This window comes from Lathyrus oleraceus, chromosome 1 (genome assembly GCF_024323335.1).
Source record: "Lathyrus oleraceus cultivar Zhongwan6 chromosome 1, CAAS_Psat_ZW6_1.0, whole genome shotgun sequence".
NCBI lineage: Eukaryota > Viridiplantae > Streptophyta > Magnoliopsida > Fabales > Fabaceae > Lathyrus > Lathyrus oleraceus.
Genome location: NC_066579.1, coordinates 406834309 through 406894308, shown reverse-complemented (window position 1 = coordinate 406894308; position 60000 = coordinate 406834309). Strand labels below are relative to the sequence as shown.

Genomic DNA, 60000 nt, shown 5'->3' with positions numbered 1-60000 from the left:
CTTTCGGGAGTATAACATAAACAACTTGAAGAAAGTGATAATCCTTGACAAGCGAAGAGCTAGATTAAACGTATGGAGAAAGTTATTGAAATTGCCACTGCTCGAAGGAAGACAACATGATTTATGCCACCCACCAAATTAGAAGCACAACAGAAGATTGGTGGGAGGGGGAAATTCTATATGAAAGCAAATGAAATTCCATTATATTGGACTAATTTCAAGTGAGTGTTTTTGGACAAGTATCTCTCAAAAACACTCAAAGTGAAAATTGAGCAAGAATTCCTAGAACTTAAGCAAGGCAATTGAGCAAGAATTCCTAGAACTTAAGCAAGGCAATATGTCAGTACAGGAGTTCACCAATGATCAGTGCATTTTGGATGCACGTTCTTCCATGTTTTTACTTAAGCATTTCTTCGGTTTGCTTTGATTATTTTTATGTTTTAATGTGTTTTCATAATTTATGTTATTTTTGCACTTATTTAATTTTCGTATTTAATTTTCAGCATTAGCACCTTTCGCGAGAAAAATCATATCTTGAGCTAGGAGTATCGGATTGAGACGTGCTACCAGTCGATGGAAAGCTAAGAAAAAGATCTACAATTTTTATTCAGAAGTCGAGAGCTGAATCAGACTGTAGCAGGGCCATAAATTTCGTTGAAGCTGCTGCATTATTTTTATATTTTGTTTGGGTTAGTTGTATTGGGCCCGGATCGTACATTTGACCGGGTTGAGTTGTGAAACGGGTTTGGGTGTTTTTACCTAGGTTAGGCAACCAAAAACAGGGTTACGTTTTTCTATTCAGGTGCGATTTTTTGAGAGCTAGCAAGATGACTATGGAGAATTAATCCATTTTGAATCAACCTGCTGTAATTCAGAATTCGCTTTGAGGTTTTTATTTATTCTAATTTGTTTCCTTTGAATTCTTCTTATAATTCCAATTATTTGCTTAATCTAATTGTTGCTATAGGATAGAATCCTTAAATTCAATTGATGAATGATGATCCCGAATCAATTTCATGTTAACATAGCTTTTATTTTATCACGAACGATCAAGTTGCGTCTGCTTAATTCACAATAGTTTTTAATCCGTTTGCTTAATTCGGAATTTGGGAATATTACTCGCATAATTTCCTTTACGCTTGTTAATGGTAATTGTAATCGAATAGGAGCAGACTCGTTAGGGATTTGGAATTTTATAAGAATCAATGATAAGTAGGAAGATGATGCAGTAGGTTGGTTCGTGTCAGCTTATTTTATAATCACTTTTCATAATCACTTATTCTAAATCGAATTGAAACCCCCATATTTTGTTTTCATACTTGGTTAATTTGTCAAGAGTCCTTGCGATACGATACTCGAGGTGTCGCTTTCCGTTTACTATATATTATTACTCGTTTTGACCCGCGTGCGACAGCGGATCAAATTGGCGCCGTTGTCGGGGACTCTTATAGATCTTAACCAATATTATAATTTTAGGTATTGTGTTTTAGCATTTTTTTTCTCTAAACTTCTTGTGTCTTGGTATTTTTTCGGTTTAGGATTAAAAAAAATCTGTTTTTAAACAAATTATCTCAGATTATTCCGATTTTTTGTCGATTCATTAGGAAAAAATCAGTAATCAAAAGCCTCTATTTATGAAATAAATAATGGATGCCGCCCTAAAAAAACTGAAATTCCTTATTTTTCTATTTTTTATGATTTTATTTCTGTTTTGGTAGTTTCAGAAAATTCCGAAAAAATTCTCAAAAATTTTAATTGACGTCATTAGATTAATTTTGGTGTTAGTTTACTTTTCTAAATTTATTTTAATCGTTTTCCTTCATTGTGTTTGTTTTTACAATGGCTGATAATAGAACCTTAAGGCAGTTAGCTGCTCCTGATGTGAATTATAATGGTTTGTGTATTGAATATGATGCTGCCGTTGTTCCTTTTGAATTAAAATCGGATTTAATACACTTGTTGCCAAAGTTTAGTGGTCTTGTAGGTGAAGATCCACACAAGCATTTGAAAGAGTTCCAGGTGGTGTGTTCTACACCATTGAAGCCTGAAGGAATAACTGAAGACCATATCAAACTTCGAGCTTTTCCTTTTTCATTGCAGGGTACAGCAAAGGATTAGATATATTATCTTGAGCCAAATTCGATCACAAGCTAGAATGCTCTAAAAAGAGTGTTCTTAGAGAGATACTTCCCTGCCTCTAGAGCAGCCTCGATCAGAAAAGAGATTTATGGTATTAGACAGGATAATGAGTCACTTGCTGAGTATTGGGAAAGATTCAAGAAATTAATATCTAATTGTCCTCAGCACCAGATCACCGAGCAACTCCTCATCCAATACTTTTATGAGGGGTTGTTACCGATGGACAGGAACATTCTTGATGCTGCTAGTGGTGGAGCATTAGTCGATAAAACCCCAGCTGCTGCCAAAGCCCTTATTGAAAATATGTCTCTTAATTCTCAACAGTTCACCACTAGAGACAATTCTGTGCAAAGCAAAGGCGTGAGTCAAATTCAAGTTTCTTCCAACAAAGCTTTAGAGACCAGAATTGACGAACTCACTGCCTTAGTCAAACAGCTGGCAGTAGCAAAACCTCAAACAGCAACTTTGTGTGGCATTTGTACTTCTCTTGAGCACCCGACCGATACTTGTCCTATTCTGAGAGACGAGTCCATTACTGAGCTGCCACAAGCTTATGCAGCCAACCTTTACAATCAAAACAGGTACAACAACACTCCTGACCTGTCCACCAACAAATACCATCCCAATTGGAGGAACCATCCCAACCTTCGATATGGAAACCCGCAAACCAGCCAACAACAGAACTCACCTCAAGTGGCTGCCCCTGCACCTTCCGAACCATCCTTGGAGGATCTTGTTAAGCAAATGGCCGTGAACAACCTCCAGTTCCAACAAAGGACCGATGCTAGCATTCAGACCTTGAACACACAGATGGGACAGCTTGCTACTCAAATAAATAACATGCAAGCTCAAGGTTCGAACCAACTTCCAGCCCAGACAGTTGTCAATCCGAATGGTCCTAATGCTAATGTGAGCGCAATTTCTTTGAGATCCGGAAAAGTTACAGAACCAGCCCCTAAAAAAAATAAAAAAATCATTGAGGTAACTTCTGAACTTTCTCCTTCTGAGCCTCACCCAGCTGAACTTTCTTCTCCTTCTTCTGTTGTGGTCGAAACTGAAAAAATTAAAGAAAGGGAGTATGGGCCACCAGTCCCCTTCCCACATAGAGTTCTGAAAAATAAAAGAATTGAGGAGGGAGACAAAGAAAGAGAGATATTGGATGTTTTCCGAAAGGTTGCGGTAAACATTTCGCTACTTGATATTATTAAGCAGGTTCCTAAGTATGCAAAGTTTCTGAAAGATTTGTGTACCAACAAGAGGAGGATTAAGGGAAGTGAAAGAGTAAACTTAGGACGAAATATTTCTGCCTTTATTCAGCCCAAACAATCATCCAAACAGATTGTAGGTGAGCAAAATGTTTCAGCCCTCACTACTCAGGTTCTGCCATAAAAGTAGAAGGATCCGGGAACATTTGTTATTCCTTGTACCATCGGGGATAGTAAATTTGAGAATTGCATGCTTAATTTGGGAGCGGGCAGTAATGTTATGTCTACTTCTGTTTATAATAACCTTTGTCTTGGTCCTTTGCAGCATACAGGTTTAATCATTCAATTGGCGAACAGGAGCAACGCTCGACCCGTCGGGGTAGTCGAAGATGTTCTTGTTCAAGTTAACGATTTGATTTTTCCTGCAGATTTCTATATTCTAGACATGGAAGGAGAAACCAAGACAAGCAGAGCTCCCATCATTTTAGGCAGACCGTTCATGAAAACGGCGAAGACGAAAATTGATGTTGACGATGGAACCATGTCCATGGAATTTGGTGACATTGTCGCAAAATTTAACATTTTTGATGCCATGAAACACCCTGTGGAGGAGCATTCCGTTTTTCATATTGAGTTGATTTCTGAACTAGTTGATGACACTTGTTCGGAATTATTTTCTCTTGATTTTCCATCTCTCTCTGGTTTTGATGATATTTATTCATGTTTTGATTGTACTGACACTAACGTTTGTGTTGTTTGTGCTGAGATTGATGCTGCCTTGCAGGGTGATAGTATAAACAAAGTTGTTTATTTGGATGAAGCTCTTGACATTCCGGCTGCCCCAAACATATCATCCATTGAACAACCACATTCTTTAGAGCCTAAACCACTTCCCAAGGATTCATATTATTCATCAAAGTTTCAACTTAATCAGAAATATAAGAAGGGAATTAGATGGACCATGGATGACAATCGTGATCTTAGCCCATCCATATATATGCATAGGATCTTACTTAAAGATGAAATAAAAGTAGTGAGGCAGCTCCGTAATCCTTTGATTCTTGATGTTGTGAAAATGGAGATCACTTTCACGCGCCCATTCAACACTTTTACTTATCAAAGATTCTTCTTTGATCCTGAAATACAAGGCGAATGCACTAATCAAAATTTCAAGGTCAATGGACACTGCCCAAAGCTACTACATGAGAACCCGACTCTGGAAGAAGAGACTGTAGAAGAACTCTCTTTGGGAAAGGCTGCTTATGCAATCACTTATCCGCCTTGACTTCTCGGGTGTGTTCTTTCCTTTCTCTCACTCTTATTTTATATTTATGCTCTTTCATTGAGGACAATGTATGTTTTAAGTGTGGGGGAGGGAACCATTTATTCGTTTGTTTCGTTTGTTTTCCTTGTTTTTGTTAGTGTTTTGTTTGTTTTCAGTCATAAAAAAAATAAAAAAAATACATCTTCTTGAAAGTTTTAGGCTATAGGTTACTTTAAGTCGAGTTTGCGGAGACTTGGGAAAAATTCACAAGATCGGTATTGTTTTAACACCGTAAGTCTCCTGCATATGGAAATTGAGTTGAATTTTTATTATGTTTTAGCCTTACATTCTCATCCTCTGACAGCTCTTGAGTAATTTATTTCAGTAGTCAGCACCATCTCACACACACTCTATGCAGGGAAGTCGATGAATATAAGTGAGTATTCCGAAAAAGAAAAAAAAAAGAGAAAGAAAAGGGAATGCACCTTCTAAGTTTGGTGACCCTCACACAGTCACTTAACCCAACGGATATAGAACCTTCAAAAAAATTGAAAATAAGACTCTTTTGTAGTTGGTTCAGCGGGTTCTGGTGTTGAACTTGGTAGGGCGGATTACGGTTCGATCCCCCGCAACTACAATTGAGTAAGCAAAGGGTTATGTCACTTAAGTACCAGAACCCCGTGCAAAAAGGATCAGAGTCACTAACCGGTCGCCTTGCTATGGGTGTGTGGAGATAACAGGCTTAATGTGATTGCGCCTGAATGAAAAAGAGTCAAAGAAGGATGAGTAAGTTAGGCTTTAATATAATAACATGATTCGAGTTGATTTGTGTTCAGGAGATTTATGTCTGCATAACTGTGGATTAGTGTTCTTACAATGTCCTTAGTATGCAAGATTAGTACCTATCGAAGCAAACTTAACCGAAGATGACTTGTAGCCTAGAATGAGTAACCGTTGATGTGTCTGTGTTTTGTTTTGTTTTTCATTTTGCTCGGAGTGCAAAAGTTCAAGTGTGGGGGAATTTGATCAGTGCATTTTGGATGCACGTTCTTCCATGTTTGTACTTAAGCATTTCTTCGGTTTGCTTTGATTATTTTTATGTTTTAATGTGTTTTCATAATTTATGTTATTTTTTGCACTTATTTAATTTTCGTATTTAATTTTCAGCATTAGAAGCTTTCGCGAAAAAAATCATATCTTGAGTTAGGAGTATTGGATTGAGACGTGCTACCAGTCGATGCAAAGCTAAAAAAAAGATCTACAACTTTTGTTCAGAAGTCGAGAGCTGAATCAGACTGTAGAAGGGCCAGAAATTTCGTTGAAGCTACTGCATTATTTTTATATTTTGTTTGGGTTAGTTGTATTGGGCCCGAATCGTACATTTGACCGGGTTGAGTTGTGAAACGGGTTTGGGTGTTTTTACCTAGGTTAGGAAGCCAAAAACAGGGTTACGTTTTTCTGTTCAGATACGATTTTTTGAGAGCTAGCAAGATGACTATGGAGAACTAATCCCTTTTGAATCAACCTGCTATAATTCAGAATCCGCTTTGAGGTTTATTAATTCCAATTTGTTTCCTTTGAATTCTTCTTATAATTCCAATTATTTGCTTAACCTAATTGTTGCTATAGGATAGAATCCTTAAATTCGATTGATGAATAATGATCCCGAATCAATTTCGTGTTAACATAGCTTTTATTTTATCACGAACGATCAAGTTGCGTCTGCTTAATTCACAACGGTTTTTAATCCATTTGCTTAATTCGGAATTTGGGAATATTACTCGTATAATTTCCTTTACGCTTGTTAATGGTAATTGTAATCGAATAGGAGCAGACCCGTTAGGGATTTGGAATTTTGTAAGAATCAATGATAAGTCGGAAGATGATGCAGTAGGTTGGTTCGTGTCAGCTTATTTTATAATCACTTATTCTAAATCGAATTGAAACCCCCATATTTTGTTTTCATACTTGGTTAATTTGTCAAGAGTCCTTGCGATACGATACTCGAGGTGTCGCTTTCCGTTTATTATATATTATTACTCGTTTTGACCCGCGTGCGACAGCAGATCAACCAAAAAGATTGAAGAGTTATCCCTTTATTCCTCCCACAATGATTATGCTACAAATGAGAAATGGAAGATTAACCAGTACAAGTATGCTTTGCAGGGTGATATAGATCACACTGTGGAACAACAAGATTTTGAGTCTTATGATGATTTGGTTCAAAAAGCTTATGTTATTGAATCTAATATTAGAAAGATGAACAAATACGAAACTTTTCCTATGGAAAAAGAAGATAATATAGGAAGTATAACCAAATATTGAAACCCAAGGGCTCTCCAAACAAAAGGAAGCTAACTCAATCCTCCAAGATGCCTTGACCAAGTCAAAATTGTGGAAATCCACGTGTTGGTGAATGTATGAAAAGAAAAGGTGTATGTTTTCTATGCAAGCAACCTAGACACATGAAATAGGAATGCCCTCAGTTAAAGAACAAAGGTGGTGGTGATACTACGAAAACCAGTCAAGGGAGAGTTTATACATTGGAGAAAAAGAAGGCACAAAAAAACAATGATTTAATTGTTGGTACGTGTTTCATAAATTAATCATATATTTTATTCTTTTGTGTTAAAGTGTAATCCAGATTCACATTTAAGATAGATTTAATTTGATTAGCATTTGAATTTCATTTGGTTTTAATGTGTGTATATATACTGAACTTGCATTTCTGTTAGAGCATAATCATTTCATTGTAACCGTTTCTGTTCTGAAAGAAAGTTAGTTACAGACTTACATTCTCTCTCTTCCATCTTCATCACCTTCATATTCTTCCTCTTGTGCACCAACAATGGTATCTAGAGCTCCAATTCAGATCCACGGGAAACACCAAGGGAAACACGAGTAAATATGGGGCATGTGTGATTGATTTAGGTTCTGGAATTCATAGTGAATTGAAGTTCGAAATCATAACAGAATCACATTTCTTGATTCTAAGGGATTGAGAAACATGAGTGTTTGGTGAGATCTTAGTGAATTCTTGTATAAGATCAAAGATGAACAGTGGAAACAGCAGCTTGAATATGAAGCTTCCAGTCTTTGATGGAAATAATTGGAATCAATGAATGATTCAGATGTGTGTGTTATTTGGCGTTAAAGATGTCCTTGATCTCGTCAGTGGAGGTTATGCAATTGTTATAGAAAATACAACTGGAGCACAGAGGAATATGAGTCGAGAAATAAGGAAGAAGAATCAGAAAGCTTTGTTCTACATCCATCAGTGTGTGAATGTGAATGTGTTTGAGAAGACCACGATTCAACAACAACGAAGGTTACGTGGGACATATTGGTATATTGCTATGGACGTGATGCGTCAGTGAAAAAGGTGAAGCTTTAGTCTCTATGTAAGAAGTATGAGAATCTCAACATGAAGAACAATGAGAAGGTACCAAATTACATCTATAAAGTGATTTTGATCACAAATGAGATTAAATCTTATGGAGAGACTCTCTTTGAACAAGTAATCATTGAAAAGGTATTAACATCTCTTACTCCTTAATTTAATCACATCGTTGTAGAAAATTAACATTCTAAGGACCTTAGAACCATGAGAATTGAAAAGTTACATATCATTTTAGAGGGACAAAAGTTGCGTCTGAATGAGAGAAACTCGGAAATAGAGGTAGAGCATGCTCTTAAAGCATCTTTTGGTAAGAAGAATCAGAAGCAGTCTTGGTTAGAGATCAATAAGAGGTATGGTGGTGGCTATCAGAAGTCAGAAGTCTTCAAATATGATGAGAAGAAACATCAAAAAGGAAAGGAGAAGTTTGACAAGAAGAAGGTTCAATGTTACTGTTGTGAGAAGTTTGGTCACTTTGCTGCTAATTGTTGGTCAAATAAGGAAAGAAAATCAGAAGAAGCAAATATAGCCAGCGGAGAGTCTGATGATGAACTTATGTTATTGATGACTTCTAAGTTAGATGTTGGATATTTGATAGACTGGTGGTATATGGACATTAGCTGCCCAAATCACCTAACTGGAAACAAACAATGGCTTATTAGTTTTTATTCTAGAAAGAGGACAAAAACTAGACGTGTTGATGATAAGTATTTGAATGTTGAAGGAATGGGAAATGTAAAGATCAAATTGAAGAATGGAAAACATGTTCTGATCAAGGATGTTTGGTATGTTCCTGGCATGAAAAGCAATTTGATGAGTGTAGGTCAACTAATTGATAAAGGTTTCTAGTTACTATCAAGGATAATCTCTTGAAGTTGTATGATTCTGATCAGAAGCTAATTATGTAGTCTGAATAGGGAAGCAACAAAGCATTAAATCTGAATGTGGAAACAAATGAAACTAAATCCCTTAGTGCAGAAGGTGATGAAGGTCATAGTGAGTTGTGGCACAAGAGATTGGGGCATCTGAACTTCAAAAGCTTAGGGAATATGAGTTCTAAGAAGTTGGTACGTGGCATTCCTAATATTGTGAAGCCTAAGAAGTCATGTGAAATATGCCTGAAAGGTAAGAAATCTAGACTGCCATTTGCATTATAAGTGGATCCAAGAGCAAAACATGTTTTAAGAGTAGTGCATTCTGATGTATGTGGACCATTTGAAGTACCTTCACTTAAAGGAAACAAGTAATTTGTATCATTTGTGGATGGATTCACAATAATGACATGAGTAACACTCATCAAGTTTAAGCATGATGTGTTTACTGAGTTTCAGAAGTTCAAGGTGAAGGCTGAAAAACAAAGTGGTCAGAAGTTGAAAATTCTCAGAATTGGTGGTGGAGGTGAGTAAAACTCTATAGGGTTCAGAAGGTTCTGTTAAAAGAATAGAATTGAACATGAGGTTACTGCTCCATACACTCCTCAACACAATGATCCTGCTGAAAGAAGAAACTAAACTTTGTTTGATATGATAAGGAGCATGCTGAAGGAGAAGAAGCTCCCTCACATCTTGTGGGGAGAAGTTATTTCCACTGCAACATATGTCTTCAACAGATGTCCAACTAAGAAGCTAGAGGAAATTGTTCCTTTTGTGTAATGGAATGGAGATAAGTAAAGCGTGATCCATCTGAAGGTGTTTGGTTATGTTTGTTATAAACCTGTCCTAGATGCTAAGAGAAGGAAGTTGGATGACAGAAGTAGAGTCATATTGCTTGTAGGGCACCACAATACAGGTGCTTATAAGCTTTATTGTGTTGTCACTAGAAAAGTTAAATTCAGTCAAGATGTCATTGTAAAAGAATCAGAAGCGTTGGATTGGAACAAGTCTCAATCCAACTCTGGTGCAATGTTAACACCTGAGTTAACTTCGGAAGATATCTCAGAATCTAAAGGATTTTATGAGTCTGAAGATGAGTCAAAGTCTGAAGGTGACTCTGATGGTGATGGAGAGTCTGAAGGTGAGTCTGACTCCGAAGGTGAATTTGATTATGGTCCAGATTCTAATGATGATCCAGACTTTGGTGGTAATCATGCCTTTGAAGGTGGTTTTACCTCTGAAGGTGGACCAAACCCTGAAGGTAGTCCAAAATCTAATATTGTTCCATCCTCTGAAGAAGATTCTAAATAAGTTCAAAGACCACAAAGAATCAGACAAATATCAAGAATATTTATAGAGTTTGTCATGTTGCAAGATACTGAGATAGACTGTAAAAGGGAAGTCATTCAGTGTGCCATGTTGGTAGACTTTGAACTAGTAAGTACTGAATAATCTCTCAAGAATAAAGTATGGTTGAAGGCCATGAAAGAATAACTTGAGGCTATAGAAAGATACAAGACTTGGGAGTTAATCAAGCTTCCAAATAATAAGAAATCCATAAGTGTAAGATGGGTTTACAAGTTGAAACTAAAGCCAAATAGATAAGTTGGCAAACACAAAGCAAGAAATTGGCCTCTGATGCATTTAGATGTGAAATTTTCATTTCTAAATGGTCATTTACAAGAGGAAGTTTATGTATCACAACCTCCTGGATTTGTGAAAAAGAATCAAGAAGGGATGGTGTACAAGCTACATAAAGCCTTATATGGACAGAAATAAGCTCCTAAAGCCTGAAATCTATAAATTGATTTATTTTTCAAGCTTCAAGGATTCAGAAAATGTGAGATGAAGTATGGTGTTTATGTTCAGGATATATCTGACAGTAATATGATTATGGTGTGTCTCTATGTTGATGACATATTGCTAATACGGAGTTGTTCAGATGAGATAGTTAAGTTCAAGAAGGTGTTGATGAATGAATTTGAGATGACTGATATAGGAAATATGGTATATTTTCTAGGGATGGAGACTTTGTACTCTGATAAGGGTATAATCTTGCATCAATTAAAGTATGAATTTGAGCTTCTAAAAATATTTGAGCTAACAAATTGCAAGTCTTCAATCACACCTGATGAAACAAACCATATTGAGGATGATGATGTAGATGCTAGAACTTTTAAACAGTTAGTGGGATCATTGTGATATCTCTACAATACTAGAACTGACATTTGCTATGAAGTTGGAATGATGAGTAGGTTTATGAACAAAAAAAAGTGGTCACATTACCAAGCTGTTGTCAGAATACTGAGGTACATTAAGGGGACTCTGAAGTATGGAGTTTTGTTCCCTTCTGATGTTGAAGCCAATTCATAGTTGATATGCTATTCAGAATCTGAATTGTATGGAAACAGAGTTGACAGAAGAAGTACTTACGGATATTTCTTCAAGTATCTGGGATGTCCCATTTCTTGGTGTTCCAAGAAGCAACCAGATGTTGCATTATTAACCTGTGAAGCTGAGTATATTGCGGGTGCTTTGACTGCTTGTCAAGATGTTTGGATTCTGAACTTACTACAAGAGCTGAAGATCAAGGTGAGCAAGCCTATGAAGTTGATGATTGACAACAAATTAGCTATAAGCATTGCCAAGAATCCAGTGTTGCATGGAAGAAGTAAGCACATTGACACAAAGTTCTATTTTCTGAGAAACCGTGTTCAAAATGAAGTGCTTGAAGTTGTTCACTGTAACCCTCAGAAGTAGTTGGCAGATGTTCTAACAAAAGCAATCAAGATTGGACAATTTATCCATTTGAGGAATGGAATTGGCGTTGTTGATTTTACATGCCTCAAAAAAATAAGTAGTTATTTCCACATTGTTGAACAATACTCATCAAATGATTCAGTGCCTCTATGCCAAAGATCTAAGTTTCTATCTCATTTTCGTTGTGACCTCAGAACTAGAACGCATACCTAGTGACATACCAATAGTGAATGAGTACCAACATGTTTCGTTGGATGATATCGCAACCTTGTCGCTAGAACAAGAGATTGAATTCTCAATCGATTGTATTCTATTAGCATAACCAGTATTAATGGAACCTTATAGAATGTCCTTAGTTGAATTGAAAGAACTAAAGGCATTGTTAGGAGAATTAATTCAGAAGCACTTTATCAGACCCATTGTATCCCCTTGGGGTGCACTAGTATTACTGGTGAAGAAGAAGGATGGCTATTGTCAACTCAATTAAGTCACCATCAAGAATAAATACAGGTTGCCTCAGATTGATGATTTGTTGGATCACATTCAATAACCAATGTGTTTTCCATAATTGATCTGAGATCAGACTATCACCAAATAAGAATTAAATCATCCTATGTGTCTAAAATAACTTTTCGAACTCGTTACGGGCACTATGAATTTCTAATTATTCCTTTTGGTGTGACTAACACTCTGTCACGGTGCAAAAACAAACAGAGTCGCCATCGAACTTTATTTATTCCCAAAGAGGGAAAGGGAAAATATCGATAAAACCCATGAAAAACAAAAAGAAATAGTCGTCGCAACCAAATCGGATCAGGAGTCGGTTATGCAAGGGGATTATATTAGCACCATTCACATTTGTTGTACTCAACGGGACTCATTTAGTTAGTTCTGTGTAAGAGTTTTAGTATGATATCAGTATGCGATCTTCTGCCTATTGAGTGAGAAACGAGAAAGAAAGAAAGGAAAGACTTAGGATTTTTAATATTAATGTGTCAGACAAGATTTCACAATTCAGCTCCTACGTATCTTCAGGTGCTATGAAGAACTCAAGGCATACGTAGTTCTACTAAAATAGAACTACTGGATTGATTGCTTTTAGAGAGTGATGCTTAGATCGCATTTGAGCGGTTAAACCTATAGTTGCTGCTCGTTCTTGGAGGTTGAAGTCTTTGTTTGTTTCGCGTCGAAATTGATATAGCATACTCTTTTCTGAAAATATTTTCGGGGTCGCACAAGGGCGGAAAACAAGTTTGATGAGTTTGAGTTGATTTTAAGTGGAGACAGGCATTCAAGCAATGAGCTCTACTATAGTATTTAAATGCCCAAAAAGGAAGAGGCCTAAGCCCAATCATTCTCTTTTCATCCAAAAGTTTATTTATGAAAATGTGTGGCAAATTAGGTCAAAGTTCATTAACGGAAGACGATTATTCAGACAGGGATCTCTACTACAGTGTCCAAACAATCGGGAAAGAGAAGGTCGATACTCAATCAATCCTTTTCTTCTATAAGAGAAATGACCTAATTCTGGTAATTATTGTATTTTAATATGGAAGATGAATGTTTGAACATGGAGCTCTACAACAGTATCCTAACATTCGAGAAAAGAGAAAGTCCAAACCTAATTAGCTTCTTCCATTTTTATTGTGAAAAGCTTTAAAAAAACTGAGGGACGACTCGACTTTGGATCAAGTGTCATAAGTTTGATTATGAAAAGAGTTTGGATGTGACGGGGGTTCGTCAGATTCTTTCGCGGTGACTGTTTAGTTTTTGTCTTTGAATTTGTGAGTCGTTTTTGTGATTTGTTGATGTTAGGATGTGTTGGAGGAAAAAGAAGGTTTAGGTTGAAGTTGAGGAGATGGTGTAGATGTGATGTTGTTGTTTCGGTTTAAAGAATGAATAATAAGGACGAATGGCTTGGTGTGAAAATGGAAGATTCAAGGTGAGTTTGTGTATGGTGAAGGGAGGATGAAAGAGGAAGTTGTTTCAAGATCTTGTGTTGTGGTTATGGAGGTGAGTTGTAATAAGTTAGAGTTTCTGCAAAAATGAAATGGAAGGTGGTTATGGAGTAAAGGAGGTGATGGTTTTGTGAGTGAAAGTTTATGATGAGGATGATATATTTTTGCAGAGGAAAAAGAGTGAGTTTTTATGAAAAGCTGAAGGCGTATCAGTGGTGGTTTAGAGGTGAGAGGAAAGAGATATTTTCAATGTTGTATTGTTGTGTTTCAACATGCATACGTGATGCAGAGTAAAGAACAAAAAAAACTACTCCTCCCCCAATGCCATGTGTCCCTTCCTATTGGGGAGGTTAGGGAATATTTTTCTTAATTTTTCTTAGTTTAAAAAGATTGATTCTTAATATAAAGAAAATGCTAAAATTAAAGTTTAAAAATTAGAACAAAATTAATAAAACAAAATAAAATCATATTTAAAATAATAATTAATTCTAATTAAACATATTGATTAATTTGCTAAAAAAATAAAAATGATTAAATTAAAAATGAATAAAAATCGGACATAAAAATGCCCGATAAAATAAATTGGACGCATTAAAATAATCACGCGAAATAATCTTCTTGGAAACATACGGATTTTGATCAAATTTTAAAATAAAAATTGATCGGTTAAAAGGCTCAGACTGATTAAAATGTGATTGAAAAAGTAGTCGAAAAATAAAAACGAGCACATCAAGTTAAACTACGCGGAACGTAGATTAATAAAACTGACGTCTGCAAGTTCAATTTTGAAATTTTTCGCCCGTTAGTTCGAAGTATAGTTGCGAAACGATTCGATCGGTTTGTCTGTTAACCCAAAAAATTATTTCGAGTGACATTTTAAGTGTTATGCGAAACGAAATACATGATGTAACAAGTATAAAATGCAAATGTCTGGTGAATGTGCTGATTCACTAACTAAATACTTATGAATAGACAATCAGATGCAAATAAATCGCTCTTAGACCATTCACTTCTGATTCTCAATAACATTTAAACCAACAAAGATTCAGATGATGACAATACTCTTGATTGTCACTTTCTGAACCTCTGAAAACACAATACGATGGAGTAAATGAGGCATTGAGATTGAGAAATCAAATCTTTTTACTTCTCAATTAACAAATGACTGAACGAATGTCATCAAAATCAGATAAAATACTAGAACTCTCGACTTTTCATCTAAATTCTGATGAATGCTTTTAACTTATGAAATGCACGACAAAATAGATAGATTATACTATATTGATGCAAGTAAAAACTCAAGGTAAATTTTAGTGTATGACACGCTCCAACAATTTTCATGAATTATATGAATCATATCTTTCAGGCTTAACCAGATACATTTGTACATTAATGATCATCTAATTTATTCAAAAAACCCTCTAGAGGATGTCGAGCATTTTAGAGTAGTACTAGAAATTCTACGAGAAAATAAGCTTTATGCTAAGTTCACAAAATGTAATCTTGGTTAATATAAGTGAAATTTTTATGCCATGTAATATCACGAGGACAAGTGGCTATTGATCCATCCAATCTCGAAATAGTGTTAAATTTGGAAAGATCGACCGATGTTTCTGAAGTCACAATTTTTTTAGGTTTAATGAGTTACTGTTCAAGATTTATTATAAAATGCCCATATTATTTTCCTTTAATCCGAATAACTAGAAAAAATATGCCTTTTGTGTGAGATAATAAGTGTGAGCATAATTTCTAGGAACTCAAAAACAAACTAATGACGAATGCAACTGTATTAACTATTCTAGATAGATATGTATTTTTCTAGATATGTATTTTTCTGTCATCCCTATTTGTGAGTGTTTCTAATGGCATCAACATCATAAAAAATACGACCGAAAAAATAAGAGAAAAATAAGAACTTACTTCTTACTTATACTTCAAGACTTGCAAAAAATATTGAAGGTAATTTTGATTTTTTTAAAAATCAAAGACTTGTGAAGAATTTGTGAGTTTTACCTTCTCTAGTGGTTGAGAGTTATGAATTTTGAAAAATGTAAGAATAAGTAAGAAAATGTAAAATTTAGTGAAGTAAAAAGTATAAATTGAGAATTATACTTAAAAATAGAACTTTAAGATTTAATTTGTTAAACATTCATGTTGAATTGATTTTATAATAGTGATGTACTTTATTATTCTTACTTACAATAAATTAAATGACTTAACTAACAGAAACAAAGATATTAATTCAAACAGTTAAAACTTAAAACAACTTAAATCCAACCAACTTTGAGTATATTTCTATTTTTATGGAGAATATGAAAAATCATTTCCCTTCAAATTGATAACTCTTATGTTACAATTTTTTAAATAAAAAAAAAAACATTTACAAATCAACACACCTAATAAGTTGGTCAAGACATAAACAAGTGATTATAAGAGTCAATAACCACAATTACTCTCACATCAAATTTTTTTTCTTTTCCTTCTTATATAGTTTGTATCAAGAATCAAATAATTGTATCAACATTCTTTCATCTATACAATCATATGATGAAATCATGCAAGTGAATATCATCAAAGAATACAACTATTGAGTATTGAATACATTATCTCTTTCCAAACAAGATTGATTCATAGGGTGAAGTTCAATTGTAGATGACATTGCATGATCTTCCATCATGATAACTGATTGTTCACCAATTTGAGAAACTTGGTTTGATTCTTTGGTCATTCTTTGAAACAATGGAGGTGATTCCGCCTTATCATCATACTTATCAATCTTGCAACTGCTACCCATCTTCTCCAATTGAATACAGATTAAACCAAAAAAAAAAAAAAGCATGTTAAAGTTTTTGATGAATTCTTATACTTCTATGAATCAAATGGCGGAGAATGCGTGTTCGTAGATTATTCGAACCTGAGTCACAAGAGTGTAAAGAGGTAAGGTGCTGTAACTGCAAAGCACTTGAACAATTACACTGCATAACATGAAAACTAAGCAGTAAGATAAGAACTGAGAATAAAGAATACATCATATATGATTCTTAGAAGCAATATAAGTTTTTTGTTACCCCATTATAATTCTTGGGATGATGTAGGCGATTTTCTCCATAATGCATGAATCGAATCCATACGTTGACTGCATATAAGCGATAAAAATCAATGTTAGAGATTGACAAAAAGATTTACTAAGTTAAAGGTAAAAGGCGGTTCAATGCACTCACCCAAATCCAAAAGAAAAATGCGATCTCGTAAGCGTTTTGAAACAAAGTGAAGTGAAGTAAGTCGAGGACAATGGCCGGTCGGCCGAACCAAAAGTATTCATCTGATGGCTTGACTCGTTCAGTTGGATGTTCCTTTGCTACCGACTCCTGGCCTAAACGAGTGATTATGTGCTCTAACTTTGCCCCGACAAGAAGTAGTATCTGTTTCATCACCAAGCTGAATATAAGTTTCACTAATATTCCATTCTTAACATAGTAATGTTAACAAAATTACTCGTTTGGAAAGAATCTAGCCACTTACTATCAATGGTAAAAAGGCCAACCAGAAATAAGTGTGCCACCCTGCAGAGAAAAAACGCATATCGGTAGGTATATTTAAAAATGTGTTGTTAAAGAAAACATTGCTAAAGAGAGTTCTCGATTTACCGTCAAGATTCAGCAGCAAAAACAGCACGACAAAGACCCAAAGGTACCAGCTATGGAGGTAGTACAACAATAAAGATTGGTTGGTTAGCTGTAATTAGAGTACATATACTAATTCGTTTAAATAGACTATTCTAAATCTAATGGATCTGATTAATGAACCGAAATCGTAGAAAAACATGTTTGAGACTTTGAGCCCTCACCTTATGCCTACAACTTTTTTGAAGTCGACTTCAAGTGTCCGCATCATGTAATTATGAAAATTAAAATTGGGATCATTTGGATAGTGTTCCTGTAAAAAAAGGTTACAATACAAAGAAAATATATCTTCATGTCAGTCTAAGTAAATACTATGAAGTTAGCTATTTTTTCGAGAGATTAACCGTATATAACTTGACATGATTGTAACCTTGATAAATCCATGCCGCAGTGCAAGGTAGTCGTATTTTGTAATTGAGGAAAAAAATTGTTTGAAAAATGATCTCTGTCAACACAAACCCAATCAACAAAATTTCAAACTATAGGTAAAAGTCGGAATAAGAATAAATAAGGTTCCAAAGAAAACCGCGTAGAAAGTTCTAGGACTTACAAGCCAACCAACTACAGCTGCTTTTCTCCAATACCCCTGAGCATGCTTATTGAAGAACTCGTCTATCTCTAATCTAAGAGTTTCACCTGCAGGTGATAAAAAAAGCTAGAACTTTAGAAAAATCTAAAAAGTTAACTAGTTCATTTTCTTATATATTCATCATCTGGAATTTAAGATTCAAATTATGAAATTACCACTTGAGTTTATTGTCTTCTTCCTTGCATGATCCTCCCAGCTTTTCCACTGGCGAATCTATTTCAGATAAAATACAAACATAATTATGCTGCAATCCATAAATGGACTAATTTTTTTACTAGTAAGCACTATATCATCTTCATAGAGTATATCATATCGCCGATTTATTATTACCCTTGCACCTCCAAGTATCATTGTTGCGACACAGAATACTACATGTACAACGGCCAATACAAAGATGAAAATGTGAAGATGGTGCAATCCTTCCAGCGATAACAGTGGTACCTTCCCCTACTCGGGGTAAAAAAAGGAGGAATATAAATAGAAATCTTATTACATGCTTTCAATTCATGTAAATTCAGTTGCAACGTATAAAATGTGTCGACAATTACCTCTAGTCTACAATGCTGTGAACCAGTATCTGTAGATAAAAGCCTTCTTCTGTTGATTATAGTATCATAGTATATCAGTTCATGTTCTGAACCGTGAGAAGATCCAGGAGACCTCTTGCATGGAAGCATTTGGCTTGCATACTTAGGTGGAATGCAAATGTGGCTTATTAGACCTTGAAAGACAGTTAAGAGAAGGGAAATGAACCCTAAAAGCATCAACTCTGGTAAAAATATCACAGAGATACACATAAGTTAGGGTAAAGAATCATGTTAAAGTAGATTGTGTTTACCATTACTTTTTTTTATTGCCGATTCAAGTTCGTACTTAAAATTCTTTGCATGTCAAAATTGATTAATTTCAAGTTTGTATAAGAAACAACCTTCTTCCAATTTTGATAAGGCTCTATATAATGCTTGCTGCTTTTTCCTCTTTAGGTACTGTAAAATTCGATCCAATAAAAAGCTCATCATAAACAAGACAAGTCATTAAGTATATCAAAGCAATTAAAATGCAAGTACTGTTTTAAATTACTTATTCTTGCTGCCATGAATTGAAACCATAATGCTAAAGAATAGATTTGGAACATGAAGGTCACAGAAATATGAAAGCATGTATGTGCTGATTTACCTTTCCAAGGCCGTGAAGAGCACGCTCAACGCACAGAGAGATGAAAACAATGACAGAGCAAACAACTGCAACAATCCATGTTGGTGTATATTCAAGAGACTGGTTCAGTTCTTCTTCTTCTGCCATGTTCTTTTATCAACACAGTTTAGCAGAGCTATGTGTTGAAGACAATTCTCTTTTTTTTTTCTGTTCAATATATACATGTTGGACAGAAAGTGACATTTGTTAAAGGAAACTATATTCTGCACACTATTGATTCCAGCAAGCAAAGAATGTTTTTCCCTAGAAATCAAGGCATATACACAGCTAAATGGAGTTGGCATAAAAAGTAGAACCAGATTCTGAAGTTCTGATCACGATTATATTATGACAAAAAAACATAACTTGTTTAACACTCATGATACAAAATTTGCTTTTTAGACAGATTTTTTATTTTCTGAGATGAAGTTCTTGTATAAAAGAAGATAAAACAAACTGTGAAGGAGTGGTGTGTTCTTGCTTATGTGCCAAGTTTAGTTTGTTTCTGACATGCCACATGCTAAATAAGAGGATGATTCTTAGCAGTTACAACTATGCTTGTGCATTCATACATATAAAAAAATAGCTCCTACTCTAGTGGCTATTATAAAAAAATATTCTCTTTTCAGGTTCAAGGTTGATTCTCTCATCGTTATTATAAATAGATATTCTCTATTCAAGTTTAAAGTTTTAATTAATATATCTGATCTATATATATATATATATATAATGATCTATATATATAGAATCTCTGCTTATAGTAGTGACAGATATTACAAAAATAGAATGAAAGAGAAAGGTTTTATATGAAATAGAGGTCAAGAGTAAAACAGTAACCACATTAGATGAAATTGTCAAACAATTACAAGCTGTTCAGTTTTCATGTTTAAAGAATACAAGATTTGGTTTTGATACAAATATACTATGTATATCACAAAAAGAAAAATACAAAGAGACACTCTCAAGTACCACTTTATCAAGTCTTAATTCTACTCTCGAGTCACCATTAGCCACACAACCAACTAGATTCACTAGGCCAAGCATGTTGCCTTGTCTTCAAAATTTTCCTTGAACTTTTTTAGTTGAGATATAAAACATCTGAAGTTTTACCAATGCACTCAAGTCATTTATGGGTACTTGCTGTGGAAAAAGATAACCAACGAAATGACACCTTATGGTTTCCATGGTGCTGGAGGTGGTGGTGGTGTTGGAAACATTGGTGGAACAGCAGAGAAAAGGGTGTTTTTGTCAATCGGTATGCTTTTGTCACCTGATAGAGCGACTAATGCTGCTACTAAACCAGCATTTCCAGCAAGTGTTGGCTCTGTGTAGTTGTAGTTTGATCGAACATCGTGGAAACCGTCGTGCCTGTCAGGACCAGCAACCATGGCACCAACAAGTATATTTGGATTTGGCTTTGATGTGTCCCTCCATTTCCATCCACCTTTGCAGTTATATTTAACCTTGTTCTTTGGTATAGATGCACCTCTATGGTGGACATGTTTTGGATAATGATTTCCAAAACCTACAATATAGCTCATTTTCCGTGGATTCTTCCCAAGGATGTAATCAATCTACAAAAATATAACAGGGAAGCAAAAAAGAAAAATTAGCAAAAATGTTGTAGTTATGTCCTGGCAAACTCGCTTAAAGGAGCAGCATATCACATACCTGTGTCCTGGCAAACTCGCGGAGTTTATCGGTTGAATAGAAATTAGGTCCACAATACCACCCAGGGGTGTCGGCGGCATCAAGGTAATCACTGTATAGGGTAGCCAAAAAGGCTGCATTGACTACATATTGGAGAGGCTGAGGCCTACCATGATTTAACTGAATCAAGCCTCCTGTGTGCATAAAAAATACCAACATTTGCATCAGAATAGAAATTGGAAAATCATGAACTCCGGTGTCAAGTTAAAAGCTTTGAAGTAAGAATTTGTTACCTTTGGTTCTGTTAAAGCTTGTGAAAACAGGTAGGTAGGAGCACATGATTATACTCGTCTGATTGTGGAAGGTCCTTAGAATTTCTTCATATGGATACCCAGGACTCAAGAACAACCTCAATCGACTAAGAAGAACCTGAATACAAAATGTCAAAAATCAAATTAGACATGTTTGTCAAAATCAAATTACACGTGCATGCCTTAACAAAAGGTCTCAACAAAATTACCTGTGCACCAGCAAGCTTGTTATCCCAGCTCAGTACTCCATAATCAGGGCCACCCCAGAAAGCACCAGCATGTTTAGCAATACCGGGACTAGTAGCAATCCTAAGGTACGAGTTATTTCCGGTTGCAAAGTACATCCACGCGCCTCCCCAAACAAACTCATCCCAGTAGCCGGTAGAATTGTAGAATGTCGCAGACTCAGCACTACCTGCACTGTATCTGCCTCTCTGATCCCTGGAAAACTTAAAAAGTGTACCGGCACCATGAACAAGTTTCTTGGAATAGGCTTTGTTGTCTTTGAAAACAATGGACGCAGCCGCCAAGGCAGCCGACATTTCTGCAGCAAGCTCCGAACAACTGTGACATTCGGTGACTGGCCTGTTGTAATCAATGTCTTCTGGACGCATCCAGCAGTAGTGATCATTGGGAGTCGTACTTCCATCTGAGGTATCTCCACTCCCAACCTGTCGAAGAATAACGAACACATGAGATCCACAGTCACAAAGACTTCCAATAATCAACAAATTCCTTCTTTCTATGCCACATGATAAACCAATCAACCAAAATAGAATGAAATAAACATAAAATAGAGAACCAAATACAAATGAAAAATCAAAAATTGAAAGCAAGATGGTTGTTTACCTGAGCGGCAATGGTGGTAATGGTATCTGCGGTATGATTGAATGTCTTGAGAAAATAATCGGTACCCCATTTAATGATTTCCTTGACATGATCAAGCTCCCCGGTCGCTTCGTATTTACCACTATACTCAATAACACTCCAACTCAACATAGTGATGGAAAAAGCAGCCGGAAAATTGAACTTGATGGCATCTCCAGCATCATAGTATCCACCAACCAGATCCTTGATTGCAGCAGAAACACCGTCACCCTTTCCATCTTGCATACACGAAGTTCCCCTCCAAGAAACATTGTTATGCTTCGGAAGTTTCCCAGCTGCACAAAACCACAAACACTTATCAATTCAAGATAACAAAAATAAAGACAAGTTTTCATAAAAAAAAATTCAAAATTCACACCATTAGTCCCTACTTGTCAAACAAAATATAACGAATCACAACACAAATCAAGTGAAACAACACAAGAACCCATTTTTCGTCAGAAATCAAAATTTTCACAATTAGTCACATATCAAATTGAGATAACATAAACAAGTTAATTTTTTTTAAATCATCAAAAGATCAAACTTTAGACTATTAGTCCTTATATGACACATAAAATAGAAATGAATCACAGGTCAAATCAAGTAAATTTACACCCACAAATCCCTTTTTCATCAAGATCCATACTTAACACTATTAATCACATATAAAAATTGTTTTTTGTCAAAATTCACATATCGAATTGAGCTAACATAAACCAAAAAAAGAAACTTTTTTCATCAAAAATTGGAACTTCAATCTCATGTTTGACACAAAAAAAAAGTGAGTCACAAATCAAATCAAGCAGAGTAAAACAACATAAAAATCAAGTTTTGAACTATTAGTTAATCCCTATGAGACAAAATGAAGAGATATTTAGTATGAAAAGACAAAAGGGTAATCAGAAAAGGATAAAAATCTAACATTTTTGTGCATTGAAGAACATGAGAGCTTTATGAAGAGCAAGAGTATAATTATCCGGAGGAGGATGTTTATGATGATGGCGAGGAACAGTTTTAACAATAAGAACAACCAAACCAGCAAGAGCAGCAGCACAGAGAATAGTCCCAACAGTCCAAACAAAGATCTTGCGGCTAACAATGATACAACCCAGATCTACATACTTCTTCTTCTTCTTCTGTTCAGTAGGACCCAACAACCAACTCTGTTGAGTTTCATCTAAAGGACGAGACAACGCTGCTCTATCTAGCTCTTGAAGATTCCTACTACGATCTTCATCTGTTGCTGAGTCTGTTGCGTTGATCTCTAATGGACCTCCCCATGGATCTCTTCCGTACATACTCAAAGGCTTGTGTTGTTGTGTCAACTATGAAAATGGAAATTCCACCGACAAATATGATCTCAATAGAGAAGAGGAAAACACATTAATTATTGTTTGGTTTTTCTCTCTCTAGAAGTGGAGTGAGTAAGAGAAAGAGAAATGAGAACTGAGAAATGTGAATGAAGTGAGATGATCTATAAGACCATTTGTGCTGGCTGGTTTTTAGCTGTCTTAGCATCTTATTCTTTTTATAAATAAAAAAATCTGTTTTTATGTGTATAAGAATTAAGCTTAAAACGTGATTTCGATCATGTAACATTTTATTTATTAATTAATAATAAAGTGTATTTCTGCCCTTAATAATTTTTTTCAACTAGATATAATTATGCAAAATTAATAACTAAACAATGTAGTTGGTTATTAAAGTTGTATAGTTGTAGTATTAACTTAGTTTCTTAGATTATTGATGGATGCTTTAAAGTAATTTTAAAAATGGTAACATATTAATTAACAAATGTTATTAAATAACTGTGACATTATTAAATTTGAACTATAGTCATTAAAGAAGTAAAGTTTACTATAAGGAAACTCCATTTTTTTTGGTAGACAAAGTAAATGAGATATTAAAATATGCACACATGGTATTGAAATAACATAATTTGGATTAAATATGTCCATATTAGTTAGTGTATTTTAGTATTTTTTTGGGAAATTGAATATTTTGAAGTAGTTGGATGAAAAGACAAATGTGTTTTGGGTTATTTTGGACGGTAGTGACGGTGCATATTTGCTTAATAATTGGGTAATATTGTAAATCATGTGGGTTGTGGTTTAGCTTTCATAATAGTATTAGTATTTCTTAGTAGCGTTATTGTAATGCAAATGAAAATAAATAAATTAGGTAGAAGACAATGACCAGGCCGCAGATCGAAAGTGACACTCTGTCTATAATAAAACCCAGCACCTTCTTCTTCTAACAATAATAATGAAATTATTATTTTGTTTATTATAATGTTAATTCTCTTCATACAAATGGGGTTGCTTGTTTGGTACCTATATACGTATACTATAGAAATATTTAATATAATCCACCTAACGGTAATATATAAAATGGTAACTGTTCATAGTATATATATGTCATATGCTAAATGAAAGGAAATTATTGGTTTTGTAGTATTTGTTATTAATTTGTTTTAGTATATACTAGTAGTGTTTGAAAAGCTTTACAAAAGAACCAGCCACGAAGGACGGTTCACCTTTTGTTTTCAGCCAAAGGTTTGCCGACACTCAAAGATATTATCCTCCTCCACTATTCTGTTCACTCTCTTTTTCATTCTTTTTCTACGCGTTAATAATGATAATAATAATAATAATAATATTAATGTTGTATACTCTATTCATTCTTGTAAAATATTAGAGGATAAAATTGTTCTACAATTTGTATATTACAAAAAGTTATTTTTAGTTGATTAGACATATAATTAATTAATTAATTAATTAAAAATATGTTAATGGTGATTAATTTTGTATTTTGGTGATTATATATCATCGTGAAAATATTATTTCGACACGAATAAACAACACTCACATTCTTTCTTCAAACTCTGGTGTGGCTTGTTTCATATTCTTCAAACGGGCATGCCCGTCCCGTTTAGGTCCGCCCCGCAAAAACCCGCAAAAAAACGGGGCGGGACGGGGCGGTCATAGTTGAGGATGCGGGCCTAAAACTTAGATCCGCCCCGCAAAAAAGTGAGGGCAGGGCGGGGAAAGCCCGCGGACACTGCACTCTTTAAACCTAAAAATGCAAAAATTTATGTAAATACACGTGCCCGCAAAAAAAAACGGGGCGGGACGGACACATTTGAGGGTGAGGGTCTAAATCCTTGGCCCGCCCCGCACAAAAGTGCGGGCAAAACGGGTATGCCCCGCGGACCGAGCCCGTTTTGCCATATATATATATATATATATATATATATATATATATATATATATATATATATATATATATATATATATATGGTTCTATTCAACTTTGTTTTTGTTTTGTCGTTAATTTCAAGTTTGACATATCGATTTGTTGGTCATGTGTTATTTCTTTTGTTTTGTTTTTCAGTTTTATTTATGTGATTATTTGTGATTATTTATTATGGTTGATGATAAGCATGATTAATTTTATTGGAGCTATATAATAAAAAAAATTGAAAAGAAAGAGAATGTTAAATAATGTTGATGGAATTTTTGTTAAGCTCAAACATAAAAAGATGCAATAGTAGATGCGAAAAAATTGAAAACATAGATGCGAAAAAATTGAAAACATAGGATGCCAGACATTTTGAATATCCTTACATAGATCAATGACTTTGTTTATTGGTCAATAAGTGTGCAACTTCCAAAATGTGATATTATTAAGGAGGTTTGGAGATTGATACTAGAACTCTTAAACTTAATCATATGATCGATACTAGAACACTTAAACTTAATAATTTGATCATTCAGGTATTCTATTACGTCGTGACTAATTTGTGGGATATGTTAAATGTGTAATTATTTGTGTTAAGCATGTTTGTAAAGTATAGAATTTGACTGGGTCAAAGTCGAATATGTTCTATAGAGTAGTAGTTGAATATGCATGTATTCGACAGAAGGTCGAATGCAACTTATAGGAGAAGAAGGTGCACGTATTCGACAGATAGTCAAATACAGCTAGTCGAAGTCATAGTAGCCAATATTCAACAGATTTGGATAACAACTTGTTGAAGTTAGTCAGTTTGAGGTTGTTTGATGTAAGCAATCTCATTACAATCTCATTATAAATAGGGAGGTACCCTGGATTTGTAACAACACAATTCTTCATTCAATAATACATTTTTCTTTCTTTCTCCAAAACCCTAATTTTCTCTCTCAAATTATCTCCTCCCTTTAAATCTTTGTGTGGCAAAATCGTCTTGCAACCAAGGTGTGGTTGAATAACTTGAGTGAAGAGCAATAATCTTAAAACAATTGAGAAAGTGATTGAGTCTTGTTCCATTAAGAATTGTTCTAACATCTAGTATTAGAGCAATGATGCGATTCTTGGGAAGCATATAACAATGACTTCTCATCCAAATGAGCATTTTCCAACAAATCTTCTCATCTTGAATGGCAAGAATTATGATAATTGGTGTAAGAAGATGAAGGTTGTCTTATGCTATCAAGACGTTTTGGATCTTGTGAAGAATGAAGTAACACCAATTAGCGAAGATGTAATGGATGAATAAAAGACTGCACATAAAGATTTGAGGAATAAAGATTATAAAGCCCTCTTTATAATCCATCAATGCGTTGATCCAGACAACTTTGAGAAAGTTGGTGATGTAGACTCATCAAAAGAAGCATAGGACATCCCAGAGAAACCTTTTGGGGGTGATGATATGGTTAAAGATGTGAGGTTACAAACTCACAAAAGAACGTATGAGTTGTTTCATATGGAAGAAACTGAAAGTATGGTTAATTTCTTCACTATGGTAACAAGAATGGTGAATCAAATCAAGACGTGTGGAGAAGTACTGACATCAAGATCGATAGTTGCAAAAATCTTGAGGTCATTACTTCTAAAATTCGATCATGTGGTAGTAACCATAGAAGAACCAAGGGACGTGTCAACCATGAAAAAAGAAGAGCTTCAAGGAACGCTTAAATCTCATGAACAAAGAATTATTGAAAGATCTGCAAGTAAGACGAAAGGTGACGTTACTCTACATGCACAATTAGCAAAAGAAAAGAAAGCCAAAGGAAGTTGGAATGACAACGAAGGTATACGAGGCTACAACAGTTCAGTTGGTAAAAGTTACCAACAAGAAGGAAATTCTTCGAACTAGAGACAACCCATAAACCAAAGCAATCACATAGGTGGTGTTACAGGTATAGGAAAAGGTGGTGGAAGGAAATATGATAAGAGCCATATTCAATGTTCAATTGTCAGAAACATGGTCATTATGCTAATGATTATCTATAAAACAAAAGAAATAATCGAGAAAGTGATGCAAGAGTTGCAGAACACGAAGAATAAGAAGAAGTGTTGTTGATGGTCACAACAAAAGGAGAAGAAATATCCAATGACCAATGGTACTTAGACTCAGGTTGCTCAATACACATGATTAGAAGGAGAGATTGGTTTATCAACATCATTCCCTCGATGAAGAACAAGGTGAAATTTGCAAATGAAAATACTAAAGCTGCTGAAAGTATTAGTGATATTCTAATCATTAGGAAAGATGGCAAACAATCATAATTTCCAATGTATTGTACATATCAAGAATGAAAAGAAAATTTCTCAGAAAAGGAAAAATGATCAAGAAGAATTATAAAGTATTGGTTGAAGATAAGATGATGAGAGTACTTAACTCAGGTGGCAAGTTAACCTTAAAGGAACCTATGTCTCAAAATAGAACCTTCAAGATTGAACTCGGTGTGATGAAGCACAAATTTCTGGAAACTATGGCTAGCAGACATGAATGGATATGGAACTATAGACTTGGCCATTTCAACTTCAAAGACATCAGAAATCTGAAGAGAAGAAATATGGTTTCGGGTTTACCAGAAATCGACATTCCAAATGAAGGATGTGTTCAGGAAAAGCAACATAAGAATATCTTCATCAAAAATGCATGAAGTAAGTCGAAAGCAACCCTTGAGATCATATACTCAGATGTGTGTGGTCCTCTTCAAGTAGATTCAATTAGAGGTAACAAGTACTTTGTTACGTTAATAGATGATTTTAGTCGAAAATTATGAACATACCTAATCAAGAAGAAAAGTTATATGATTGAGGTATTTTCCAAGTTCAGATTTATGGTGGAGAGACAAACTGGTCACAAGATTAAGACTTTGAGGACTGATGGTGGTGAAGAATATGTGTCGAAAGACTTTGATGCATTATGTAAAAGAGAAGGGATTGTGCATGAGGTGGTGCCACCCTACACTCCACAATAAAATGGTACTGTTAAAAGGAAGAACGAGAACATCATAAATATGGTAAGAAGCATGTTAAAAGGCAAGCATTTACCAAATAGGTTATGGGGTGAAGTTGTGTCGATTGCAACATACATATTAAATAGATGTCCAAGGAATAAACTAGAAAGAACCAAACCAGATGAATGTTGGTCTTATGGTTTTTGGTTTGAAGCCTATGATCCAAGAATGATCTCAGATGGTGTATCAACGTTGGTGATCAAAGAAAGGTTTTTCGTTGAGGATAGTCTCAACATATCTGATATGTGATGATCGACTAACCTCCTAGTAGGTTCAATAAATAAAGTATATGGTGGACCTATGTATCTCATTGTTTAAACTAACTCTCATATATAATGATCCTTATAGAAGGACATGCCACAATGTGTCGGCATTCCCTTAAAAGAGGGAAGTTTTATCGAGGCTTCTTGATAATTGAGGTAGAAAACTATTTTAAAGTTGAAACAATCGGAAAACTTTAATTAATCTTATAACATAGTGCATTTAATTCTTGCTCATTAGTTTAAATAATTTTCTCTAACCCAATGGATGAGGTTTTTAATCTTTTATAAAAAAGAGGTGCAAATAAGTTAGACATGGGTGCAAAAAGTGAGATATTCAAAGTCAAATATAGCAAAAGGCCCAAAAAAACACAAAGGAGACTGGTTTACATAAGCCTAATCGATTGGAGCTTTAAAGCAATAAAATGGAGCAATTTGGCATGCATATTTTCAAATCTAATATGAGTAAAACTTGTCCTCAAATTCAATCATATCCATGCATTAATTAAAGTTGCTCAATATCTCTTGAGATTTGATCACCCAAACAATTAGAACCTTAACCAAATTGATCAGGCAACCACTTTTTGAAAGATTTTGCTTTGATTTTGATCATGCACAATTTCCATTGATTACTTACAATGTCTACACGCTCAAACTCATCAGAGGCTACGCTATAAATAGGTAACCTTCTTTCATTCCTTTGCATCTCATATTTTATTCTCTATTCTTGTTTTTCTGTGGGTCTTTCTCTCTCTCGCCATAAGTATCATTGTGGTCTCATCAAAAAGCAAAAAATATAGATAAACCTCAACAAGAAATGTCTTTAGCACTGACATAATAGAGAGAAATCAAGAGAGGAAGATGATGATCCACCGAAAAGTGATCCAACCATGGTTCATGGAGGAAATATTCATAAAGAGCTACAAACCATATATATGTTAAGGATCACTAATGGAATTCTTCATTAAGGCATCTGATAGAATTGTTCCAAACTTGTGAAGGAATTTTATTCAAATTTATAAATTTTTGGAACATCTTTGAGATCATCCATAAAAGGAGTCAAAACAGGTATCCACAAACATCAGTTTGTTAGGATGTTTAAGTTACTATTCCAAGGGACATCCTACATGTATGAAAGGTCATTATGGAATAAGAAATTCAAGTGAACCATTGCTTTAAACTCCCTTTTTATTAACCATATGGAGAAAAGAAAATTTCCTATGAAGTCAATCTTTTTGAAATCAAGAGTTTCTGTCACCCACTACCTCCTAACAAGAATTCTCCTACCGAGGAACGCTAACCTTAAATTTGTCATCAGAGATGATATTGTCCCTCTTTGGCTTTTAACGAAAATATTCAAACCAACTGAAGGAATATTTCTCCATATGATCACCTCTAAAGAAAATCAGTCAGCGGGACTTCCATATGGAGAAATAATCATTAAACTCTTGGGTGCTTTCAACATCGATACCATGGGATAAATAATATGGTCATCCAACAATGGGATCAATTAATAATCCATTAGGAATATGAAGATTAACATCAAACATGTAAAATTAAAGGATGGCTCACTAGATGAATAAGAAGACTTAGAAGAATCAGAAGACACGACAATCAACAAGATCATGGAAATATGTTAGAATTTGGCTTATGATATGGCAGATATCAAGACGATCATTTCAAAGAAAGATGATACTTATGGAAACGAGTAGTATCACTTATTTGTCTTAGCTTCTAAGTGTGTTTTCCATTTTCACTTTATTTTTAATTCCTACACTTTCTCGTTTTCTGTACTTCGATTTAGTATGATTTGTATTAATAAAATAGTGTTTTCCCTTTTCTAAATGATTATATGACTATGTGTGCATATTTAATTTTTGCAATGAATCTTTTTTACCCGCCTTATTTATCATGACAAAGAGGACCGGTATAGAGTATACTTTTTACTTAATTAAGGGGGAGTGTAACCACTTCACACACACACACACACACACATGAAGTGGTACTCAACGGATGTGAGTGGATGCGAGGGAACCATTTAGTTATATTTGCGAATAAAATGTTAGCTTACGTTATTTGTTTTCTTCGACTACTAAAAAGTTTAAAAGGAAAAAGAAAAGGGTCGCAAAAAGGTTTTCATTAGGGTGTTTGACAAGATTGCGTGTCTTGCTCCTATGTATCCTCAGGTGAGATGAGGAATTCAAAGCTACGTAGTTCTGGGCAATACAAATATGTTTTTGGGTTTTTTGTTATAGTGTTTGACAAGACATTGGAATCTCTCTCCTGCGTATCCTCAAGTGTGATGGGGAACTTAAAGCTATGTAATTCTTGGTAGCAAATGAGTTTTTGTTCATTGATTTTAGTGAATGGATGTTTAGGTCATATTCCAGCGGTTAAACATTTGCTTGTATGCTCGCGCATGGGAGGCTTAAGTGTTTGTTTGTATTGAGGTAGAAAGGATCATGTTCGATCGTGTTCCAGGGGTTAAAATGTTGCTTGTATGCTCGCGCATGGGAGGCTTAAGCCTTTGTTTGTATCGCGGTAGAATAGATAAAACATTGTTCGTCTATGAAAAGGTTTTTGATCGTGCGAGGCGAGAAAAGATAAGTTTGATTGGTTGAGTATGTTTTTGAGTGGATGATGAAAGCTCAAATGGTCAAGCTATACGACTTGTATCCATATAATTGGGGAAAAGAGTGTATGAGTGGATTTCTCTTCTAGTAGTATGTTTTGATTGATGTCAAAACTAGAACACTTAGTGTTTATGTATATTGGACGATATCCTCTTAGTCTAGGTGTGCATTTTCATGTCTAGGAGTGCATAATCATCCTAGAATAATTCTTATCCATTTTGAGTCATTTCTTAAGTAAAAAATACGGTTATGTGTCAAAATGAATTTATAGGTTGATTCATGAAAGCCACGGGTCGACTCATATTGCACCAAAAATTTGGAAAAATTTCATAAAACCTTTATGGACAGTATAGGTCGATGCACCCGTGTTATAGGCCGACTCCTAGAAGATTTTTTTCTTCTATGATCCAACGCATGGCTTTATAGGTCGACTCATAATTCATGTTTTCAAAAATCATATCTCTCTGGACTTCATGCATCAACGAATGAAGTTCAATAGGTTAAGTCATAGCTACTTTTTGCTGAAAAATTATGTTATTCTTTGCACGGAATTTATGTTATCACTACTACAAATAACACTTTTAACGTCGCAAGAGAAAGAGATGTAACATTGGTTACTAAAGGATGTAACAAAGGGAGACATGAAAAAAATCCACTTAACACCTCGGTTAATGAAAAACTAAGAGGTAAAGTTATTTGATCATGGGTTCAAACCCTAACATCTGCATTTTTATAATTTACAAAGTTGTATGGTGCGTCCAACATAAAATCTCGATTTTATTTAAAAATGGAGGTAATAACCATATATTATTATGTCGTTTTTATTTTTAAATCGAGGGGTGAATATTTTTTTACACTTTCTTTTTGTACCTGAATTACAAAACCATATCACAGAATACAAAATTGTATTTTGCATATTTCTGAAACAGAAACATTGTACCTGCATTGCATAACCATATCACAAAAGAACAATAATTTACACCAAATTCAAATCTAATATTGGACAAACCTTATAATTTTACAAAAAAACTAAATCAAATGATTAACCAACACAAGTAACCAAAATGGAAAGTCTTGTAGGTTGTCTAAAATTTTTATGCTAAAATCTGTCACCGATCATTAAACACCTATAATTTGAACAACAATTTAAACCAATTAGGATAATCAACAACAATATTAACTAATTAGTAAAAGGAATAAAAAAGAGTAAAATGAATATTGATAAACTACTAAGTGATATAAAACATTTACTTACTAGTTTTCCCATATTCCCTCTTTATGATCACGACGAATAGTATGCACATCATTTTAATCATTTTCTTCATATGATTGACGTACATGTGTTTCGAAAAAAGGGGTCTCATAGTTAAAATCTTGATTTTCATCAAGAATATATTTTCCTTGAAGTACAACTGACCATATAATATTAGAAGGATCGGTGACATAAAAAAATTGTTTCGCTTGGGTTGCCATGATGAATGGTTCGTTCTTATAAGTGGCATTTCGAAGATCAACTTGTATGAATCCCAATTCATCGGTTTCTAAACTAGTGTTACTGTCAATCCACTTGAACTTAAATAAAGGCACTTTAAAAGAAACATAATCAATCTTCATATTCTTCACAATGAACCCAAAGTACGCTCTAGATGCTAGTACATGATTATTATCTTTTGCACTAGAGAAGTACATGGATTCAACTTCAAACATAACTCCACTATTTTTCATGGTACTATGATCAACCTTTGATTTTGTATATAATGAATATCTAGTAATTTCGTATTCACTTCAAGTGATAACATTAAGCTTAGGCATACGTGACAACCATTTAATTATCTCTGGTGCACAAGTACTCTCTTTAGAAACACTTTTATTAAACCTAGTTATGAAAGCTTTGTTATGCTCTGTCAACAACCATTTTTCATTCATCCGAGGGTACTTTTCCTTTATAAGACTTTTACGAACGATTAAGTGAGGTTCAACTTCAGCCAGGTTATTCAATATGTTAGGCCTGTGCTTTTATCATTGGCAGCAATTTTGTTAAAACATGTATCATAGCAAGATGTTGAGCAAGATATCGTGACATGTTGATCATACATCTTTGCATGTTTTGTTTTACTTCTTGGAATAATTATTTTATTATGATATATCTGAAGATTCTCTGAATATTCAGCTGTCATATTTGACTTTCCAAGAAGGTTTTTTTTAGGAACTCTTATTTCGTTTCCAGTTGTGCACTTCTTTTATAAAAAGGGATATTAAGGCATTTTAAGGAAACATTAGATCAGATTTGATATGATTATGTAGAAGATTGTGCATAATTGATGTCAAAACATTTAAGGAAACATTTGATTTGATTATGCAGAAGATTGTGTAAACTGGATGTCGAAACATTTAAGGAAACATTTGATTTGATTTTGCAGAAGATTGTGTATACTGGATGTCGAAACATTTAAGGAAACATAAGATTTGTTTCTGCAGAATGGATGTCAAAACATTTAAGGAGACATCAGATTTGATTATGCAGAATGGATGTCAAAACATTTAAGGAGATATCATATTTGATTATGCAAAATGGATGTCAAAACATTTAAGGAGATATCATATTTGATCATGCAGAATGGATGCCAAAACATTTAAGGAGACATCAGATTTGATTCTTCAAAATAGATGTCAAAACATTTACGGAGACATCCGATTTTATTTGATCAAATATTATACAGAACAGATGTCAAAACATTTAAGGAGACATTAGATTTCATTTGATCAGATTTCATTTGATTTGATTTAATCTGATTTGATTTGATTTGATTTGTTTTGGATCTGCTGATTTTTATGCCTAAGCCCGTGCTTACCAAAGGTTATTCAAAGAGGACGTTACTAAACCTAATTGACAGAAGAGAAAGCTACACTTGAGCATTGGAAAAATAGGGTTTTTGTTGTTTTTGTTGTTTCTGAGTCATTCTAGTATCTCCTTGATACTTGAATTGGACTAAGTTTATTGAGTTGTAATTCTGAATCACTCATGAGCTTTTAAGAAAGAGTGTATTATGTTTCATTGGAAGTGTGTCTTCTGTTTTTTGATTGTTTTCATTAATTATCATTATTGTATGATTGAAGGGAAGTGAGAGGGGTCTCATATCTAGGAGAGTCTTAGATAGAAATTCTAAGGGTAGTGATTAGGTGAGAAGTTTGTAAAACTAGAGGTTGTTTAGAACTTCAAACTAATACTATTATAGTGGATTTCATTCCTGACTTGGATACCCTCAAATGTAGGTGATGTTGCACCGAAATGGGTTAATAGTTTAATTTTGTTATTTACTTCCTACGTTTTACACTACAATTGTTTCTGGTGTGACATGTCCTGAACCTGGTGCCGTGACATCGTATATGACATATGTTATATGCTTACTATTATTATTGTGTGAAGTCCTGATATTAGTGTAGTGACATCGCATACGACATCTAATACCTGTGTACCAGAATTTCAATTAGCATCAGAGCAGGCACCCTGCTCTGTTTTGGGTGAGCTATAGGGAGATACTTCCGAGTACCATGGAAGGAGGATTTGTTAACAGACCATCCATCTTAGATGACACCAACTATGACTATTAAAAGGTATGTATGGTGGCATTCCTAAAATCAATGGATAACAAGACTTGGAAAGTTGTCATAAAGGGTTGGGAACGTCCTATTGTGAAGGAAAAAGATGGGAAAGTTACTACAAACTTGAAGCCTGAAGAGGATTGGTCTAAGGAAGAAGATGAACTAGCTCTTCGAAACTCCAAAACATTGAATTCTCTATTAATGGAGTTGACAAAAACATATTCAACTTAATAAACACATGTATTGTCGCCAAAGATGCATGGGAAATTCTCAGAACCACCCATGCGGGCACATCTAAAGTGAAGATGTTTAGACTTCAACTTCTCACTACCAAATTTGAGAAGCTAAAGATGAAAGATGATGAGAGTATTCATGATTTTCACATGAATGTTCTTGAAATAGCAAATTCATCTAGTGCCTTAGGAGAGAAGATGTCAGAAGAAAAGATGGTTAGAAAATTTCTCAGGTCCCTACCGAAGAAATTTGACATGAAGGTCACAACTATTGAAGAAGCACAAGACATTTACAACATGAGAGTGGATGAGCTTATTGGGTCACTTTAAACTTTTGAATTGGCCATCGGTGATAGATCTAAAAAGAAGAATAAAAGCATAGGTTTTATCTCCAATACTGAGGATGAAGAGGATCAATATAACTTGGAGACTGATGAAGGAATTTCTAATGCCATTGTGCTTCTTGGGATGTAATTCAATAGGGTGTTGAAGAAAATGGATAGGAAGTCAAGACCTGATGTCAAGAACATGTCATTCGACATTAGTAAGAACAATGATTCTCAGAGAAAAGAAAGAACAGAAGAAAAGCCCAATCAAGGAAAAGTTATTCAGTGTCATGAATGTGAGGGTTTTGGTCACATTAGATCAGAATGTCTCACGTATCTCAAGAAATAAAAGAATGGCTTGTCTGATGATTCTGAAGGTGAAACTGATGATGAAACTGCTAAGCATGGTACATCTTTCAATGGTAGATATGAATCTGATGAAGATTCTTATGATGAGGATGTCTCTTGTGAAGAATTGGTTGTTTCCTACAAAGAGCTTTGTGTAAAAAATGAGGAGGTGTGTAAGACAGGAGAAGCACATAAGAGAATCATAACTCAACTATAGGTTGAAAAAGAGAAACTTTTATCTACTGTGATTGATATTGAAAATGAGGTAACTCTATTTACTTCTAAACTTGAAAAACATGACCAAATCCATAAGAATGTTGAACAATGGGTCTGATATGCTAGATCAATTCTTCTGGTTGGAAAATGGGTTGGAAACTTTAAAGGTATAGGTTTTAATTACCAATATCAAAATAAACAAGGAAAAAACCCTGTGACAAAATTTATTCCTCCATAAAGGAAGTATGAGTCCATGATGTCCGGCCAAATGATATAACATCCTGCCAGAAATCAGGAAACTCAAACTAAAGTCAAGTTTTTGCCTTGGAAATATCATTATTATGGTAAATATGGACATATAAAGCCTTTCTGCTACAAATTGTATGGTTATCCAAAACATCCAACATATATTACGGCTAATCATGTAATGATTAAAACTATAAAGGAGTGGAAACCTAAGGTTGTTCCACATGAAACTACTTGTTCTTCCACATGCCTAATGTCCAAGGAAGATGAAGTCAAGTTGTGGCACCAGAAGCTTGGACATCTGAATCTCAAAGGGATATCTCTTGGTTAGTCTACAAACAGTAGATCTTACAGGGTATTTAACTACAGAACCAAGGGCATGATGGAATCCGTTAATGTTGTGGTTGATGATTCAATTATTGTAAAAGGGATTGATGTCAATGAAGATTTTGGAACATCATCTCAGCATACTGATGCTTCAGAAAATATGGAAGATATTGAGTCAAACATTGAGCCATCAAGGAATGAATTAGATGCTTCTGCTGACATCTGAGTTGTTTGATTTTATATTTTTTTGTAGGCATTTACCCTGAATATTGCACCTCTGTGTGCCATGGTTTGTACCTCGACCTCACATGTTCTACTACTGCTTTGCTCTATTGTTTTATTGTCATTGATGAATGTTTGCTTGGTTTGTCATATTCTGGCTAGAAATGGGGAGTAGGTAGTGTAAAGTTATGCTAGTTGTGCTCTTGATTTTTTTTGTATTCTCTATGTGAAGGTCATTTATTTGAGGGTAAGTATGTTTCCTGTATGACATGGGAGTTATTTCTATGTTGCTAATCATGACATTTAGGGGGAGTTTGATTTTTTTTACCTAGGTTGTTGTGTACTTGTTGTGATGTCAGACATAATGTCTTGACATATTGTTTCAGAGAATTCTATTTGTGCTTAGGTTGTTGTGTACTTGTTGTGATGTTAGATAGAATGTCCTGACATTTTGTTTCAGAGATTTTTGTTTGTGCTTAGGCTGTTGTGTGCTTGTTGTGATGCCAGACAAAATGTCTTGACATTTTGTTTCTGAAGGAGGCTTGTAGTGTGAGAGTTTACTTCTCTCTATGTCTTTTTTGTGAGGCTATGTTTCTACTACTTATTTATGATGTGTGTGCCTCTGATATGTCTTGGTGTTATACCAAGTGTTTGGTTGTTTGGTTTTCGTGTTTGTGATTATTTTTGTTGTTTTATCTTTTCTACAACTATATGATGCAAAGGTAGTTTTAGCCAAAATTTTCCAAAGGGGGAGATTGTTAGGTTTGTGCTTTTATGATTGGCAATAATTTTGTTAAAACATGTATCATAACAAGGTGTTGAGCAATATGTCATGACATGTTGATCAAACATCTTTGCAGGTTTTGTTTTACTTCTTAGAAGACTTACTTTATTATGAGATATCTGAAGATTCTCTGAATATTCAACTATCATATCTGACTATCCAAGAAGGTTTTTTTAGGAACTCTTGTTTCGTTTCCAGTTGTGCACCTGTTTCATAAAAAGGGATGTTGATACATTTTAAGGTAACATTATATCAGATTTGATTTGATTATGCATAAGATTATGCAGACTGAATATCGAAACATTTAAGGAAACATTTGATTTGATTCTGCAGAAGATTGTGCAAACTGGATGTCGAAACATTTAAGGAAACATTTGATTTGATTTTGCAGAAGATTGTGTATACTGGATGTCGAAACATTTAAGGAAACATTAGATTTGATTTTGTAGAATGGATGTCAAAACATTTAAGGAGACATCATATTTGATTATGCAGAATGGATGTCAAAACATTTAAGGAGGCATCAAATTTGATTATGTAGAATGAATGTCAAAACATTTAAGGAGACATCAGATTTGATTATGTAGAATGGATGTCAAAACATTTAAGGAGACATCAGATTTGATTCTGCAAAATGGATGTCAAAACATTTAAGGAGATATCAGAATTGATTTGATAAAATATTATACCGAACAAATGTCAAAATATTTAAGGAGACATCATATTTGGTTTGATTTGATTTGATTTGATTTGTTTTGGATCTACTGATTTTTATGCCTAAGTGAAGCTAGCGGAAATATACTCGAACACATCACACGCTCGAACATACAATAGAGTCGCCATCAAATTTTAGTTATTCCCAAAGGAAAGGGAAAATATTGATAAAACTCGAGGGAAAGAGATAACTGGGTAAGGAAGTCGGTTATGCATGGGGAACGTATTAGCACCCCTTGTTGGTGTAAGCCCTAGAGGTCAATACTTTTGGTACTTGTATCAAATTATTTAAAGACATTTTCTTTATTATGGTTGATTAATAAAGTCCCTGGAATAGATAGTCCGTTTAATGTATTAAGTGTGACTTAATCATGAGAACGCATTAAACATAAGGACACTATTCTTAAAGTATCCGTAGTCGAGCTTTAGTGTGAAGTGGGATAACATTAAAGCATTAAGACTATTATGTTTGTAGATTGATGATCACATCTCATGGATCATGGATAAAGAGTTATCAAGTCTTAAATATAGGTATGAATATTAGGAGTAATATTTATACCGGATTGACCCGCTATGAGAATACTATATAGAAAGTTATGCAAAGTGTCATAAGTTATTCTCATGGTGATAATAGTGTGTACCACTCTTCGACCTGAAACCACTATGGATCCTAGATATAGAGTCGAGTGCTTTGTTGTTGATCCAACGTTGTCCGTAACTGGATAACCATAAAGACAGTTGATGGGTACTCCACAAAGCATGCTAAGGGACATGAGTGTCCTAGATGGAATTTGCCCATCCTGCGTAACAGGATAAATGTCTATGGGCCCAATATTGAACTGGACAAGGATGACACGGTCTATACCTTGTGTTCAATATAGACATAAGGGAAAAGGGGTAATTATACACATAATTATTATCACAGGAGGTTTTGTCAGATCACATGACATTTTCGTGACTTGGGTAACAGTGATGTGTTGCTAGATACCGCTCACTGTTTATTATGTTAAATGCGTGATTTAATATAATTACCAACGCCGCGAAAACCTATAGGGTCACACACAAATGACGGATTGATGAGAGATAGAATAATTAAGGAACATCGTAAGGTACGGTGTACTTAAGTAGAATACGAAATATGGTAAGGTACCAAATACTTAAGTGATTTTGGCATTTTATGAGATATGGGCCAAAATGCACTTAAGTGGGCTTTTTGGCTTGAAGCCCACACAAGTGGTTCTATAAATAGAACCCCTTGGGTAGAAGCATTGTAACTCACTGAGACAGAAAACACAACTGAAGAGTTGGAATTTCGTATCTCTCTCTCACTCAAAGCCTTCATTCATAACAGCTAGCACTGTGATTGAAGGAATCCGTTCGTGTGGACTGAGTAGAGACGTTGTCATCGTTCAACGTTCGTGATCGCCCCGTGGATCTGTATCAAAGGTTTTGATCATTATCAGAAATCTGCACCAAAGGTTTGAATCGCCACAAGAGGTAACGATTCTATCACTGATCATGCCCATTCGTAAGGATCACTAAATGGAGAAATTTTTAAATTCCGCTGCGCCTTGGATGGCAATTCTCCTACAGTGGTATCAGAGCCTGGTTACGAAACCATGAATCTGATAACTGTTTTTGTTTTGTAATAATATGATTAAAGACAGAATGAATCAAAGGTTAAATTGAGATCGATCAAGTTACATATATGTGATATATGTAATCCTGATGCAAAATACATTATATATGATATAGTGTTCTCGTTTCGTTCATTCAAACCCTCAATGATTGTTTTCCTTTGAGCGATCAATGGTTGTTTGCTTCTTGATCCGACATTAGTATGGTGAAGCAATGACGTGTTGATCAATCATACTGAATTAACAATTGAGATGTGTTTGACGGTCTGAAATTGGTGCATCAGGGTTAGTAACGGCACAAGGGTTGTGTTGTCAGAGAGTTATGCGATTGAGGTTTGACTGCACAAGAGTTGTGCGTTCTAAACACTTTTTCGAACAGTGTTAACCGGTTAACGCAATACGAAATAAATTTTTTAATTTTCAAACAGTGTTAACCGGTTAACGTATTTGGTTAACCGGTTAACGCAAGGCGGAAAACAGTTTTCCAAGAAATTTTTCAACAGTGTTAACTGGTTAACGCATATGGTTAATCGGTTAACGCAAGGCAGAAAAGAATTTTCTAAAAGTTTTCAAACAGTGTTAACCGGTTAACGCATATGGTTAACCGGTTAACGCAAGAAAAAATTCACCCGTTCGGCTAGAAAACGTGCTTTGAAGTATCAAGTGTTGATACGAAAAACGACGTCAATTTTAAATGAATTGTTCATTAAAATTTTCGAGCAGGGGCGCTGCCCCCTTGACCACCGTCCGCTGAACGGGCAGCGGAACACCCGTTCCCGCTGTCCGGGCAGCGGACCCCCGGCTAACTCTGCGTAGTGTGATCGGTCGTCGAAATTTAATTTGATTTTAATTAATTAAAGGAATTAATAATAATAATAAAGTGTTTATTATTGTCTTGTGGTGATCGGTTATGGCCTTAGTTTTCCTTTGTTTTGTTTTGGGTTTTTTAAAATACGACCTGCGTGTCGTGCCTCTCTCTTAATCTCCCAAATGTAACTTCTTTTCTCATCTCACTCCCTCGTATGTAAAACGAGTTTCTTTCATGTAATGTAATGATATGAAGAAAGCAAAGAAGTCAGTGCCAAAGGAGGACAACCTTGAAGATCTTGCTTGGAGAAACTTAGATCGTTGTAGGTTAGCTTAGGTTCTCTCATTGGCTTGGGAGAACAATTGCGCTAGGGGCCATAACTGTTTCATTATGTATGTATGTATGTTGATGCATGTGAATGTATGTTGATGCATGTGAGAGACGGTTTATATGATAAACAAGCCGGTGAGATCAGAAAAATTGCAATTCCCTCAAATTAAATATTAAGTTTATGCTTTCCAAGTTTTAACACTCATCAAGACTAGTAATGGATAATGTAGGTTTCGCCTACGCGAGGTGCATGATCTATATATTAGTAAAGTGCGATGGGATAATTGTAATATCCAACTGTTAAAACAATGGGTCAAACTTAACTAAACAAATTATGAGAATATTATATATGTTTGCTTTCCAAGTTTTAGCACTCATCAAGACTGGAATCGAATAATGTAGGTTTCGCCTACGTGAGGTGCATGTTTTGTATTAGTTAAGGTGCGATGGGATAATTGTAATATCCAACTGCTAAAACGATGAGTCAAACTTGATTATAATTTTCTTATATATGTTTAGAAGCAAGAGTTGGGAATAATCCATATGATGGATTTGAATAAGGAGTTATTCACCAAACTGAAATTTTCGAGAGTTGTATGAGATACAATTGGAAGGAGTTCCTACCTAAATAACCTAGTTTTGTGTAATCCGCCTACATGGACTTAGAACGAAGTGAAATATGGATCTCGACCCACTAGAAAATCTTCCAACGGGATTTTCCGAATCAAATGATGAGGGTCATTTGTTTTGAGTAAAATAGTGGGAGCATATTTAATTAAAGGCCTAATTGAATATGTTAATGATACTTATATTTTCATTAATCCTTATGTAGATTACCATGACAGCAAACACCTCTAACAACGTCCTACGATCAATCCTTGATAAGGAAAAATTGTCCGGGACAAATTTTCTAGATTGGCACCGAAACCTGAGGATTGTCCTCAAACATGATAAAAAGTTGTATGTCTTGGAGACACCTGTTCCTGAAGAGGAACCTCCTAGTTCTGCACCTAAGGCAGAAAGAGATGCTTATAAGAAGCATGTCGATGATGCCAATGAAACTGCTTGTCTCATGTTGGCTACCATGAACTCAGAATTGCAAAAGCAACATGAGAACATGTCAGCATTCGATATGATCGAACACCTGAAGTTGCTCTATCAAGAGCAAGCAAGGCATGAGAGGTTTGAAGTTTCAAAAGCCCTTTTTCAAAGCAAGTTAGCTGAGGGAGCCCCTATAGGTCCCGATGTACTCAAGATGATTGGGTATGTGGAAAACCTTGAGAGATTGGGTTTTCCCCTCGAAAAGGAACTTGCAACTGATATTATCTTGCAATCGTTGCCAAATAGTTTCAGTCAATTTGTCCTAAATTTCAATATGATTGATATGGACAAATCTCTTCCTGAACTGCTCGCCATGTTAAGAACTGCCGAGCAGAATCTGAAGTCAAAAAGGAAGTCCATTCTGATGATCGGAAATGGAAAGAGACAGAACAAAAGGCCCACTAAGCAGAGTGATAAGGGGAAGGGCAAGGAAGTTGCCAATCCCAGACCCACTGCTGCTTTGAAGCCTAGTGGAGGCATAGCAAAAGAAGGCACCTGCTTCCATTGCGGTAAGACCGGACACTGGAAGAGGAACTGCCCAAAGTACCTGGAAGATAAGAAGAATGGAGTAGAGACTTCAACTTCAGGTATTTTTGTTATTAATTTATCTACTTCTGCATCATGGGTATTAGATATTGGGTGCATTTCTCACATTTGTACAAATGTGCAGGAACTAAAAAGGAGTAGAGATTTGGCAAAAGGTGAAGTCGACCTACGAGTTGGCTATGGAGCAAAGGTTGCTGCTTTAGCCGTAGGAACTTTTGTATTGACTTTACCTAGTGGTTTAATAATTCAGTTAGAGAACTGTTATTATGTACCTGCAATTAGCAGGAATATTATTTCCATTGCTTGTTTGGACAAGTTTGGTTTTTCATTTATAATAAAGAACAATTGTTGCTCAATTTATTTGAATGATATATTCTATGCTATTGCACAAATGAACAATGGACTATATGTTCTTGATCTTGAAATGCCTATTAATAACATTAATACAAAAGGGTGAAACCTAACGAGTTCAAACCAACTAGGTAAGAATATTAAAACTCTTCGATCAGATCGAAGTGATGAGTATTTAATCCTAGAGTTTGATGACCATCTGAAAGAGTGTGGGATCCTATCCCAACTTACTCCTCCTGGAACATCCCAATGGAAGGGTGTATCTGAGAGAAGAAATTAAACCCTGTTGGACATGGTCCGATCCATGATGAGTCACACCAATCTTCCAAACTCCTTTTGAGGACATACACCATTGACATCAGCTTACACACTTAACCGTGTTCCATCCAAAAGGTTGAAAAGACGCCATATGAGATATGGAGTGGTAAGAGACCACATATGTCTTACATGAAGATTTGGGGTTGCGAAGTTTATGTGAAACGACAAATTTCAACTAAGCTTGAGCCCAAATCTGACCAATGCTTATTTGTGGGGTATCCTAAAGAAACAAGAGGATATTACTTCTACAGTCCTTCTGAGGGCAAAGTGTTTGTCGCTCGAACTGGAGTTTTCCTAGAAAAGGATTTTAATTCCAAAGGAACCAGTGGGAGGAAAGTAGAGCTTGAAGAAATTCAAGAATCACAAAGCATCGATACACCTATGGAGGAATTAGAGCAGGAAACACAAGTAGTTGTGTAAGAGCAACCTGCTCAAGTAGAACAAGACCAGCGTAGGTCAGGCAGGATACGTCACCTACCTGAGATATATGGGTATCTGATCAAGGTGATGTATTACTCATGGGTCAAGATGAGCCTGTGACCTACTCATGGAATCTTCGCCTTGATGAAACAGTAAAACTGTATGGATTCATCAAGAACGAAGATGAGCCTTGTGTCTATAAGAAGGTTAGTGGGAGCATGATCGTATTCCTGGTATTATATGTAGATGACATATTACTCATTGGAATCGATATCCCTACCCTGCAACAAGTAAAGTCTTGGTTGGGGAAATGCTTTTCTATGAAGGACCTGGGTGAAGCAGCCTATCAGAATCTATAGAGATAGATCATGAAATGCTTGGCCTAAGTCAGAGTACATAGACAAAGTGCTGAGACGCTTTAATATGAATGATTCCAATCTGGTTATGTGTTTTGCTTAAATGGTGGCACTGTGAGCTTGAAAAGTTCAACGCAAGATGCAGTTGCTGATTCTACAACTGAGGCCGAGTATGTTGCTGCCTTAAGTGCAGCAAAGGAAGCTGTTTGGATCAATAAACTTGGCATAGTCCCTAGCATTATGGATCCCATTGGTCTCTATTATGATAACAATGGTGTTATCGCACAAGCTAAGGAGCCTAGATCTCACCAACGATCCAAACACATACTTAGACGTTGTGTGAAAATATGTAAAGTACCTACACTTGACAATGTTGCTAACCCACTGATAAAGCCTCTTGCGCAGCAGAAGCATGATGGCCATACTAGATCAATGGGCATACGGGGTATGCCTGATTGGCTCTAGTGCTAGTGGGAGATTGTTGGTGTAAGCCCTAGAGGCCAATACTTTTGGTACTTGTATCGAATTATTTAAAGGCATTTTCTTTATTATGGTTGATTAATAAAGTCCCTGGAATAGATAGTCCGTTTAATGTATTAAGTGTGACTTAATCATGAGAACACATTAAACATAAGGACACTATTCTTAAAGTATCCGTAGTCGAGCTTTAGTGTGAAGTGGGATAACATTAAAGCATTAAGACTATTATGTTTGTAGACTGATGATCACATCTCATGGATCATGGATAAAGAGTTATCAAGTCTTAAACATAGGTATGAATATTAGGAGTAATATTTATACCGGATTGACCCGCTATGAGAATACTATATAGAAAGTTATGTAAAGTGTCATAAGTTATTCTCATGGTGATAATAGTGTGTACCACTCTTCGACCTGAAACCATTATGGATCCTAGATGTAGAGTCGAGTGCTTTGTTGCTGATCCAACGTTGTCCGTAACTGGATAACCATAAAGACAGTTGATGGGTACTCCACAAAGCATGCCGAGGGACATGAGTGTCCTAGATGGAATTTGACCATCCTGCGTAACAGGATAAATGTCTATGGGCCCAATATTGAACTGGACAAGGATGACACGGTCTATACCCTATGTTCAATATAGACATAAGAGCAAAGGGGTAATTATACACATAATTATTATCACAAGAGGTTTTGTCAGATCACATGACATTTTCGTGACTTGGGTAGCAGTGATGTGTTGCTAGATACCGCTCACTGTTTATTATGTTAAATGCGTGATTTAATATAATTGACAACGCCGCGAAAACCTATAGGGTCACACACAGAGGACGGATTGATGAGAGATAAAATAATTAAGGAACATCGTAAGGTACGGTGTACTTAAGTAGAATACGAAATATGGTAAGGTACCAAATACTTAAGTGATTTTGACATTTTATGAGATATGGGCCAAAATGCACTTAAGTGGACTTTTTGGCTTGAAGCCCACACAAGTGGTTCTATAAATAGAACCCCTTGGGTAGAAGCATTGTAACTCACTGAGACAGAAAACACAACTGAAGAGTTGGAATTTCGTATCTCTCTCTCACTCAAAGCCTTCATTCATAACAGCTAGCACTGCGATTGAAGGAATCCGTTCGTGTGGACTGAGTAGAGACGTTGTCATCGTTCAACGTTCGTGATCGCCCCGTGGATCTGTATCAAAGGTTTTGATCATTATCAGAAATCTGCACCAAAGGTTTGAATCGCCACAAGAGGTAACGATTCTATCACTGATCATGCCCATTCGTAAGGATCACTAAATGGAGAAAATTTTAAATTCCGCTGCGCCTTGGATGGCAATTCTCCTACACCCCTAACATTCGTTGTACTCAATGAGAACCGCTTTGATTGTTCTTGCTCGAATGAGTGTGATATCTAAAGATTACCAGCAAAAGAATAAAGGGAAAAAGAATGAAATAGATAGGGTGCTCAGAGAGAATTAGGGCCCTCATGCTTATGTATCCTTATAGTGCAATAAGGAATTCAGAGCTTCGTAATTCATATAACTAATGGTGGGAGGTGAAAGGAGAGTGATAACAAATATGGTATGAATCAAAGGATAATGTGGTTTGACTCCAAAAAGGGATGAAATCTGAACCCAAGAGTAAAACTGCCATTAACCAATATGTGGATATCCTGAAGCATTCGCCACTATATGGTACGACCGGAAATAAAGAGAATTAAGTGTTTGGTTCCATAGAAAACATCTATTGGTTCACAAGCAGACACTGAGTGGAACTCAAAGAAATAATGTATTTGGCCTAAAGAAATTGTATATCACATGAAGTGAATGAAGGTAGAAGATATTGAATGTAGGTAGTGAATAATAGTCCATGGAGATGAATGGAGGAATAGAGAAAAGTAACCAAAGTCAAAGACATGAAGGATTTGGCAAAAGTGACTGAAAATGTATGGTTTGAAACCAAAATTAAAGGTATTTTGGAATCCATAAGAGAAATGGTATTTGCAACCACGTAGTAAAGGTGGTACATACTAAGATATGGTGGAACATAGGCATCACCATGGTATTGTCATGAACAAAAAGGAAGGAATTAAGTGTTTGGTTCCATAGCAAACATATCTTGGAACAAAAGGAAATTAAGTGTTTCCTAAAAGGATAGGTATGGGAACCAAAGGAAAATGATAATTGGTACAAGGGACAGTATATCACTGTAAGGAGAACAAACAATTTGAAACCAAAGAAAGGTATATTAAATCCATGAAGGGAGTAAACTCTGAACCAAAGAGTAAAGGAGGTACAGACTAAGATGTGGAGGAACATAAGCATCACCATTGTATTGTCATAACCAGAAAGAAAGATAATTAATTGTTTGGTTCCAGAGAAAACATCTTTTGGTTTAAAGGAAGGCATTGGTTATTGGGCCAAAAGTATACATGGAATCTAAAGGGAGAAGATATTTGGTTCCAAAAAGATGGCATTGATTGATGAAGAATAACAAATATGGTAGAAATAAATAAGGTAGCTCGCGGAGAATCTGAATCCTCGTGCCTACGTATTCTCACCATGCAATGAGAAAGTCAGAGAATTTGTAGTTCGGTCCATTACGACCAGAACAAAGACAACAAGAGATTGAGGCAAGAGAAAATGATATATGATAATGAAAGATGAGGAAGACTTGACAGTCATTGGATATAAACCATACTAAAGTCTATGAGTAAAGGTGAATACGACGAGCAACTGTGTCATTCGTCCATGAAATCCATGCCAAAACCCTAAGGTTAATATGGTTAAATCACCTAGGAAAACAATTAAGAAATTAAATCTAGAATTAAAGTCTAAATAAAATTGATTATTCCAATTATCCCCAATCAAAACAACTAATCCTAATTAAAATTCTAAATTCTAATTAATTTCTAAAAATGTTAATCAAATGAATCCTAATTAATTTTATAATTAGTCTAATTAGCAAGAATAAACAAGGCAAAACAATAACAAATCAAATAAAAAACAATTAATAAAAATGATAGGATTAAAACAAAAAAGAATGGGCCAGGTTTGGGGGTATGACCCATGTATAGGGGTGTCAAAGTGAATGTGCTTGGGCCTGGGGCCATAGGCCCAAGCGTTGAATCAAAGAACAACATGGGGTGTGACAGGCTTAAAGAAGGTGCAGGAAGCAGTAATTTGGGCCAAAAACTAAATAAGCCCAATGCAAGGAAATTGAATCAGAACCAAATATATCCTCACGTGTTCAAAATGTAGCCATGTTTTCCACGTGCTTTTTGCGTTTCCATAAGAAATTCAAACTCAAATTAAGATCCCTCCACCTGAAAGCCTATCATCCGCCATGTCGGAGGTTGCTTCCGGCGGCGACAGAGCCCTAACGTCTAAACAAAATACATCACCTTCCTCATCTCCTCACCCTGAGTCCAGATACCACATTCATATTCCCTAATTCTTCCTCATAAAGTCGAATCTCAGTGACATGCACAAGAACCCTAGGTTTTAGAAGTGAAATTAAATCTTGTATTTATTGAATCAAAGCCCAATAGGTTAAGGCTTTGATTCCCCAAGCTTCCATCTACATTTCTGTAACACATTGAATGTGAAATGAGGAAGAAAAGCTCACTTGTGAAGTTCTCCGATGGTGGTTGTGACAGTGAGGATGAAAGGAGGTCAGCTATGTGCTTTTGAAATTCCCTTTCTCTTTTCTTCTACACTTTATTCCGCTCCGTCTTCACTATTCTTCTACTTCTGTTGTTGTTCTGCTCATGATATTTGTAAGGATTCGTGAGAGTAATTTCTGAGGATTGAAGAGAGAGAGAGAGATATGAGAATTTCTTGAGAAATGGATCGGAGAATGAATGAATGAAGGAGTGAAAAATTCTGGGAAATTGAATGAATCCAAAGTGAAGAGTGAGGGATGAAATATATAGTGATCAATTATGTTATCAAATTCAACTGAAATTCCTAATGAAATTCACTTGTAATGCACTTGTTAGTTAGAGATTGAAAAAGTTAGTTGAAATATAAATTTAAATGAAATGAAAAATACTCGGCCAAATTATGTTTTTGTTAGGTCCTGCAGCTTAAATGTCAAACTCAATTCTTTTACAGTTAGTTTGAAAATTTTGTTAAGTTATGTTGTTAAATTCGATTCAGTTGGTGGTAAATAGTTAGTCAGGAGATTGAAAGTGAAATGAAATGATTCAGTTAGGTTAGTTATGAGGAAATTAGTTGAGATAAAATGATGCAATGAAATGTCAGTTGGAATGAAGTGAAAATGTTCCAATGGTTCGGTTAGTTTGATCAATTTTATGCAAGGCCAAAGTGATCTTTTGCCTACTGTAGACTCTTTTAAATTGTGAAATGGCTTGTTGTTGCGGCATGTTGTTGATGTTAAATTGAGTAGTTAGTTGGGTGAATGTTAATTATCGGGTTTTGAACTGAGCTTGCAAACTGCTTGTTATGTATTTGGTTCAATTAACTAAAATGCTAAAAATAATATGTATGTTAGTTTCCCTATTGTGCAAGCTAATCCAATTCGTTCATGTTAGTAGGCTTGCTTGGTTTTTGTTCAGTTAGTAATGCTAGGTTGTGAAAAATTATCATGTTCTTGTTAATGTATACTTTGTTGCTACTGGTGTTATCTTGTTGCTTGGTTCAATTGAATATTTTGTTGCATTGTTAGGGCTATGATGAATTGCATATGATGTTGAACTGCTATTTGCTTTACTGGATCTGCTGTTGATGCAGGATTATGCATAACCGATGCCTTACCATGATGCAGTGCAGGATGATGCTTTCTTGTCATAGTTAACTGTCATGAGGTATTGTGTTATGTTGTTATGAATGATGATTAATGGTGAAAATGAAATGGTTTGATAGTAATGCATTGTTGCTTGACATGTTAGGGCTTGTTTTGACAATGGTTATGAATGTTGCACTGCATTATGCTTTGGCATGCTAGATCTTGTTTTGTTTTTGTGCCACTAATTGCTTGATGAATGGTGAATGGCCATTTTAGTTGATGTTAAGACATGAATGATATATATATGCTATGTTTGTTGAATGTCATTTGTCACGACTTACTAGTTTGATATATATTGCATATGCTATGGTTTGAAATATTTGAAATATGGTACATGAAATGCTTAAGTGACATATTGACTTGACTTTGTTTTGTAGGAAATGGATGAATGCAAGGATGATTGGTCTTAAAGGAACAATGGAATTAGGGTTTAGGGGATGTAGAAATGGTGACTTGACTTTGGTCAACTGGGTGACCAAAAAGTCAATAGTTGACCAAAAGTCAACGTATGCCAAAAATGTAATTTTATAATTTTCTCATGAATGTGTATGGACAATGTAACAAATGGTCTTTATGAATGAAATGCACATTTTCAGGAAAAAAATGTTCTTTATTAAACAATGAACAAAAATTCAATTCACATGGCCATTTCCTTCCAAGTTCAATATGAAATCAATTTGAAACAAGTGCCTTAGATGAACCCTAGAACATGTTTGAATTAATGAAATGGAATTAATGGATCATGGAATGACTTGTATCAGTGGGACTTTAAATCAGAGCATGAATGAATCTTGACACTTTGAAACCATGAAACTAGTGGATGAAATGCAAATGGAACACGAATGTAAGCATATCTTATACCAATCATATGGAACCTTGAACTAGGGTTTAACTAGGTCAAAGATCAAAGTGCCAAGACATAACTAAGAGCCTCACACCAAGTGAGTAATCAACACAAGTAATCCATCATTTCCATGACCCAAACTAGGGTTTCCACTCCCTCAAAGAAAGCCACAAAACCTAAAGATCAAGAATTAGGGTTTGGTATGGAATGAACACCAAGATGCAACCTCCAAGACCTTAAGCATCTATCAACTATGGTTTTTATGGGTACCAAATCCAAAAGTCAACCAAACAAGGCACTTGAACACCAATTATCCCTGATTAGGATTTCAAACCAAGAACAAACCTCCTTAAATACATCTTAAGCCATGGTCCCACCATTAGGGTTTAGAAGTCAAGCCAGATACATAGAAGGTCAAACACAAGATCCCATAGGAGAAAAGTCAAGAATTAGGGTTTAGGGGATGCTCAAATGAATGTCATGGTATAGACTTCAAGAATCAATGCCCCAAAGGATCAAGAATTTAGGGTTTCACCCCTCATGACGAGCAATACCATAATCTTCAAGTAAAACTAGGATTTGTATCAACCATAAACCTTGAATCCATGATACTTGTTAGCAAGTGTTAATCATGAATGAATGATGCCTATGAATGAAGCATGGGTGAATATAGATGAATCTCAAGTCATAGGTTGGATGAAAAGTGAAAAGGGGAGGGAAAATTTTGGGGTATGACACTAAGCCCATGCTTACCAAAGGCTATTTAAAGAGGATGTTACTAAACCTAATTGACAGATGAGAGAGCTACACTTGAGAATTGGAAAAATAGGGTTTTAGTTGTTTTTTTTTTATTTGTGAGCCATTCTAGTATCTCCTTAATACTTGAATTAGACTGAGCTTATTGAGTTGTAATTGTGAATCACTCATGAGCTTTTAAGCAAGGGTGTATTTTGTTTCATTGGAAGTGTATCTTTTATTCTTTGATTATTTTCAGTTGTTATCATTAATGTGTGATTGAAGGGAAGTGAGAGGGGTCTCATATCTAGAAGAGTCTTAGATAGAAATTCCAAGGGTAGTGATTATGTGAGAAGTTTTTAAAAATTAGATGTTGTTTATAACTTCAAACTAATACTATTATAATGGATTTCTTTCCTAGCTTGGATGCCCCTAGATGCAGGTGACGTTGCACCAAACTGGGTTAATAATTGACTTGTGTTATTTACTTCCTGTTTTTACACTATAATTGTTTCTGATGTGACATGTCATAAACCTGGTGTCGTGACATCGTATACGACATCTGTTATTTGCTTACTATTATTATTGTGTGAAGTCCTGATATTAGTGTCGTGACATCATATACGAATCTGATATCTGCGTACCAGAATTTCATAATATATACAAATGCGCTTGAAGAACTACATATCGGCTAAAAGTTTTAACATTTAAACCTTGAGTACCTCTACTTCCATATCTTCCCTCGTGATGAGACTCACGAATTCCTATAGAGTTAGCTTTTGACAAATACATTGTACAAAACTCAAATAACTTCTTTTGTGATGTACCGTTCAAGGATCGAAGCTCCCGGTCGGTGATGATTCTTTGTATAACTTTTGGATATCTTCGTGTCTCTTTCTATGGGATACATCCACCATAAATAATCACAAAAACTTTTTCTTTTCTTTTTTAGACAAAGTGTGATAAGCTATGGGAAAATATGTTCTATTTCCTTTTTTGGGGGCTAACTCTTGTCGCATAATGTAGGTGTTTAATTGGCTGCATTATATGGTAAAACACTAGCTGGATTCTAATGTCTTGACTGATGTCATGACATGGTGTGTATGTGTGACTGCATTGTAGGTTAGAATATCTAACTGTACTCTGATGTCTTGATTGATGTCATGATACACTTGAGTAGTTACTGCAGGATTAGCTAATACAGGATTTATTGAATGTCAAACTGGATGCTGTGACATTCATCCCTGTCAGCAGATACTGAGGAATAGAACAGTTGGTGTTCTGTTAGAGCTCAGTATTCATTTGCAGTCTGGTTATCAGGGAAGAACCAGACCTGACATAAGGCCTACTGTATGAATGTCAAAGTGGATGTTATGACATTCATCATGGACAGTATATACTGAATAATAGACAGAGTGGTGTTCTGCTACACTTCAGTATGTTTCTTAGTTTGTTCTTCAAGAGGATAACAGAACTAACTTAAGGCCAAATGTGTAAATGTCAAATTGGATACTTTGACATTTATTAATGTAAGATGTTACTATAGTATGGTCTTTGTGATCATGTATAGGTCAGCAAAATTGTACAGTCTGTTTTCTGGAAAAACAGACTCAGCATATGATCCTTGATGTCAAGCTGAATGTCGTGACATTCATTCCTGACAGCATATGCTATATTGTAGGTTGTTCAGTTTTCTGTTTCAGCTTTTTCTCAGGCTATTCTTCAGGGATTCAACAGCTTAGAGAAAAACAAGGAAATCAACAACCAAGCTACATTTAATGAACCTAACAAATAGCCTATTTGTTAGTAACCTAGATATTGAATTTATGGGAATTCGCGTGACCTTAAATTCAGGGAATACATGTGCACAAGCCCAAGTACTGCAATATAAAAGGAAGTCGTTCCTTCATTCAGTTTTGGGGATTTTGAGGCGTGAAGATTAAGTGTGTCCATCATACTTCACTGCTGTATTTTTTGTGAGTCTTGTATTAGACATATCTTGTAAGCCAAGCCATTATCACGTTGATGATTGTTTTGGTATAGGGTGTTCATTGAGTTGTAAGTGTTGTGTCTCTCAAAGCTTTTAAGCGTGAGTGCTGTGTATCTTGATTAAAGCTGTTAAGCACAATCAAGAGTTGTTTGAAGGGTGACTTCAAAAGTGTCTTTAATATTGATTAAAGGTAGTAATCACTGAGGTGATTGAGGGGGAGTGAGTAGGAACTCTGATCTTAGAGTAAGATTGAAATTGCATTGGGTAGGGATTAAGTGACAAGTTGTAAACGGGTGAGTTTAGCTTTGAATTAATACTACTGATAGTGGATTTCCTCCCTGGCTTGGTAGCCCCCAGATGTAGGTCATGTTGGACTGAACTGGGTAAACAATTACTTGTGTTATTTACTGCACTTACTGTTAAGTTCTGCATAATTCTTTTCTGTGCAGAATTGGATGTCATAACAACCCGTGTGACATCTAAAGTCTGATAACTAGAATTTCAATTGGCATCAGAGCAGGCACCCTGCCTGTGAATTTCTGGGTGAGATCTAGGGAAGTTACTTTCTAGTACCATGGACAAGGATATAGGACACTCAAATAGACCACCCATGTTGGATGGCTCTAATTATGATGACTGGAAGCCTCGTATGATAGCCTTCTTAAGGTCTTTAGATAGCAAAGTCTGGAGAGCTGTCAACAAAGGATGGGAACATCCAATGAGGACAGGTGAAGATGGAGTAAGTGTGCAGATTCCTGAAGAAGAGTGGGACAAGGAGCAAGAGGCATTAGCTTTTGGAAATTCCAAGGACTTGAATGCATTGTTCAATGGAATCAGTAAGAACATCTTCAGGCTGGTGCACCACTGTGAACTAGCTAAGGAAGTTTGGGATACCCTCAAGGTAACTCATGAAGGTACTTCCAAAGTGAAGATGTCCAAACTTCAGATGCTGACCACCAAGTTTGAAAATCTGAGGATGAAAGAGGATGAGACTATTCATGACTTTCACATGAATATTCTTGAAATTGCAAACACCTCTGGTGGACTAGGTGAGAAAATGGCTGAAGAGAAACTTGTAAGAAAGATTCTCAGGTCCTTGCCTAAGAGATTTGCTATGAAGGTCACAACCATAGACGAGGCACAAGACATCTGCAATATGAAGGTGGATGAGCTCATTGGTTCTCTCCAAACCTTTGAAATGGGCTTGTGTGAGAATGCTGAAAAGAAGAACAAAAGCATAGCTTTTGTATCTAATGCTGAAGAGGAGTCAGAAGCAGGATATACTGAAGGTGATGAAAGTATATCAGAAGCTTTAGCCATGCTTGGGAGACAGTTCAACAAGTTCGTGAAGAAGATTGATCAAAGAGGGAGACCTAATGCCAAGAACATCCCGTCTGACATCAGGAAAAGATCAACTTCTGAAGAAAAGTTCAACCAAGGCAAGGGAATCCAGTGTCATGGTTGTGAAGGGTATGGACACGTCAGAGCTGAATGCCCTACCTATCTCAAGATGCAAAAGAAGGGGCTAACTATCACATGGTCTGAAGGAGATTCTGAAAGGGAATCTGAAGGAGAATCTGCCAAACATGTCACTGCACTAACCAGTGTTTGTGCCTCTGATGATGACTCAAGTGCAGATGAACTGACCTTTGATGAACTTGCTGAAGCCTATAAGAAGCTGTGTACCACCAGTGCAGAAGTCCGTGCACAAGGAGAAAAGCAGAAGAAACTCATCAAGGAACTGGAAGATGAGAGACAGAAGCATCTGACAACCATAGAGGGTCTAAATGGTGAGATAGCCTTGCTGAACTCCAAGCTGAATCAGATGACTAAATCCATCAGAATGATGAACAAGGGAACTGACACCTTGGAAGAAATTCTAAAGGTGGGACAGAAGTCTGGAACCAAATCTGGCCTAGGATTTGGGAAAAGATCCTCAGCTGAACACAAACGCCCAAAGGCCAAAGTTCAGAAGTTCAAGCGGAAGTCAAAGCCAATGTCTCAACATCGGGGAACTAGGATGAATAATCATCAGAAGAAGAAATTCCAGGAGTGGAGGTGTCACCACTGTGGTAGGCTTGGACATATCAAAGCCTTCTGCTACTGGATTCATGGTTTCCCTAACCAAGCCTCGCATGTCAGGCCTAAGCATAAGACATATAAGCGCTATGTCCCCAGCAAGAAGCAACAATGGTATGCTAGGTTAGCACACACAGCTCTAAGGGCTTCTACCAGAGAAGACTGGTACTTTGACAGTGGATGCTCAAGACATATGACTGGTATGGAAAATCTACTGGTGGATATCCAACCTCACACTACCAGCTATGTGACCTTTGGTGATGGTGCCAAAGGAAAAATAAAAGGTGTGGGCAAGTTGGACTGCTCTGGAGTTCCAAAACTGAATAATGTACTGTTAGTAAGAGGACTAACTGCAAATCTCATCAGCATAAGCCAACTGTGTGATCAAGGATTCTATGTTCAGTTTACTAAGGAGTTGTGCACTGTGACAAATGGTGACAATCAGGAAGTTATGAGAGGAACCAGGTCCAAAGATAACTGTTATCTGTGGGAACCTAAAGTCTCTAACTTTTCCACAATATGCTCCTCAGCCAAGGAAGAACAGGAGGTGAAACTGTGGCATAGACGACTTGGACATCTCCACTTACGGGGAATGAAGAAGATTATATCCAAGGAAGCAGTCAGAGGGATCCCAAAGCTGCTTATTGATGAAGGAAGAGTCTGTGGAGAATGCTAGGTGGGCAAGCAAACCAAGATGTCACATCCGAAGCTGGGACATCCTACAACTTCCAGAGTTCTGGAACTGTTGCATATGGACTTAATGGGACCTATGCAGGTTGAAAGTCTTGGTGGGAAGAGATATGCATACGTGGTGGTTGATGACCATTCCAGATACACGTGGATAAGCTTCATCAGAGAGAAGTCAGATACATTTGATGTCTTCAAAGACCTGTGCATCAGACTTCAAAGGGAAAAGGACAGTTGTGTGGTCCGGATTAGGAGTGATCATGGTACGGAGTTCAAGAATTCCAAGTTTGATGAGTTTTGCTCGTCTGAAGGAATAAGTCATGAGTTCTCCTCCCCTATAACTCCCCAACAGAATGGGATAGTTGAAAGAAAAAATAGAACTATTCAAGAATCTTCCAGAGCAATGATTCATGCAAAGAAGCTCCCCATGCACTTTTGGGCTGAAGCAATGAATACCGCGTGCTATGTTCACAACAGAGTCACCTTGAGAAAAGGAACCTCCTCCACTCTATATGAAATATGGAAAGGCAGAAAACCCACAGTGAAGTACTTTCACATCTTTGGAAGTAAATGCTACATTCTTACAGATCGTGAACAGAGAAGGAAGCTGGATCCCAAAAGTGATGAGGGTATATTTCTAGGATACTCCACTAACAGCAGAGCCTACAGAGTGTTCAACTACAGGACCAATGTCTTGATGGAATCCATAAATGTTATTGTGGATGATAAAGAGGAAGGGATCGATGTCATAGAGGATGTTGAAACATTCCTTGACAGTTCAACTGACATTCCAGTCAAGTCTGAAGAAGTACAGGAACCTCCTCCTGAATGCGAAGTAGATGCAACCACCAAAATGCCATCTATCAGAATTCAGAAAGACCACCCTAAGGATCTTATCATAGGGGATCCTAATAGTGGTGTGACTACCAGGTCACGGGGAATAAGCTCAAATTCCTGCTTTGTATCCAAGGTTGAACCAAAGAATGTGAAAGAAGCCCTGACTGACGAGCACTGGATCAATGCCATGCAAGAGGAACTTGAGCAGTTCAAAAGGAATGAAGTATGGGAGCTAGTTCCAAGACCTGAAGGGACCAACATCATTGGTACCAAGTGGATCTACAAAAACAAATCTGATGAGAAAGGAGTAATTACTAGGAATAAAGCAAGACTAGTAGCTCAAGGATACACTCAAGTTGAAGGGGTTGATTTTGATGAGACATTTGCTCATGTGGCTAGGCTTGAGTCCATCAGATTGTTGTTAGGGGTAGCATGCATTCTGAAGTTTAAAATATTCCAAATGGATGTGAAGAGTGCATTCTTGAATGGCTACTTGAATGAAGAAGTCTATGTGGAACAACCTAAAGGGTTCTGTGATCCTAACCAACCTAAGCATGTATACAAGTTGAAGAAAGCCTTGTATGGGTTGAAACAAGCACCTAGAGCATGGTATGAAAGGTTGACCGAATTTCTAACCTCAAATGGATACAGAAAAGGTGGAATAGATAAAACCTTGTTTGTGAAGGATGAAGAAGGCAAAATCATGATAGCTCAAATCTATGTGGATGATATAGTCTTTGGAGGAATGTCAGAACAAATGGTTCAACAATTTGTTCACCAGATGCAATCTGAGTTTGAAATGAGTCTAGTTGGAGAACTGACATATTTCCTTGGAATGCAAGTAAACCAAATGGAGGACTCTATGTTTCTCTCCCAAAGCAAGTATGCCAAGAACATAGTTAAGAAGTTTGGTATGGATAGTGCTAGGCACAAGAGGACTCCTGCGCCTACTCATCTGAAGTTAACCAAAGATGATGGAGGGCCTAGTGTTGATCAATGCTTGTATAGAAGCATGATAGGCAGTCTACTATACCTAACTGCAAGTAGACCTGACATTTCTTATGCGGTTGGAGTGTGTGCCAGATACCAAGCAGAGCCTAAGGTGAGCCACTTGAATCAAGTCAAAAGGATCCTCAAGTACATCAATGGGACGTGTGACTATGGGATGCTATACTCACATGGGTCTGAGGCTGTCCTATCTGGGTACTATGATGCTGACTGGGCTAGGAGTGCTGATGACAGAAAAAACACATCAGGAGGATGTTTCTTCTTGAGAGACAATCTCATATCTTGGTTCAGCAAGAAGCAGAATTGTGTATCTCTGTCCACTGCAGAGGCTGAATACATAGCTGCTGGAAGCAGCTGTTCCCAACTGGTTTGGATGAAACAGATGCTCACTGAGTACAATGTCACTCAAAATGTCATGACATTGTTCTGTGATAATCTCAGTGCCATCAATATCTCCAAGAATCCCATCCAACACAGCAGGACCAAACATATTGACATTAGACACCACTTCATCAGAGATCTGGTGGAAGACAAGGTGATTACTTTGGAACATGTAGCCACTGAACTTCAACTGGCTGACATATTTACAAAGGCTCTGGATGCTACTCAGTTTGAAAACTTAAGGGGAAAACTGGGAATATGTCTCTCTGAGACCTTATAGCAATCACTGATGTTTGGAATGTATTTATTGGAACTATGTTCTGATTGGTCAACAGATCATAGCTTTACCACGTGCAAAAAGTGTGGCAACAAGAGGGTAAGGAGACACCCTAACGTGAGAAGACCTATGCACCTGCAGGAATTCAAGGACGCTGTTCATGCAGGAGTGGTTCTGGATGTCAGAAACAAAGTCATGGCATCTGATATGGTTGTACCTACAGTCAAGCAAAAGTGGGTGATTACTTGATCAAAGCTGTGAAGCAAGATCAAGTGGGTACTAACTTGGTTGAAACTGTGAAGTAAAACCAAGTATGTAAGTCTGTCATTTTTTCTGGTTATGTTGTTGGCTTTGGCAACATTTGTGACAAAAAGGGGGAGTAACAGGTGATGATACCCCAGACAACAGATTAGTCTATGAAAACAGACATTCATGACAGATTCAAATTTTCCTCCCCTGCAGCTGATGTGTGTTGAAGTTTTGTATTTAACTTCTGTTCCTCTGTATGTGTGCTGCTTTGTGAAGTTTTTATTTAACTTCCATGTGTGTGAGTGTGCTGCCACTCTGAGTGTATTAGCTAGGTTTATTTCCTGCTAGATGTGTGATTCCGCTGCTATGAACTCTGTTATGGGGATCAAAGTGTTTTAGCCAAAAATTTGCCAAAGGGGGAGTTTGTAGGTGTTTAATTGGCTGCATTATATGGTAAAACACTAGCTGGATTCTAATGTCTTGACTGATGTCATGACATGGTGTGTATGTGTGACTGTATTGTAGGTTAGAATATCTAACTGTACTCTGATGTCTTGACTGATGTCATGACACACTTGAGTAGTTACTGTAGGATTAGCTAATACAGGATTTATTGAATGTCAAACTGGATGCTGTGACATTCATCCCTGTCAGCAGATACTGAGGAATAGAACAGTTGGTGTTCTGTTAGAGCTCAGTATTCATTTGCAGTCTGGTTATCAAGGAAGAACCAGACCTGGCATAAGGCCTACTGTATGAATGTCAAAGTGGATGTTATGACATTCATCATGGACAGTATATACTGAATAATAGACAGAGTGGTGTTCTGCTACACTTCAGTATGTTTCTTAGTTTGTTCTTCAAGAGGATAACAGAACTAACTTAAGGCCAAATGTGTAAATGTCAAATTGGATACTTTGACATTTATTAATGTAAGCTGTTACTATAGTATGGTCTTTGTGATCATGTATAGGTCAGCAAAATTGTACAGTCTGTTTTCTGGAAAAACAGACTCAGCATATGATCCTTGATGTCAAGCTGAATGTCGTGACATTCATTCCTGACAGCATATGCTATATTGTAGGTTGTTCAGTTTTCTGTTTCAGCTTTTTCTCAGGCTATTCTTCAGGGATTCAACAGCTTAGAGAAAAACAAGGAAATCAACAACCAAGCTACATTTAATGAACCTAACAAATAGCCTATTTGTTAGTAACCTAGATATTGAATTTATGGGAACTCGCGTGACCTTAAATTCAGGGAATACATGTGCACAAGCCCAGGTACTGCAATATAAAAGGAAGTCATTCCTTCATTCAGTTTTGGGGATTTTGAGGCGTGAAGATTAAGTGTGTCCATCATACTTCACTGTTGTATTTTTTGTGAGTCTTGTATTAGACATATCTTGTAAGCCAAGCCATTATCACGTTGATGATTGTTTTGGTATAGGGTGTTCATTGAGTTGTAAGTGTTGTGTCGCTCAAAGCTTTTAAGCGTGAGTGCTGTGTATCTTGATTAAAGCTGTTAAGCACAATCAAGAGTTGTTTGAAGGGTGACTTCAAAAGTGTCTTTAATATTGATTAAAGGTAGTAATCACTGAGGTGATTGAGGGGGAGTGAGTAGGAACTCTGATCTTAGAGTAAGATTGAAATTGCATT

At 36.0% G+C, this 60000-nt stretch overlaps 2 protein-coding genes and 1 long non-coding RNA gene across 4 annotated transcripts; 1 reads left to right on the top strand and 2 right to left on the bottom strand.

Moving 5' to 3' along the window:
* Positions 1-16011: 16011 nt before the first annotated feature.
* On the bottom strand, positions 16012-19255 carry LOC127075951 (MLO-like protein 13). 2 transcript variants are annotated; one of them, XM_051017490.1, is made up of 14 exons: positions 19044-19255; positions 18796-18853; positions 18416-18636; positions 18198-18314; positions 18023-18080; positions 17829-17914; positions 17649-17723; positions 17443-17531; positions 17243-17292; positions 17118-17158; positions 16817-17017; positions 16664-16731; positions 16510-16570; positions 16012-16389 (listed from the first exon to the last, which is right to left on the bottom strand). In XM_051017490.1, exons 1-14 carry the CDS (start codon positions 19167-19169, stop codon positions 16180-16182), a joined length of 1461 nt encoding a protein of 486 aa, XP_050873447.1. In that variant the 5' UTR covers positions 19170-19255; the 3' UTR covers positions 16012-16179. The 2 variants fall into 2 exon arrangements, with proteins under 2 accessions (XP_050873447.1, XP_050873455.1); XM_051017498.1 differs by having other exon boundaries at positions 16246-16389; positions 16510-16586.
* A 624-nt stretch (positions 19256-19879) lies between these two features.
* Positions 19880-23412, bottom strand: LOC127075942 (endoglucanase 25). Its single transcript, XM_051017481.1, has 6 exons — positions 22815-23412; positions 21872-22185; positions 21232-21693; positions 21005-21140; positions 20733-20905; positions 19880-20635 (listed from the first exon to the last, which is right to left on the bottom strand). The coding sequence occupies exons 1-6, from the start codon at positions 23188-23190 to the stop codon at positions 20234-20236; spliced, it is 1863 nt and encodes a 620-aa protein (XP_050873438.1). The 5' UTR covers positions 23191-23412; the 3' UTR covers positions 19880-20233.
* A 24300-nt stretch (positions 23413-47712) lies between these two features.
* On the top strand, positions 47713-49854 carry LOC127075939 (uncharacterized). The gene is made up of 3 exons (XR_007786718.1): positions 47713-48122; positions 49204-49277; positions 49636-49854. It is a non-coding gene; the product is annotated as an uncharacterized LOC127075939 (long non-coding RNA).
* Positions 49855-60000: the final 10146 nt, after the last annotated feature.

Coding starts and splice junctions, on each gene's coding strand:
- LOC127075951 (XM_051017490.1), bottom strand. CDS start 19,169: ATGGCAGAAGAAGAAGAACTGAACCAGTCTCTTGAATATACACCAACA. Junction 18,854..19,043: donor CTCTTCACGGCCTTGGAAAG/GTAAATCAGCAC, acceptor CGAATTTTACAG/TACCTAAAGAGGAAAAAGCA. Junction 17,915..18,022: donor GAAGACAATAAACTCAAGTG/GTAATTTCATAA, acceptor TATCACCTGCAG/GTGAAACTCTTAGATTAGAG.
- LOC127075942 (XM_051017481.1), bottom strand. CDS start 23,190: ATGTACGGAAGAGATCCATGGGGAGGTCCATTAGAGATCAACGCAACA. Junction 21,694..21,871: donor TTACCACCATTGCCGCTCAG/GTAAACAACCAT, acceptor ATTCTTCGACAG/GTTGGGAGTGGAGATACCTC. Junction 20,636..20,732: donor GCGAGTTTGCCAGGACACAG/GTATGTGATATG, acceptor ATATTTTTGTAG/ATTGATTACATCCTTGGGAA.